The following is a 66,217-nucleotide window of genomic DNA, read 5'->3' as shown; positions in this document are numbered from 1 at the left end:
TTGAGCAGCTGAAAGTATTATTAACCACTGCTCTGGTATTGGCTCAACCGGACATTGAAAAGCCCTTTGATGTGTATTGTGACGCATCAGGCAGTGGTCTCGGCTATGTTCTAATGCAAGAGGGCCAAGTGATAGCCTATGCTTCAAGGCAGTTGCGCCAGCATGAAGAGCATTATCCAACTCATGACCTGAAATTAGTCGATGTGGTTCATGCCGTAAAAATCTGGCGTCATTATTTGCTGGGGAATATCTGTCACATCTATACAAATCATAAAAGTTTTAAGTATATCTTCACCCAATTAGAGCTGAATATGAGGCAGAGAAGATGGCTTGAGCTTATTAAGGATTATGAACTAGAGATTCATTATCATCCAGGCAAGGCTAATGTAGTGGCAGATGCGTTAAGTCGCAAGGCTTCCTGCCATTGTCTGACGATGAAGACTTCTGACATTACATTATGCCAAGAAATGGAGAAGTTGAACCTGGGAATGATACAACACGGAACTTTAAATCACTTGAAGCTTGAGTCAGCCTCCTGCAAAGAATAATTGACGCACAAAGAAATGATGAGGAATGAAACACATTCATGAGAAAATGGAGGCCAGAAAGGCCAACTGCTTCAGAAGAGATGATCAAGGCATTGTATAGTTTAACAACCGCATAATTGTGCCTAAGAATGATGAGATCCACCAGAAAATTTTAGATGAAGCCCATCTTAGTCGCTATTCTATTCATCCCGGAAGCACTAAGATGTATCATGATCTAAAACAACATTATTGGTGGACAAAGTTGAAGATTGAAATTGCACGCTATGTGGCGAGATGTGACACTTGCAGACGTGTCAAAGCCATACATATGAAGACGGCTGGTCCATTGCAATCTTTGCCTATCCCAACATGGAAATGGGAGGATATAAGCATGGATTTTATTGTAGGATTGCCCAGGACAGCAAAAGGGTATGACTCTATTTGGGTTATAATTGATCGGCTTACGAAAATTGCTCATTTTCTGCCAGTCAAAACATATTACCCGGTCCTCACATATGCAGAACTGTACATTGCTCGCATTCTCAGTTTGCATTGGATCGTGGACCTCAATTCCTATCCAAATTCTGGGAAGAACTTCACAAATCCTTGGGTACTAAATTGCTCCACAGTTCGACCTATCATCCTCAAACTAGCGGGCAAATTGAAAGAGTAAATCAGATACTTGAAGATATGTTGCGAGCATGTGTTCTGGAATTCCCACAGAAATGGGATGATTGCTTACCATTAGCGAAGTTTTCATACAATAATAGCTATCAAGAAAGCATTAAGATGGCACCCTTCGAAGCTTTGTATGGCCAACGATGTCGTACTCCGTTAAACTGGTCTGAACCAGGTGAAAGAAGTTTCTTCAGGCCTGATATGGTAAAGGGGACAGAAGAGAAAGTTCAACGAATAATTCATAATTTGAAAGAAGCCCAATCTCGCTAAAAGAGTTATGCAGACAAGCGACGACAACCCTTGCACTTTCAAGTTGAAGATTATGTCTACCTGAAAGTTTCACCAATGAAGGGTGTATCACGTTTTGGGGTAAAGGGGAAGCTTGCACCTAGATACATTGGTCCTTTTCCTATCCTTGAAAGATATGGACCAGTGGCATACTGACTCCAGTTACCCGAAACATTGTCTGCTGTACATAATGTGTTCCACATGTCTCCATTGAAGAAGTGTCTTCGAGTTCCAGATTGAACCGTTAAAGTAACAGATGTTGCCTTAGAGCAAGACTTGACATATTCAGAACACCCTGTTCGAGTCTTGGATCAAAAGGATAGAATTACCCAAAGGAGAACCCTCAAGTTTTACAAGATGCAGTGGAACCAACACACGGAAGATGAAGCTACTTGGGAAACTCAAGACTTTTTAGATAAGAATTTCCCAGACTTTTTAGCTTCGTGTAAATTGTAAGATGTGTACATTTGTTGTAATAAAGCAATGAACCCCATACCACCCCTGCCTTGTACCAGAAATAAGGAAATAAAAGTATGACATGTTTCCTTTTCCATTACTTGCCCTAGGACTTTTAATCTCGGGACGAGATTCTTTTATGGGGGGAAGGATGTAACACCCCTGGTGTTACTGCCACTAAAACTTGAGCATGACATCATAAGCATTGGCATATCATGTGTTTGTCACACCTAGAATGCATTCACTAGGCAAAAATTTCAAACAAGTTGTGTGGATATGACTAGTTGTGGGTAAAACCCTAGAATAGGGTACTTAACCCTAAACTGGACTCAGAAGAGTAAACAAAGCCTAATAAGAGAACTTCAAAACTCATTAGAAATAGTCATAAAATGTCACCACGAATAGACTTAAGTGGCATCCAAATCCTACAAGTGCCAAAAACCCTAAATAGGCCCCTGAAAACCCTGGACTAAAACCCTAGGGGGTTATTTGTAAAAGTGTGCACATCTTGGACCTAAGTGAAAAAGTCATGGAATTAGGGCACCTCAAGTCATATGGTTCACATATTTGGAGATCTACAAAAGAAACCATAAGATTTGGGCCTCAATGCAAAAAGGCCCCTTTTGTGATTATATGGGTAAGGCTGAAACCAGTTGATCAGGGCTAACTTTAGAGCTTTATATCTTGGATTTCTTGAGGACTTTTCCATGGGTCAGTATAGAAAATTTGTAGAGCCATGTATGGAGAACAAATTTGTTTAAGTAATCAAGCGCAAGTGTTACACAAAAATGGGAGATATAGGTTGAAGGGGGGGCGTCAGTCGGCCTGACATATAGTCATTCACTGAATCTGAATTTGATCAGGGTTCAGCGTTATCGCGCCATTTTGCACGCCCTGGCCTGATCGATCCATAAGGATTTTGGCATAGTCATTACAGCGAAATGAAAGAACATTGATCAGGGTATAACTTTGATACAAACTTGTCTGCGAGCAACCACACGAAATTTGGAGCAGTGTCCAATTGAAATCGAGCTGGTTGGCATACTGTTCACCAGAGTTCAGAAAAATCCTGTCGGGGATAAGATCGCCACCACGGTTGGGGATGAGTCTGCGGTCGCGGTAAAGATCTTCCGTGACGTGGCCCTAAAACACTGAGGTGGCGCTGCCCGGTTGATCGACGGTCACCAGACCATCGTCGTGGCTCTGCCCGCGCGGGTGAGCTCGCCAGCGCGTTTACAGCTCAGTGAATCTCATCCATCTCCGGCCATCGACCTATAAATTGAGCCTGGGCACTGCTTCTTCACCACATCGCGCACACGAGCACTTGTGCAATGAACTCAATTTCACCGGAGAACTCACACAGTCCACAAATCCCCTCCTCCCTATTCTTAACGCCGCCGTGAAGGACTCCTCCGTGGCCAGCACTCCTCGGGTTAGTACCTACCAAATTGCTTTCTGTTCTAGCTTTTCTTTGCCCTGCTATTGCTCTTGGAGCTGGCCAATTGAACTTTACTACCGCTCGTTCTCCGGAACACCTAGTCGTCCCGTAGAACGCCGCCGCGACACCCTCTCTGTCGACCCGCTTCTCTATCCTTGTTCGGCCTGAACTCAACCATGTACCTAGTTCCTGGTGAACCCGTAAAGCCTTCCCAAGCTTCAAATTTAGCTTCGATCCCATTAATCATCCGGAACACGATCTCCAGGGTCGGTCCACTGCTGTGACATGAACAAGCTTCAAATTAGGTCAAATCTCTCAAATTAAATGAGGGCTTTTGCTCAGACCGACTAGTGCTAGATGTTTGTAAGCCTATTACTCCTTGTCCGGGTCACCTTTGCCGTTGAATTGCGGCTCCGGTCTGGTGTTCGCCGAGGTTCCACCATGGACCCAGGATGGTAAAGAAACAGATCTGGAGGGGCTTTTTGTAAGGTGTCAGTGACACAGAGAATAGCTATTGGACGCTGATCAAGTTATTTAAAACAATAAGGACCTTTTCGCAAGATCGGCAGCTTGCGCTCGCGCGGACGCGCTTCTGCATGAAGATGGGCCGATTTGGACCAGTTTCAGCCCACTTCTGTTGATTATTTTCCTTTTTCTTTTTCTGCCAGGACTAAAGAAATTCTAGAAAATTGCAGAAAAATGCTAAAAATACCAAACCAATTTTGCTGGACTCTAAATTTTCCATAGTATTTAATAAAAATAGTTTCATGATTTTTGGTCAAAATAGGAAATTATAGAGTATTTAAAATAGCCAAAACCCATGCTTCTAGAATTTTAGAGAGTAATTAATAATCCCAAAATTCACCAAACTTTTTAGATAAACGTTAAATACTATTTAGAAGCCTTTGGAAAAATTTGGTATGATTTGAACCATGTTTGATACTTAGAACCCAAAACCCTACCCCCTGCCCTATGAACTTCACTATAGACTCCAAAAACCCTAATTTCTCGGAGATTCGTGAAGGAAAGTTATATTCAAGACATTAGATAATAAACTTTTATTATCTTTGCATTTTCATGAGCATTACATGAGCATTCATGATTATATATGGCAATATCTAGAGAACGAAGAGGAAATAGAGGTTGAAGAAGCAAGGACTACACCACCACCACCTAAAGAACCTCAGGCAGGAAACTGCTTTTACTTTGATATCTGTGGAGCAAATCCTGATTCACCTATCACCCAAGGCAAGCCCCGGTGCATTTGCCACCTCCTTGTTATTTTGAAATCTTTCTCACTTGCTTGATGCATTAGGTGATAGGAGTTGTGTGCTAAACCCATTGCTGCATGTCCTTCCTTGGATTTGATTACTTCTCAATCCCCTGTTTTACAAAAAGGTTTTTCTTATGCTTAGCCTGGCTCTAGAAAAACAAAATGTTTATTTTAACAAAAGATGATGCTTCAAAGTGGGTGGGATGTTTTCAAAAAATAAAATTTGATGGTGGATCCATCATGGCCATAATGGATTCAACATCGGAAAAGATGTACCTCTACCAGGTACCAAACTTTGGGTTGAAATGATAAAGCTGAGACCGGGCGGGTGACTTGCACGAGGAGAGAGCCTCGGTGTAGTGTCTCCGTCTGAGTCGATTAAGGACCTTCTCGATGTAGGCTTGATGATCGAGGACCCTTTAACTGGTCACATGCCTCGTCATGGGTAAGCTTTGCCTCGGGCAGACTAATACCAGAATAAGATAACACGCAATGGGAGTGGAGAGATGGCGATAGTAGCGTGTACCCTCCGTGGCAAGAGGCTGGACGGTGGTGTATCTGTGCTCTCGGTGGGCGTGAACCTGATCTGGTCTTAAGAACCCCGGTGGCGAGTTGACATATGCAAGGGTTAAGTGCTACATATGTCGTGTGATTGGAGATCCTCAGCTGAGTATAATCGATTCGGATCGCCGTAACTTCGCGGACATGAAGACTTGGTCACTGACCTACACGTAGCATTCTAGTGAATAAGAAGGGTTGATAAGAAATTGGCTAGTATAGGTCCAGTGATTGAATTAGGGTAGAATGAACCTTAGACGCAGGTAACTTTACTTAACCTGACAAGTAAAACTAGACTTTTAAGGATCCACCATTAATAAGCATTTCTGCAAACAGAGTCTTTGATTATTGATAAGCTTTACCTTGAATCCCAAAGGCCAGCATATCCTTGAGAGTATTTTATTTTGATGGGTAAGACTTGTGAAAGTACACTTCGTACTCATGGCTTTGTCCCATATTGTTTTAGGTGAGGAAGCGGCAAACTTTTGTTGCTTCTGTTCCAAGGTGGTGCCTAAAGGGGAAAACCAAGACTGAAGCTGCGGGAGGAAGGGTCCTCCGTTAAGAAAAACTTTTTACTGTTTATCGGGAGGGGTTTTTGCCTCCCAGTGATGTAATAATAATACTTCAGCACTCCTATAGTTTAACTCTGGTTTGTAATAATACTCTTTCCTATTTTAAATAAAATAAGTTATTGTAACCGCTTCCGCATTTTCGTACCTCCGATGTGTTGTAATATTTGCGTGACGGGTGAAACGCTCTTGGGCAAGGTAAGGAAATCAGATACCGAACTTCTCAAGTGATCAGGTGCATCTACAGGGTTGTCTGAGGTCCGTTGGACAAGGACAACTGTGGGTGGGCCTAATGACTTGGGAGGTTCCGTCAGAACAGGCTACCCCATGGCCACTATCTTACAAGCCACCTCAGCTTCCCATATACGATGGGCATTCAGATCCGAAGCAGTTCTTGATGAGCTACGAGGCCAACATATCCTCGTATGGGGGCAACACTGCTGTCATGGCGAAATCCTTCGTCATGGCAGTTAGAAGTGTGGCTCAGACATGGTATTCCTCTCTTCGACCAGGAACAATTACCTCATGTCATAAGCTGAAGGACTTGCTAGTCACCAGCTTTCAGGGCTTCCAGACGAAGCCAGTCACTGCTCAGGCTTTGTTTCAGTGCACGCAGGACCACAAGGAGTACCTGCAGGCGTATGTCCGAAGGTTCTTACGACTAAGAGATCAAGCGCCTATAGTGCCCAATGAAATCATCATTGAGGCCATGATCAAGGGGCTCTGGCCAGGACTTACAGCGCAATACTTTACAACAAAGCCACCACAAACCTTGGAGAAGCTCCTCTAGAAGATGGATGAATACATCCAAGCTGACAATGATTTTCGGCAAAGAAGGGAAGAAGCTTATAGATACTCCGAGATAGCTTGGGGCTTCGGAGGAAGACTCCACCCTAGGCATGTCAGGTCGATCCATAATCCCAGTTTAAGCGGCGATAAGGGAAATTCTGCCCAAGGGCAGTAGCACAGCTCTCAATCGTCAGGAGCACAACAAAGCTCTTTCAGGCCATCGGCTCCAAGAGGCAGAGGGGGAAGAAGCTTCATTGGAAGATTTGGAAATCAGCCCAGGAGACTGTTTTGCTTATTCTGCGGTGAAGATAAGGGGCATACCACAAGGACCTGCCAGGTAAAGATCCAGAAACAGAAGGAAATCGTTGAAGCCGAAGCGCGACAGAATCAGCCGAAGCAGGTCCTGCATACTGCTTCGTGTTATTCCCCGTATATCCCGGAGTATGTAGGCAACCAATAGCCTATGGCTTCTGTTGCTTCGGCAAGTCATTCTCGAGCTTCCTAGCCTCAGTTACCACCACCACCACCGCTGGTTCACAATCAGTTGTCAGAAGGGCCCAATCATACTCAGCAGCAGCGCGACCTTCGGGAGGAGTCCGAAGCTCGCACAGTCAACAACACTGTGCCTGAATCGAAGAATATTTACTAAAGGGTCTACAGTGGCTTGGCCAAGGAATATGTTGATCTAATGTATCTTAACTCTTTCTGCCTTTATATTTTTTTGCAAGAAAAACAATACAGGAAGGATTAACTTTCAACTTGACGTAATAATATTGTGATTACACCATCAAGTGTGACAAAATCAGGTTCCGAAGCTCCAAAACCATTCCTAAGGGAGCGCAGAGTAAGTTCCGAAGCTACAAAGCCGTTCCTAAGGAAGCGCAGAGTAAGTTCCGAAGCTCAAAAGTCGTACCTAAGGTAATGCAGAGCTAAGATGCCACCTAAATCAAAGGTGAAGAAGCTCCAAAGTCGTTCCTAAGGGGATGTAGAGCTTAAATACCACCTAAATGAAAGGTGAAGAAGCTCCAAAGTCGTTCCTAAGGGGATGCAGAGCTTAAATACCACCTAAATCAAAGGTGAAGAAGCTCCAAAGTCGTTCCTAAGGGGATGCAGAGCTTAGCTTCAAAGTCGTTCCTAAGGGCATGCAGAGCTAAAATACCACCTAAGTAAAAGGTGAAGAAACTCCAAAGTCGTTCCTAAGGGGATGCAGAGTCTGAGTGTGTTTTCGTGTGGGTGTTCAACTTCGACATAAACATCATATTGCATCATACCATCACATCATATTGCATAGCATCGCATCATACATCATAGTGCATCAGCAAAAAGCTATGGAGAAGGAAAAATGCTCCTTCGAAAATACCTCCTGGATCATGAAAGAATGTGCTGAAGCACGAAGTATACCTTCGGCAGACATATTCTTACACAGCAGGGAAATCTTCATCAGCAATATTATTATACAGCAACCATGGCAAAACATGTGGTATTCAATCAATAGAAGGGGCAATCTTTCTTTGCGAAGCATGAAAAGAAGGGAAGGTGTTTTTCATCGAAGGCTCAAAAAAACGGTACGTACGTAGGTTTCAGGCATCGCAAAGAAATATATTACATTAATCTACATCGATTTACATTCAAATACTTGATGTTTGTTCCACGCACATGGCGGCAACCACACACAAGCGTTTACAGTTTCTAGCATACAAGAATTTAATCTTATTTTAGAATTTTCTCAGCGGCTTCATGTAATAATCTATCGATAACTTCATCGACGACTTCATTAGCGATCTTCATCAAGTCCAAAGCTTCTTTCATGATCGGATCAGCTTCGAGGTTGTATGGCTCCAGCGATGGAGAAAGGCCAGCTGTAATAAAGTGTATGATGGTAAATTTCGAAGCCAGAAATGAACAACGAAGCAAAGGGTTTTAAAATAAAAATACCTATAATCATGGCGTTCTCAGCAGCCTCTTCAGCTCGCTTAGCCTCCTCTCGGGCGTCGTGAGATTCTTTCTCATTCTTTTTAATGGCTTCATCAGCCATCTCACGACAGCTCTTCATCTACACATCAGAGTAGAATTTACCGCCCAATGTAGAGGCCTCAACCGAAGGATCCTTAGTGTTGTCAACTAAGAGAATAGATTCTGCCTAGGCTACAACCTTAACATGTTCACACCCGGCTTTTTCCAAAATTGTCGCGGCTCCTCGGGCACCAGCAAAAGCACAAAAATCCCCATGATCGCTAAGTATCTCATCAAAAGCTTTGGCCTCTTCGCCTATCCACTGGATAACCCCTTTGGGATCACCACGAATAAATTTCTGCTCCGAAGAATAAGCTCCCACCTTTTCAAAGCTATCTTTTAGTTTCTTTGCGCATTCTATGAATACTTCATAGCATTTTTTCTTAGAATCTCGAAGTTCTTCAATGTTTTTCTGGACACTGACTCTTTCCATTTCACTTATTTCTTGCTTAGCTTTCACAACTTCGAAATTTTCATTCATTTCGGCAAGCTTTTTCTTTAAGTCTTCAACCTCAGCTTTATGAGCTTTGGCTTGTGCGTTAAACTCAGCTTCGCTGGTTTTCAGCCTATCCACTAAAGAGAGCAGTATTTTGTCTGTTTCAAGAGCTTTATTTCTTAGTGTAATAACCTCTGATCGAAGATTTCCAAGAGCTAATTGGCAGCTTTCATCTTCTGCTTTCCTCTGGGCCTTTAAAGCCTTGCTCAGAATTAAGCCCTACAAAACAAAGGATAAGCACATAATGATAAAAGAAATAAGCTACAAAAATAATCTACTTTCTGACAGGTTAAAGTATCCTCAACTTCAGACTGTTAAAGGCAAGGCTATCTGCGAGCTGGTCCTTCGTCATTGCAGATAGGCCCAGTTCAAGCTTCAGATATCCTACATTGTCTGCCATTTCCTGGCAGTCATGAATCTCTTTATTGTCAGGCCGACAATAAAGGAAGTCATCTTCATCATCCCCACCATACACCAAGGACCCTCGAGGGTATTGCAGATCCCTGGCATAGTGTTGCGCTTCGGCAATTTGCTCCTTTGATAATTTTTCCCTAAAGCATGACGCACTATGAATTCCAATTCCTTGGTAGGTGCTCTAGGAACAGGGGACTCAGATTCTTTGGTAGCACTCCCTTTCCTAGCATTAATGGTCCTTCGGCAACCTCCAAAGATCTTGCTTCAGCACCCTCCTTAGTAACCTCCAAAGGTCTTTCTTCGGTAGGGGCTGAGGGACCAGCCTCAACCGCAGCCCGCGCAATGCCAGCTTCGGCAGATTTCTTTGTAATCCCGCCTTCCGCACTAGGTGCTTCGGCAGAGACAGGAGTTAACGCCTTCATGGATTCTATAATAGCGTCTAGTACGTTGGCCATCCTCCTCCTTTTTGGAGTTGCTGCAGAAATCTTCGACGCCTTCGGCACCTCCATCATTTCCAACGGGCTCAGAACCTTCAGTTGCTCTATGGATTTCTTTTCTGGCTCTTCAGCCGACTTCGCTCTAGCTTCGATAGGACTGGGGCGAGGGGGCTCAGATGCGCAAGAAGACCCCTCAATCAACTTCGGCACTTTGGCCATTTCAATATGCTTGGGCCGGTGAGTCAAAACCTTAATCTTTTTTGACTTCGGCGTGCTAGAGGTCGTCGAAGTAGCAATTTTTTTCCTTGCTTCCGTACAGGATAACAATAGTCCGGATACATGAATCTAATAACATAGAACCACTTAATGTCCTTAATGTCTTCCCTTTCAACCAGATCATTTTTCACATAGAACCACTCCTGCATCTAGGCCCCCGGCCACCTCTTGCGAAATGTTGGAACTGGGTTGCGCACCTCAGAGCAGGCTACAAATCCATAGCAACCGAAGTTGTTGTGATATTGCTCTTTTCCGGTGGCCTTCGTCTCATAAGACAATTAATGCATGTTGCAGAAGCATTTCACATTTGGTTCTAACCCTTGGCTCCTCATGGCCCAAATATAGATCCCTATCTTGATGATAGCTTCGAGAGTAAGCTGATGTAGGAAAATCTCGAAAGTTTTCAGGACTTCGACCAGTATCTTATCTAAGGGGAACCAAAGCCCTGCTTTCATGAAGCTTCTAAAAACGACCATCTCGTCAGCTTCGGGCAAGGGGACATTATTCTCCCCTCCAGCCCTCATAATAGAAATGTCACGGAAGTACCTTCCCCTCATTGCATCAATTTGTCCTTGCTTGATTGTTGATTTCCCAAAGACAACATGGCTTGGCCTCCATGTCCGATCTTCGGCACCCTCATTCTCACTTTCTACATCAAAATCTTCATTGTCACTGGAACTCCCAGATATCCCAGCTAGTGTCTCATGCGCAATCTTTTCTGCATTGGTCCTTTCCATAGCTTCGTAAAACTCAGACAAAGCCGGATCGACAGTCTTCTTCTCGTCAGCCATCAAAGCAAACCTTGCTGAAATGTCGAAGCTTAAATCCGATCAAAACTTGATAAAGCAAGAAAGTTTAAAATGGCGAGCACAGTGTAACAGCTGAAATGGCACAAGAAATGCTTTCAATACGAGCTCCTATTTATATGTCTGACGCTCCACGATTTTTTGGGTCCGGCATGTCAGTGTTGTTCGCTATTCTAGCGAAGGGAAGGTGTTTTTTCGGACCTTCGGCTAAAGGCCTTCATTCACGTCACAGTCTAAATCTGTTGCAAAGAAACAAATTAATACTAAGAGGGGCTACTGTTGGGGGTCATCCGCTTCCGAAGGTCCTCAAAAAGTGACTAACCACATGTTTTCAGCATGATTATGAATAGTTACAGGAAGCTTCGGCTTTGGGATGAAGGACCCATCATGATAGAACGAAGGGAAATAAAGAATGGGCGACGAAGCTGGAATCCAAGGGTCTTCGGCTGGACATGTTGACGAACTCAAGTATGATGATGACTGAAAGAAGCTAAAGACCATACAGTCCCCAATAATTCATGTTAAGATTATAGATAGTTACTAGGGACATAAATGTACTTTTATCCGAACTGCGTCCCATGCCTATAAATAGATGAAGAGTAACACCGTACTGTTCACGCGGAATTGTGTCCACTCTCGCATCATTCTCGCTCCCTCACCTTTTGACAAGCCGAAGGTATCAATATAATATGAAAATAGTTGATTTTTATTCATGTTTATGGAATACGAGAATAAATAGATTATTGACACATAATTATTACAACCTTTATTCTTTTGTATTCCTATACTTTCGTATTTACATTTACATTTGTATGCTGAAATGATGAAGATATGTCCTTCATAACCTTCGTCTGAAGATCATTATATCTGAGAGGAAATAATGCTTCGAAGGACGAAGGTCTTTAACCACTAACAATTGTGTTGCCTTGTTCTTGATTTATAGCATTTGAGAACAAGTGACCAACATCGTGTATATAACATATAATATGTTTGTTTATTTATAGTGTAAACTACATTGTTTACAGAGTGTAGTTTTGAATTGAGAGTGCGGTAAGAGAAGACATGATGGCTGTTGGAGATAGCCTTAGGGTACGGGAGTAAGGGAATGGAGTGTTAGATATTTAGGTTTAATCTAGATAGCCAACACTATTAAATCTATCACAATAGTAAATAAGACAAATATATTGATCAAATTAACAATACTATGCAAGTACAATGATATATACTGCGGAGGAACATATCAAGGGGCATGAGTCCGATGTCACACAATGGCTACCATGTGAGGGCACACAAATATCTGTTTACAATGCCCCTATAAGGGCTAGTTTAGAAATTCAAATCCCCTTATGATTGGAGGAGATAAGAGGATTTGAGTTTCGGAACTAGCCTAAAGTATGGTCTGATGGACCCTTAGTTGACCAGTCTGATGCTCTAAAATACTCTTTAGAACCTCTCTTGAGTGCATCGAACGAACATCCTATGGTATGATGCCTCTGCTTCGCTTCGGTCCGACGCAGCATAGACCAAACCCTAGCTCAACACATGGTCTAATGGTCCTTGGGCCAAGCCCCTAGCTTGTTGCCCTTTATCTTGGGCCATCTTATTTGAATATCAAGACTCTTGTCCGATGGGCGTCCAAACCCTAGCTGAGCCTAGACTAAAGCATACATGGATCATACCACCAACCATGGTCCGATACATCCATTATTCCTTGATTTGATGCTCTATTCAACACTGCATTTACCTACAGTTTAAACTCCTTTGTGAATGATGTTTATTTCACATGATTTTGGGGGCCTTCTCAAAGCTACTCGTAGCGCTATGTTTGACAAGTATGCAACACACCTAAATCATTAGACTCACCTAGTTCAAGATACTAGTGTATACTCCCTTTATAGTGTAAGCAATGAAAAAAGTCCTAAACTTAAACTAAGTATCTCCCAATTTCAAATAACATCTAGAACTAGTATGTCATTAATCTTATATTCCAGGCATAAAAACTATTTATTGTCCAAATAGTCATCATTATCATGACCTAATTCATAATGACTATAAACACTCATTAGTCATAGTAACCTTATTTTTAAAAATTAATTAGAGGCTACATTCTTTGATACACTTTTAATTATTACAAAGACATAAACCATCATCTTCGACTATGGACTACCGAGTCATTGGCTCTATATAAACATCTTTTCACTTGTATCATAAAAAAGAATGATGGGTAGGGGCCTACCTTACTGTTTCTCTTAAGAATGCATTCGACTATAGGAAGCCTTTTCCATTCTCAAAAGTGCATTACTGAAACACCAGAGTACACACCATCTAAAAACCGTTACTACAAGAGCCAACAATACATAGGTACTACATTGATGTACCAGTGACTAGGACGATGATAGTAGATCAGCTCATATGTGCCACACAACCACTAGAGGTGAGGAAAAAACTATCTTAGAGTTGTGGCTGATACGATCACATTGCTGACACTGCATGTATCAATATTTGTAGATGCCTCTTCATTTCCCACCCTGACATTGAAATATATTGACCGCTTAGGTCACTACTAAAAAAATCACCTTCTTGCAATGGGCAAAAATTGTTGTGATAGACCATAAATCATTGCAATAAGCACCAATTGCGATAGAACAACTGTCGTTGCCTACTGTTGCAGAAAACAGAGTGGCAATAGGCTATAGCAATAGTTATATGTTTTGTTGTAATTATTACATACTTTGCAACGTATTCAAGTGTTGTAGTTGTTTGTTGTTACAATGGACTATTCTGTTGCAATAATTTATATTGCAACATTTACGATAGTTGCCAATATATTGCCACAACATATTTCATGGTAATAAGTGTTAATGCCACGTTTGAATCTGTTGCAAATGGCTATGTTACAACAAGATGCTTCATGGCAACAAAACACTAGTGCCACACAAGTGACTCGTGGCAACAAGTTGTTTGCCATGCAAATAATTTCGTTGCATTTGATCATTTTGCAACATATTGTGTCTCGTGGCTATATGACCTTTTTACTGTAAAAATTAATCTGTGGTAAGAACCGTTATGGCAACAAAAAACATCGTTGTAACTAATGATGTTGCAACAAGGAGAAAAGGTTGCGACTACTAAAGTCCCAACGAAATAGATCCATGGTAATTACATCTTATTTAAAATCATTGCAATTAATGATGTCGCAACCACAAAATCAAGCAACTGAGCTATACAACAACTAATAAAATTGTTGCGTTCACAATTTATACAACAATGCATTTTATATTTTTATTAGGTATAAAATGTTATGCAAAAGAATTATATTTTGCATCTGTAACGTCAGAACCAAAATTGATAGCCATAATATTGGTACCTTGCCTCATATATTAACTATATCCATACCATAAGTTGTAACAAATAGGTTGCACCAAATAAACAGTGACCAAATACAAATTAATTTGATAACACAGCTCACAATCACAACGTCCTCATACTAGCTTGGATTGTGATAATATAGATAATAAACTACTCAGGACAAGCAAATTACTGAAAGTTTTTTTGCCATCGTGTACCCCTCCATCCCCTCCATTGATGCAAGTGATGGTTAGCTAGGCTGACGACGATATTGCGATGACAACGAACCTGTTGGAAGTGTTCAAAACAATGATTAGTAAAGCTACAATAACTTGGTTAACCATGAGTGGAAGACTACAACTGCAGTGACTACAGCTACAATAACTTGGTTAATCATGTAGTTGCTCTCTAAGTAGATTCCAAATGCTTTGCAAGAACTAAATCTTTTATATAGCACAACTCCTAGCAAGCAGCAATAAGTAGCAGCAGCAAGCATCAGCACGCAACAAGCAGCAACACGCAACACACAGCACACAACAGATCCATTGCATGCATGACTACAAAATAAATAAAAATAGGAAGTGCTCCATTGGATTGTGGACATACCTTAAACACACATTGATAGAACTTTGTAAGATGATCTACCTTGCTTCTCGCTTGCACTTACAGATTGTACCTATAATCATTTTCAAGGTTACAAGAACAGAAATGTCAAAAGATTGTGTGTCCCTAGCGGCTTGAATAAGGATCACATGAAGGCGTGGAGTCTCTGGCAGCTGGCTATTGTGTGTCCCTGGCGGACGGCAGTTTGAGTCCCCTGCAGGCAGTGGCAGCTATAATATGCACTAGTATAGGCATGGAGGCAACAATTGGAAATTGTATGATTCTTGTGATAATTTTCCTTGTATTCTTTTCTATTGTTGGTTATATATCAGATCTTAGAAGATTCTTGTGATCCTTTTCCTTGTATACTTTTCTATTGTTGGTTTTATATCGGATTTTAGAAGATTCTTGTGATCCTTTTCCTTGTATTTTATTCACCTGCGTGTTTTATTGATGTGTGTCTGAGAGAATATAAACTTCTAGATTGTTCCTTGTATTTTTCTTGTAACGTATCAATAAATTGAATATATTATATGTGTGTATGTACATGCAATAGATTGTTCCTATTTTGGCATGTGCTATGATGTCTCCAGATGGGGATATTGTCTTATTACCCTCTTTGTGTGTTATCCAGTACAATAATATATATAATTAATGTGTGCATGTGAATCCTAAGACCACGGCACGAGCCTGCACATTTGATTTATGAATTGCTCCCTCCGTCCTAAAATAGTAGTCATTTTAGAGAATTAGTGGGTTCATACAATTCTTGATGCATCTGTTTTGTATATGTGTCTAGATTTATTATCACCCATTTGAATATAGACATAAAAACTGAGACCTAAAACGACTGGGAATATAATTTTGTTAGTGTTGCCAGTTATGTTGTAAGCATCAGATGATGCCTAGGTCAGATCAAACTACTCCATTTTCTAAATAATTAGAAATGTTTATAGGTTTATATATCTGCACTCATCATATAAATGAAGAAAATTTGACAAACACTACTAGTGTCGATAAATGATACCTCAGCATCTAAATTGGAGATCTAAAGTCTTCAAACAAGTAGGGATCTGAAGCTATATCTAAACTTTAGCCAATAACTATACATAATGCAACTTTTCTAGTGGTAGCAATAACATCGTTCTCTTGCAATGAAAGTCATGACTATCGCAATTCACAAAAATAGCAAAAATGTGCATATATAGCAACCAGTTTTAAAGGTTGTGTTAATAACTATACATAATGCAACAAATTTAGTGTTGTCGCAATATCCGGTGTGGCATTAGGGTGCTTTTGCAACAACTTTTCTAGTGATAGCAATAACATCTTTCTTTTGCAACAAAAGTCATGATTAACGCAACACACAAAAAAGTGGCAAAAAGGTGCATATATTGCAACCACTTTTAAAGGTTGTGGCAATAACTAACACATAATGCTACTACTTTACTAAAGTTGCAATATCCGGTGAGCCACTAGGGACATTTTGCAACAACTGTTAGTGGTAGCAATAACATCTTTCTCTTTCAACGAAAGTCATGATTATTGCAACGCACAAAAAAGTGGCAAAAAGGTGCATAAATTGCAACCACTTTTAAAGGTTGTGGCAATAACTAACACCTAATGCTACAACTTTATTGCAGTTGCAATATCCGGTGTGACACTAGAGTAATTTTGTAACAACTGTTCTAGTGGTCGCAATAACACCTTTCTCTTGCAACGAAAGTCATGGTTATCGCAATGCACAAAAAAGTGTCAAAATGGTCCATATATTGAAACCACTTTTAAAGGTCGTGGAAATAACTAACATCTAATACACAAAAATGTTGTTGTTCCAATATCTGTCGTGGCATTAGGGTGATTTTTTAGTAGTGGGTTCAGCCATGATCATAGTTGTCTCACTGCTTAGACTCAGCATTGCAACCACCTCTGCCATGGTTGATCGATCACTCACATTTTCTTGTACACATAACAATGCATATTTAGTTTTAACCAAGTATTTTACCTTGTAAAGATAATCACAAAGGAGGACTACCCTTCTAGCTTTTGGACAAAATTGGAAGAATCACGAATAGCTCACGTTGGATCAACTGGAGGTTTTGATGATGCTTCTAAACTTTGGAATTATAGATCACATTCTAGATTACTTGAGAATGACACATGTATACTATCATTGGACATTGATGACAAAGTTGGAGATCCTACCAAAACTCATAATGGTGAATTTTGTTTACACTTATGGGCACTTTTTTACTCCAAATTCACTCAGGATGCATACTTTGATATGTATTCGTTTCTACTGATGCTTCATTTTATTTTATTTAGTTGCACTCTATTACATGTTTGAACTTGTGCTTTGAAAATGCTATAGGATTATTGTTTCTGTGTACAAACTTGGTGTTCGAAAACCATATGAACATTAACATGTTTATTGGTTTGTTTATTTACATCAATAAAATAATTACAATTAAAAAATTTATCCATTACTTGGATCAAAACAATTCTTTCTATTGAATTAAAAGGGAAAGTGGTAAGGATAGGTAGTTATGTCAGTTGAAGGAAAAATAATATTATATGATTATGGTGGGGTATATAAGGATGATATAGGGGGGATCGTTGCAGGAGGTAGTAAAATAGTGGGAGGAAGCTTACTAACGTGGTAAAAAAGTGGAATATATGGCGAGAAATTTAGGGGCTCCTACGGACAGCCTTATTCGAATATCGAGACTCTTGTTCGATGGGAACCCAAACCCTAGTTGAGCCCAGTCTAAAGCATATATGCATTAGACCACCAACCATGGTCTAATACCTTGATTCAATGCTCTATTCAACTTTAACATTGCATTCACTTTTACTTCAAACTCCTTTGTAAATGAGGTTTATTCCACATGATTTTTGGGCCTTCTTGAAGCTATAGCGCTAAATTTAACAAGTATGGACCACACCTAAATCATCAGACTCGTCTAGACCAAACCAATAGTTAATACTCTCTTTATAGTATGACCAATGGAAAAATAAAGTCCTAAACTTACTCTAAGTGTGTCTTCCAACTTCAAGTGACACCTAGAACTAGTTCATTGCTAATCTTGTCATCCATGTTTTGAAAACCAAAACAAATTTCATCAATAGGGGTATTAAAATTGCTGGTTATTCAAACAATCACCATTATCATGACTTCATAATGCCTCTGTATAATGCACCTTAGTCACAATAATTTTATGTTATAATAACTCATACACTTTTAAATATTACAATGGCATAATAAACAATTGTATCCGACTAAGGATTACTGAGTCACTAGCTCTATGTAAATAGTTTTCCACTTGTATCAATGAAAATATGATAGATAGGGGCCTACCATATTGTTTCCATAAAAATTGCATTCGACTATAGGAAGCATTCTTCATATTCTCAAAAGTGCATTACTCCAAGTACACACCACCTAAAAACTTTTACTACTAGTGCCAATAATACATAGGTACTACAGTGATGAGTTAATGACCAGGACGATGATAGTAGATCAACTCATATGTGCCACACTAGCAGTGGAGGAAAACACTATCTTGGAGTTGTGACTGATATGGTCACATCATTAACACTACATGACTTAGTAGTTGTGAATGCCTCTTCGTTTCCCACCCTCACATTGAAATATGATGGCTGCTGAGGCTTAGCCACGATCATAGGCGTCTCGCTGCTCAGGTTTAGCATTGCAACAACCTCTGCCATGATCGGTCAATCACCCGCATTCTTACTGCACTTCATCATTCATGCCGAGTTGCTCTTGGGAACCAAAGATGCGTCAACTAGATCAATCCACCTACCATCGTCCCATAATTGGCAAACTTGTATATGTAATATGGTCACATGTTGTAATATAAGTTCGAATCAAATAAACAAAACGATCGCTAAACTCTCATGTCTATGAACTCACATATCCAATGAGATTGATGAAATCTCTGCACTAATGGCTACTAGAATTCTGCTTTCTAGTAATGATCTCAAGAACAAGGAGACCAAAGCTGAACATGTCGGACTTGATAGACAAGATGCCATTTGAGGCATACTTAGTTGTCAGTCTAAATCATATATGCATGAGACCGCCAACCTGTAGTCTGATGCCTCCATTATGCCTTGATCTGATATTCAACAATTCAAACTTCTTTGTGAACGAGGTTTATTCCACATGTTTTTGGGCATTCTCAAAGCTACCTAGCACTAAATTTAACAAGTATGCACCACTCCTAAACCATTAGAGTCACCTAGCTCAAGCAACTAGTCTATGATCTCATTATAGTATGGTCAATGGAAAAATAAAGTTCTAAACTTAATATAAGTGTCTTCCAACTCCAAATAGCACATAGACCTTGTCTATCATTAATCTTATCATCCTTGCTTTCAAAACCGAAACAAATTTCATCAAAAACTATTGATTATCTGAACAATCATCATTATCATGATCTAACTCGTAATAACTCTATAAAACATGTTAGTCACAATAATCTTATTTTTAATTTTAACTAAGGGTTGGGCGCTTTCATACACTTATTACAATGGCATAAATAATCGTGTCTGACTATTGACTACCGAGTCATTGACTCTAAGCAAATAATTTTCACTTATATCAGGAAAAAGAGCGACAAGTAGCATATTCTCGAAAGTGCATTAGTGAAACACCAGTGAACACCACCTACAAACTTTTACTACAAGCACAAAAAATATAGGGTTTTTTAATTTCGTGCCCTTAGTTTTGGTGTTGTGCTCATCTATACCCTTAGTCGTGTTTTTTCTCAGCTGTGCCCTTCTAGTGCTATAGAACACAAGGGCATAGCTGAGCAAAAAACACGACTAAGGGTATAGATGAGCACAACACCAAAACTAAGGGCACGAAATTAAAAACCCCTTTAAAGTAACCACCGAAAGTGAAAATCTCGAAGCAGGTAAGGTAACTAGCTAGCGTAGCCATGATGAACTATGTCATCTTCGGCGTCCTGCTCTTGGTGGTCGGCGGCGGTCTCAGGCCATCTCCGGCAGCCGCCGACGTATTCTGCGACAACCTTAAACAGGTGGCCGCCACTCTGCCCCAAAACACCTCCTCCTCCCCCGTGCAGTTCGCCACCGCCATCGTCGGCCAGGCCCCCGACGTCGTCTACGCTCTAGCCTTCTGCCAAGGCGACTACAACGCCACTGCCTGCCGCGAATGCGTCGCCCAGGCGTTCAATGTAACCCCGGCGTGCAACAAGGACGGCATCTTCTCCTACAAAGCGTGCCCGGTCTTGTACGCCGGCGACAACTTCATCGACCCCTCCAACGCCACGGAGCAAGCTGACGACACTCCTTTCGTGAGGTGGAACATCAACAACGTCACCGGAGACGCGGACGATGTCCGCCTCATCACCGGCCTCATACGCGAGCTGCTGGTGGATACCGTGGACAGGGCGGCCAGCACGGCGCCGAGGCGGTTCGCCACGGGCGTCATGGACAGTGGCAGGCCCTTCCCGACGATGTACTCCATGGCGCAGTGCACGCCGGACCTGTCCGCCAGCGACTGCCTGGCGTGTCTCCGGCGCCTTGTTGGCATGGTCAACTCCACCATGGCCCTGCGGATGGGAGCGCAGATCCACGTGATACGGTGTTATTTCAGGTACGAGGCCTACTCGTTGTACGACAGCCAGCCCATGCTTCGTGTCGGGCCGCCATCGGTGCCGGCGCCAGCTCCAGCTCCAGCTATAGGGGCCAGTAAGTACATGTAGTTGTTAATTTATGCGCAAAGAAATGAAGATTTCTTCGTCATGATAAACATTGTCGTTGCTGAGATCAGGGCGCAAGAGCAAACTTTGGGTGATTCCAGTCGTTGTAGTTCCTCTAGCAGTAGCAGCAGCAGCAGCACTCTGCTTCATTTTCTACTCGCCTTGGTTCAGAAGGTACAGGAAAGGTATGTTCCATCATATATTAATTGTACTATAACTTAAATCCAACTAACTTAAAATGAAATAAAGATTCTCTTTACATGCCCAGGCGAAACGACGATGGCAAAAGCAGGATCTCAAGAACTGCAGGGAGAACTTGTTTTGGATGGAAAGAATTCAGAGTTCCGGGTGTTTGATTTTGAACAAGTACTGGAGGCCACAAATGACTTCTCAGATGAAAACAAGCTTGGAGAAGGAGGCTTTGGCGCTGTCTACAAGGTAAATTAGCTAGGAAGAAAGCCTGTATTTTTCTCCTTTAGGACTAGTTTGGGAACCCTGTTTTCCAAAGGAATTTCCATTTTTTCAAGGGAAGTTAGTTCATTTTCCCTTAGAAAAATTGGAATTCCTTGGGAAAACTGTATTCCCAAACTAGCTCTTAGTAGTATAATAATTAAACCAACCACAACAAAACTTTTACGCACGTTTTTCACTAGCAGAGAGGAAAAATATACTTCATGGATTATGTCACTATATCCTGCTGGAAAATGTTGAACCAGCCTACCAATATTGTAGAGACGATCCTAACTTTTTTTTTCTTTTCATTATTCTATTTTCTCAGGGCCAGTTTGCTGACGGATTGGAGGTAGCAGTCAAGAGACTCGCTTCACATTCAGGGCAAGGTTTCACAGAGTTCAAAAACGAAGTCCAGCTCATAGCCAAACTCCAGCATAGCAATTTGGTTAGGCTCTTGGGATGTTGCTCGCAAGAAGAGGAAAAAATACTGGTCTATGAATACCTGCCGAACAAAAGCTTGGATTCCTTCATCTTTGGTACGCATTTGCATTCTTTTAAAAAAAATAGTTTAATTAGACACCATTCGATAACGCAGCAAATTGGCAGAATTTTGCTCAAGATTTTGATTGTTTACACTGAGGTGCACAAAAGTTTGATTGTTTTCCAGGTGTTCTCTACTGATATGTATTTTTATGTGTATATAGATGAAAATAAAAGGGCATTACTGGATTGGTCCAGACTTCTATCAATAATTGAGGGAATAGCACATGGGCTTAACTACCTACATAAGCACTCCAGGCTGCGCGTCATACATCGGGATCTTAAACCAAGCAACATTCTCCTGGACAGAGAAATGAACCCAAAAATCTCGGACTTCGGGCTAGCGAAAATATTCAGCTCAAATAACATTGGAGGAAACACTACAAGAAGAGTGGTTGGAACATAGTGAGTTTCGTAAACACAAATCTATTTGTCAATATTTGTATTGCAACAAGTCTCAACAACATTCCGCTTAATTTAGTGGCTACATGGCACCTGAGTACGCTTCGGAGGGCATCTTCTCTGTCAAGTCCGACGTGTTCAGCTTCGGCGTCCTCGTTCTCGAGATCATTACCGGAAAGCGGAATTCCGGCAGCCATCAGTGCGGCGATTTCATCAATCTCATTGGATATGTGAGTTTAGCAATTACTAATCGTTTTGTTTATTTGACCTCGAACTTATATTACGACCATATATAACAGGCATGGCAATTATGGGACGATGGAAGGTGGATCGATCTAGTTGATGCATATTTGGTTCCCATGAATCACTCGGCAGAAATGACCAAGTGCATTAAGATTGCATTGTTATGTGTTCAAGAGAACGCGAGTGATCGACCGACCATGGCAGAGGTTGTTGCGATGTTAAGCCTAAGCAATGACACGGCTATGATCGTGGCTGAGCCTAAGCAGCCAGCATATTTCAATGTGAGGGTGGGAAATGAAGAGGCGTATACGACTACTGAGTCATGCAGTATTAACGATGTGACCATATCGGTCACAACACCAAGATAGTCTTCTTTTTCTCTCCTTCTAGTGGCAGCATAGCACACATGAGTTCTAGTGTTCTTATATCGTTCTAGTCACTGGTTCGTCATTGTAGTACCTATATATTGTTGGCACTTGTAGTAAAAGTTTGTAGGTGGTGTGTATGTGTGTTTTTAGTAATGCACTCCAAGAATATGAAAAAAAGGCTTCCTATAGTCTAATGTAATTTTTACGAGTACAGCAGGGTAGGCCCCTACCTATCATTCTTTTTTACTGAATAAAAAAAATATTTACATAGAGTCAGTGACTCGGTAGTCCGTAGCCACCATTGTAGTAACTAAAAACGTATCGGAGCATATGAAAAAGGCTTCCTATAGTCGAATGCTATTTTCTATGGGAACAGTAGGGTAGGCCCCTACCTATCATTTTTACTGATTTAAGTGTAAAATTATTTACATAGAGTCAGCTCGGTATTCCATAGCCTGGTACGATTGTTTATGCCATTGTAATAAGTAAAAGTGTACTAAAGCATCTATTATCTAATTAAAATAAAAAACTAAGATTATTTTGGACTAACGTGTGGTTTATAGAGTCATTACTAGTTAGATCACGATAATGATGATTGTTTGGATAATCAATAGTTTCCATGTCCATGTTGAAGAAATTCATTTCTAGTTTTCAAAACATGGATGACAAGATTAATAACGGACTAGTTTTAGATGTCATTTGCAGTTGATAGACAGTTAGAGTAAGTTGAAGACTTTTTTCTATTGGTCATACTATAAAGAGAGTATGAATTAGTAGCTTGACCTATATTTTTGGGCACATATGAGTTCTACTATGTCCTACTCATTGCCTCACTAGCTCATCACTGTAGTACCCATATATTTTTGGGGTTTTTAATTTCGTGCCCTTAGTTTTGGTGTTGTGCTCATCTATACCTACTTTAAACCATCATCTGGGTTGGTGTCCGTATTTATCAGCAATTAATTCCATCATCAACGACGACTTGACTTGGGAAAAAAAAGAATAGGAAACTTTCTGATGATTTCTGCACCGGTGACTCTGTTGCTTTCTGCACCTGCAGCCAATACCTTGCTTGGTCTTCTCCGGCAAGAATAAATTTGGTTAATTTGATTTTGGGTTTTTTACATTAGTCCCCTTAGTTTCGCCACGGTACTCGTTGCTACCCTTAGTTTTTCTTCTTGCTCAGTTTTACCCAACGCTACTTCCCTTTGCTCAGAAATCCGTATGGTCGCCGTCTCCGTCCATTCTAATGTGACTTACAGGGCGGGCCCACTACACACTTCCATTCTTACCTGCGCCACGCTACATTGTGCAGCTGCCTCTCCTCTTCCTCCCAACGCCCGACTGACATCCTGCTTCTCCCGACTCCAACTCTCCCTCTCTCCTTCGCCTGGTAGCCTGCTTCTCGGATCTACGGACACGGCGCGGCGCCTGGCGGACGGAACGGCGGCGCGGCAGGACTCTTCTTCACCGGCGCGGCGGCCTGCGTCTTCAACAGCCTGGCAGCAGCCACGCCGGGAGGAGCTCCAATTCGACGAATCCGCCCAAGCCCCGCCGGGAGCAGCTCCAATTCGACGAATCCACCGCCGGGAGTGAGGGAGGAAGCCGCCCGGAAGGACCTGCAGCTGCCCCTTGCCGCCGGCCACAGGCTGCTTCGTGGGGGCGCCCCGCCGGGAGGGAAGAAGTCAGCCGAATCCGCGAGCAGTTGGTCCGCGCTCTTCTTCGCGTGCCAGGGCGACGCGCTGGGGATGGAGGGCCTGCTGCGCAGCGGCGTCGACGTCAACAGCATCAACCTCAACGGCGACACCGCCCTCCACATCGCCGCGTGCTAGGGCCACCGCGACGTCGTTAGGGTGCTGCTCAGCTGGAAGGCCAACATCGACGCGCGCGACCGCTAGGGAAGCACGGTGAGCCGCCCGCGCGCCATTGCCATTTCTCTCAGCTCATGCCCCCATCAGATTGACTTTCCTTCCTGCGTCGTCGGACCATTCACTTCTCTTGGTCCACGCCCCGTGCCTCTAGGTCGACTCGAGTGCCTCTAGGAATCTGCGAGCCGCTGCTCCGTGCCGGGAGGGAGGAAGCCAGCCGCGGGGAGGGAGGAATCCGCGAGCAGTGGAGGCGACCGGATCTAGAGCCCCTGCTCGCGCTCAAATTCTTGACAGCAGCAACAGTCTCCTCAAGGCAAGGAGCATAACCCTCTACTCTCTATAAATGTTGGCTACTATATGAGTTCTTAAAGTCGTTATTTCCTATGAAATAGGATGAATCATATTATTCCCAATGATGAGGTTGAACCAATAGAAGTAGTTGCTGCACTTGATGATGATGAGAGACTGAAAGGGAAATAGTCTCAACATTTCCTATAATCGATTTTGGTGTTTGACGACCATCACAAACCTTGTGGACTAACCAGTTTGCCCAGTTGATCATTTCACAGGTGCATAAGTTCATCTACAACTATTCTAAATCGACTGTCCGGAATACCGTAGATTATTCCGGATAGGAGAAGCTTTTTTGGAAAAACACCTAAGCACGGACCGTCCGGGCCCTTGGGGCGGACCGTCTGCAACACCGTTTCGACTTCGGCCAGGAACTGAAAATCGTGGATAGTTCGACTAAACCGCGGACTGTCCGACTAAACCGCGGACTGTCCGACTATACAGTGCAGACCGTCCGGCTATAATTCACGGACCGTCCGCATGTGAAGACCTGATTCAGCCCGAAGGTGACAAGTTGAGCAAAAGGAATTATAGAGCTGACGCGGACCGTCTGGGACCAAGGGCGGACCGTCCGCATGGTGTCACCGAGGCAGATAGTCGTTGATCTAGCCGTTGATCTGTCAGAAGTATCCGTTGAAGATGTCAGAATCGACCGTTGGAGGGTCACAGACCGTCCGGGCCCTAGCCGTGGACCGTCCGCTAGTGCAATTTCTGGCAGATGCGCCCCAACGGCTATATGGGTGGTTGAGGGCTATAAAAGCCACCCCAACCAGCCCATTCACAAGCATTCATTAATCCATTTCATATATAAGAGTTGGGTATTCACTCCTATCTACTAGAGCAACACTTCTATACACATCAAAGCCTCACAAGTCACAAGTGCCACAAAAGAGAGATCAAGCAAGAAAGAGCTACTCGTGTGCGTTTAGTGATAGTGCCTTGTGAGAATTATTGAGAGAAAGTGTGTGCTACCTCTTGTGATCATTTGAGCGTGGAGTTTTGACTCCCATTCATTGTAAAGCTAGCAAGAGCCCCTTATCTTTGTGGTTGGCCTTGCGGAGACTTCGGTCTCTTGTTGACAAAGAAGAAGAAGAAGAGCTCGCCGGTCTTGGTGATCGGTGGAGAGAGAGAAAGGGTTGAAAAAGACCCGTCCTTAGTGGACTCCTCAACGGGGATTAGGTTCTCGAGAACCGAACCTCGGTAAAACAAATCACCCGTGTCTCTTGTGCTTATTGCTTTTGATTTGTTTGTTTTCTTCCTCTCTAAGTTCTCTTGCACTATTCCTTGCTAATATTATTTTGTGTTGCTTCAAGTGAATCCCTCATTTAGAGAAGCAACGCCTTGCAAGAAAGAACTTGTGTTATTGCTCTTCTTATCTAATCCCTCTTGCTTCACTCTCCATAAACTTATTAGTTGTATTGATTTGTCAATTCCTCATTCTTTGAAAGCAAAGGACTTAGTTTTTCACTCTGATAATTGTGCATCTTGTTCCAATTACTAATTAAGGGATCTAGTTTGTGTTTAGAGTTTTATTTTTCAGGTTTCGCCTATTCACCCCCCTCTAGGCACTTTCAATTGGTATCAGAGCTAGGCACTTCATATTGAGTCTAACAACTCGATGTGATGGCTCGAGGAAGATCCCAAAAGAACAAGAAGACACCTTCAAAGAAAATCAAGGAGGTAACTCTTGAGATTTTACTCAATGATTGTTCCAATTATGCTTCTTGGTCTACTAGTGTGATAAATGCTTTTAGGACCATAGACCCACGATTGGAACAAATTCTAGATAAGAGTATTATACCCTCTAATTACGATAAGAAAAATATTTCCGAGGAAGATCAAAGATGTATACGCTTAAACTATCTTGCTTTTGACATCTTAGGTAATTCACTTAGCAAAGAAGATTATCATGCCTTCATAATAAATTATAATGAACATATTCCTGATGCGCATGATATTTGGACTAGAATTAAAAATAAATTTGATGAGTCTAAACATGATAGTTCATTTTATGCTTCTACTTCCTTTAGTCCTTGTGAAACTAACCCTTTGAAGGAAGAAGAAGAAAATGAACGTTGGAGACCAAACGATGAATCCACCTCTCCAAAAGGTTTGTCTTCCCATTTCGATTCCCACATATGTTGTGTGGCTAATGAAAATAATAGCGGAAGCACAAATAAGGATGAGGAGGATGAAAGAAGCTTCATGCGACTCTATGCTCATCTAAGCCAAGAAGATAAGGCGGTCATGCTCAAACTTCTAAAAAGAGCAAGAGAGCAAAGTGAAGCTCTTCAAATGCTAGAAGATGTTATCGCCATAAAAAGCCAATGCTTTGAAGAGTTGACTAAAGAACATGATGAGCTAAAGTGCTCTCATGTTGACTTGGTCCAAAGGTATGAGACTATTTCAATTGAGCAAGATAACTGTTTATATTGTGTCGCTCAATTGGTAACTAGGAATGCCGTGCTTAAGGACCAAGTAGAAAAGCTAAAAATTGAAAATCTAGCTTTTCAAGAAAAACATGATATGCTTCTATGTTCTCATGAAAATCTTATGGATGATCATATCATGTTAAACATTGCTCATGAGGTTGTGATAGAAAACTTAAAATCCCAACAACCTCACTCATGCACATGTACTCAAATTGAAACAATATTACCATGTGCTAATGCTTGTTGTCCGTCGACAAGCAAATCCTCCTTTGAGCTAGAATTTCCAGGAACAAAAGATGATACATGTCAAAAGCTCGAGGATGAAAATGAGAGGCTAAGAATGAGCTTGACACAACTAAAAGGGAAGTGCACTGCTCAACCTTCTCAAGATAACTGTGATTACATAGTGAAGAAGCTTGAGACGGGAACAACCGTGGCATGCACAAAATCCCTTGAAGAAAATGTCAAGAACTTGAGGATTGCCAAGAGAAAGGAACAAAAGAAGAAAATCAATACCTCTGCCAAAGGCCTCAACTATGCCTCCATGCAAGGTAACATCCAAGGTAATGATCAAGCCACACTTCACACTAAGAAAAGTAAGAAGTGTAGTGAATGCTTTGAAAAGGGGCACCTGACTAGGTCATGTCCCTATATTAAGATTGTCTTGATTATTAACAAGGATGATAAACTTTGTTTTAAATGCTCTAAGAAGGGACACTTAGTGAAGTCTTGTCCCCATGTAAAACAAAGAGGCATAGCTTTAATTTAGAAAAGAAAATATTAACTAACAATGTAGCAAGCAAGAAACAAGGAAAGAAGAAATCTTCAAGACTTGAAGATCGCCTTTGCTACATATGCCGAAAGAAGGGACATCAATGCAAGGATTGTCCCATTGGTAACTATCCTGCTTCTAGCTTGTTAATTAATTCACATGTAACTAGGCAACCCAAAATTGCAACTTGTGCTAGAAAGGTAATGAGTTTCCCAAGTGCTAACACAAAGGACATTTGGGTTCCTAGATCCTTGTTGACTAACCTTGATGGACCCATCAAGCGATGGGGACCAAAATATGCTTGACAAGATTTGCAGGACAGGGAGATGATATGAAGCTTTGGGGTGCTTGAGAGAGTCAATTCAACTCTTATTAACTCAAGCTACCAATCTTACAATGATCTATATATCCAAGATTGACCCAAAGTTATTGTGAATTGTTATGTCTAAAACTCATATCATCTCGGGAATGATATTAATGTTGTAGGAAATAAAGAATTGTCCTATGCAGAAAATCAAGGCCTACAACATGGAGCAAAGCCAAAGGATGGTAACATTTATGCTTTTAAGTGCAAGTATCTTTAATTATCATTTCCCTTGTGTCTTGTGTAGTCACATAGAAAAGAAAGCACTTAAGAATATTGTCAAATTATGTCACCATTCTTCCCTCTCATATGGTAGATTGCATATTCATCATTTCTATAATATGGCAATCTACATGCCTTAAAATTATTGTAAGTACCTCATAGCATGTTTTACATTAATTATCCTATTATTGCCATGTTCTAGACATAGAGACATATTCCATGCTCTTAAAAGAATAAGCTGGCGCGGACCGTCCGGGACCAAGGGCGGAATGTCCGCATGGTGTCACCGAGGCAGATAGTCGTTGATCTAGCCATTGATCTGTCAGAAGTATCCATTGAAGATGTCAGAATCGACCGTTGGAGGGTCGCAGACCGTCCGGGCCCTAGCCGTGGACCGTCCACCAGTGCAATTTCTGGCAGATGCGCCCCAACGGCTATATGTGTGGTTGAGGGCTATAAAAGCCACCCCAACCAGCCCATTCACAAGCATTCATTGATCCATTTCATACATAAGAGTTGGGTATTCACTCCTATCTACTAGAGCAACACTTCTATACACATCAAAGCCTCATAAGTGCCACAAAAGAGAGAACAAGCAAGAAAGAGCTACTCGTGTGCGTTTAGTGATAGTGCCTTGCGAGAATTATTGAGAGAAAGTGTGTGCTACCTCTTGTGATGATTTGAGCGTGGAATTTTGACTCCCATTCATTGTAAAGCTAGCAAGAGCCCCTTATCTTTGTGGTTGGCCTTGCGGAGACTTCGATCTCTTGTTGACAAAGAAGAAGAAGAGCTCGCCGGTCTTGGTGATCGATGGAGAGAGGGAAAGGGTTGAAAAAGACCCATCCTTAGTGGACTCCTCAACGGGGATTAGGTTCTCGAGAACCGAACCTCGGTAAAACAAATCACCCATGTCTCTTGTGCTTATTGCTTTTGATTTGTTTGTTTTCTTCCTCTCTAAGTTCTCTTGCACTATTCCTTGCTAATATTATTTTGTGTTGCTTCAAGTGAATCCCTCATTTAGAGAAGCAACGCCTTGCAAGAAAGAACTTGTGTTATTGCTCTTCTTATCTAATCCCTCTTGCTTCACTCTCCATAAACTTATTAGTTGTATTGATTTGTTAATTCCTCATTCTTTGAAAGCAACAATCTTTGCAACCAAATGACTTAGTTTTTCACTCCGATAATTGTGCATCTTGTTCCAATTACTAATTAAGGGATCTAGTTTGTGTTTAGAGTTTTATTTTTCAGGTTTCGTCTATTCACCCCCCTCTAGGCGACTTTCAGAGACAGTATCCTGAGTTTGTTGACAAGTGGGATATGCTAAAATTTGAGGACTATGATGGAGACATTTTCACAGGGGCACAATTTGAAGAGACTGATGAAGAGGAGGAGGAGGAAAACATAGCTATGGGGGTGGATGAGCAAGGAGAGGGTGATGATGTACCAAGAAATGATTATGACAGAGATAATCCATCCTTAAAAGAAGGTAGCACATTTGCATCGATGACTGAATTTAGGAATGCACTTGCTACCTATTGCATCAAAGGTTAGTATGATTATGTAATTGAAAAGAGTGAGCCAACAAGAATGACTATTCATTGCGCATTTGAGAGGTGTCAGTGGAGGATACATGCTTCCTGTATGCGGAATAGTACAATTATTCAGGTCAAAGTGAATCCATCTCCTCACACTTGTCCAAGTGAAAGAAAAGGGTCACATAAGGTAGCTAAAAGTAGATGTTGTGCAGATGCAGTATTAGAATGGGTGACAGATAACCCATGCATTGGTACAACTGAACTGGTAAAGAAGATTAAAGAGAAGTACAACATTTTGGTGCCTTACATGAGAGTGTATTATGGCAAGGAAATGGCTCTTGACAAGATTTATGGCCCATGGAAGGAAAGCTTTAACTTATTATTCACTTTCAAAGCTGAAGTGGAGAAGGCATGCCCAGGTAGTGTTGTTGAGATTGACCATCATACGGTGGATTATAAAGTGAATGGCAAGATTTTGAACAAAGAATGTTTTAGAAGGGTGTTCGTTTCATTCAAAGCATGTTGGAGTGGGTTCTTAGCTGGTTGCAGGCCTTATTTAGCAGTGGATGCAACAGCTCTTTATGGGAGGTTTAGAGGCCAGTTAGTAGCTGCTTGTGCCATTGATGCACATAATTGGCTCTTTCCAGTGGCATATGGTGTCCTCGAGGCAGAGTCAATAGAAAGTTGGACATGGTTCCTACAGAATTTGCGTCAGGTTATAGGGTTTCCACATGGATTGACTATACACACAGACGCTTGCAAGGGTTTAGAAACTGCAGTGGATTATGTGTTTCCTGGAGTAGAGCATAGGGAATGCATGAGGCATTTTGCTTCAAACTAGGGCAAATCATTCAAGGGAAAGTTGATTGATGACAACTTATGGCCAGCATCATTGACATATAGCCTTAGAAAGCATAACTATCATGTGAATCAATTGTACACAAACTCTAGGTTAAAAATATACATTGAAAGTCATCACAAATATCTATGGGCTAGAAGCAAATTTGGTGAAGGGTGCAAGGTGGACTATGTGAACAATAACTTGGCGGAGTCATTCAATACATGGATCAGAAAAACAAAGGGGCTTCATTTGGTGGAGTTGCTAGATAAGATTCTACAAATGCTTATGGTAAAGTTTGAGTTGCGTCAAAGAATTGCACTTGAGAGGTTTCATGGCCACATGATAATCCTAGTTGTGTGAAGACATTGCATGAAAATACCAGAGGTTTGAAAATGTCTTTCATCAAGCGCAGACCGCTTGAGGCAGAGGTGACAGTGTTGGACAAAGAAAAGAGGGAATGGAGATATCCAGTGGACTTATCGAACATGACATGCACTTGTAGGCAGTGGCAGATTACCGGGCTGCCATGCACCCATGCCCTATTTTTCATTACTTCTCTTTGTGGTGTATCCATCGAAATTGATCAATATGTACATAAGTACTACTCTATTGCCATGTTCAAAGCAACATATGCTGAGAATGTGCCTTCCATAGAGGCAAAGCATCAGTGGGAGGTCGTGAATCCTGGTTTCATTCTCAACCCTCTAGTCCAGACTAGAGCACCAGGAAGACCAAGAAAAACTAGAATAAGGTCAAGTGCCGAGGGTAGTGGACTTGGACCAAGGAAGAGAAGATGCAAAAGGTGTGGAGGATTAGGACATATTGCGAGAAATTGCAAGAATGCAGTAGATCCAGCTTTTGGAGAGATCAGCCACTAGAGACACAATTGGCACTAGATACAACTTTTGGAGATGATCAGTCACTACAACCACTAGAGCCACAAGTGCCACTGGATCAGTCACTACAACCACTAGAGCCACAAGTACCCTCCTCTGTCGTGCCTTCCTCTGTTGGCTCTGTGGTACCCTCCTCTATCGTGCCTTCCTCTGTTGGCTCTGTGGTACCCTCCTCTGTCGTGCCTTCCTCTGCTGCTTCTATCGTGCCCTCCTCTGCTGCTTCTGTCGTTCCCTCCTCTGTTGGTCTTGCTATGGTAGAGCCCTCCGACCTTGCTTTGGTGCTGCCCTCCATTGCCGCCTCGTCAAGGTTATATTCATCTAAAATATACTTTATTTTTTCAAGTTTCTAAAATTCACATGATTATTTACTATTTTCATGTTTTGTGTAGGGAAAAGAAAAGGAAGAGAGGAAAAGAGGTTGCGCGTACAACTGACGACAGTCCAACGACTAATACAACGACCAAGGTTATGAAGAAGGCAAAAATCAAGCCTTTGCAACGATCCGAATCGATTATACTCAGCTGAGGATCTCCAATCACACGACATATGTAGCACTTAACCCTTGCGCCACCGGGGTTCTTAAGACCACAACAGGTTCACGCCAACCGAGAGCACAGATACACCACCATCCAGCCTCTTGCCACGGAGGGTACACGCTACTCTCGCCATCTCTCCACTCCCATTGCATGTTATCTTATTCTGGTATTAGTCTGCCCGAGGCAAAGCTTACCCATGATGAGGCATGTGACCAGTTAAAGGGTCCTCGATCAACAAGCCTACATCGAGACAGTCCTTAATCGACTCAGGCGGAGACACTACACCGAGACTCTCTTCTCGTGCAAGTCACCCGCCCGGTCTCAACTTTATCATTTCAACCCAAAGTTTGGTACCTGGCAGAGGTACATCTTTTCCGATGTTGAACCCATCATGGCCATGATGGATTCACCATCAATTTTTATTTTCGAAAACATCCCACCCACTTTGCAACATCATCTTTTGTGAAAACAAAACATTTTGTTTTGCTAGAGCACGGCTAAGCCATAAGAAAAACCTTTTGTAAAACAGGGATTTAAGGAGAAGTAATCAAATCCAAGGAAGGAAATGCAGGAATTGTTTTAGCACACAACTCCTATCACCTAATGCATCAAGCAAGTGAGAAAGTTTTTAAAAGGAACAAGGAGGTGGCAAATGCACCGGAGCTTGCCTTGTGTTACTGGTGAATCAGGCTCTGTTCCGTAGATATCAAAATAAAAACAGTTGCCTGCCTGATGTTCTTCAGGTTGTGGTGGTGATGAAGTCCTTGTCTCTTCAACTTCTACTTCCTCCTCGTTTTCTAAATATAGCCAAATATAATAATGAATGCTCATGTGATGCTCATGAAGATGCAAAGATAATAAAAGTTTATTATCTAAGGTCTTGAATATAACTTTCCTTCACAGATCTCCGAGAACTTAGGGTTTTCGGAGTCAAAAGTGAAGTTCAAAGGGCAGGGGCTAGGGTTTTGGGTTCTAAGTATCAAACATGGTCAAAAACATACCAAACTCTACCCAAGGCTTCTAAATATTATTTAGAGTTTATCCTAAAAATTAATGAATTTTGGGATTATAAATTACTCTATAAAATTCCAGAAGTATATATTTTAACTGTTTAAAATACCCCAAAATTCCCTATTGGAGCTAAAAATCATGAAACTATTTTTAATAAATACTATAGGAAATTAGAAACCTAGCAAAATTGGTTTGGTATTTTTATCATTTTTCTACAATTTTCTAGAATTGTTTAAGCTCTGGTAGAAAAGGAAAAAGAAAAGACATGAACAGTATTGGACCAAAACCGGCCCAAGTCAGCCCATCACAGGCAGAAGCGCGCTCGCGCGCGCGCCCGCGTGCAGACTTTGTGAATAGACCCCCGTTGTTTTGAATAACCCGAACTGAGTTCCCTGCACTATTTCTGTGAGTCGCTGACAGTTTACAAGAACGTCCCCCATGTTCTAATTCTTCGCAGGCCGAGGTCCACGACGGTGAACAGCACGGGGCCGAACTCCGGTGAGCCTACGCTGGCCGGATACCGCAACGGCTGGGGCTCCCGTGCGGCAGACACCAGATTGGACCCCTCCTGCCCATTTCCCCTCAATCAATTTCACCAGCGGGGCTTTGAATCAACCGGTCCACGGAGACAGTGCGGATGATCGGATGGGTAAATGCGTTCTGAACAACCGACGACATGGATGACAAAATTGAAGCTTGGGGAAGCTTCACGAGTTCACCAGAGGTTATGTACACGCTTGAATTTGGACTAGGCAAGAGTAGAAAAGTGGGACGATAGAGAGGGCGTCGCGGCGGCGTTCTACGGGACGATTTGGTGTTCCGGAGTGTAGGCTTCGGTAAAGTTTAATTGGCTGGCTCCGAGAGCAACAGAAGGTTGAAGACAAGCTAGAACCAGAAGTAATTTGGTAGGTACTAACCTGATGAGTGCTGGCCACGGAGGAGTCCTTCACGGCAGCGCGAAGAACATGGCGGAATGGATTTATGGACTGTGTGAGTTCTTCTGGTGAAATTGAGTCGATTGCTCAAGTACTTGTGTGCGTGATGTGGTGAAGAAGCAGGATCTGGGCTCAATTTATAGGCCGATGGCCGGAGTTGGATGAGACTCGCGGAGCTGTAAACGCGCTGGCAAGCTCACTCACGCGGGCAGAGCCACGGCGATGGTCCGGCGACCGCCGATTAACCTGGCAGTGCCACCGCAACGTTTTAACGCCACGTCGCGGATGATCTTTACCGTGGCCGCAGACCCATCCCCAACCGTGGTGGCGATCTTATCCCCGACGAGATTTTTCTGATCTTCCGGTGAACAGTACGTTAATCCGCCAGATTTCAACCGGTGATTTCTCCTAATTTTGTGTGGTTGCTCGCTGACTAATCCGTATCAAAATTGTACCCTGATCAACGTTCTTTCATTGTGTTGTAATTAGTATGCCAAAAATTTTTATGGATCGATCAGGCCAGAGCGCGCAAAATGGCGCGATAACACTGAATCCTGATCAAAATTCAGATTTAGTGAACAAATGCAGATCAGGTCGACTGACAGCCCAACTTGATGCTCATTTTATTCCAATTTCTCTTCAGTACAAGTGTTTAGTTACTTAAGCAAACTTGTTCTCCTATGATAACTCAACAACTTTGATGTGTTGATCTAGGGCAAACTTCTCATAATTTTGAAGATATAGGGCTTCAAAGTTGAGCCAAATGCACTGAAAATCAGACTTAACTCCATAGGGTTCAAATAGGGCTTTTTGCAAATAGGCCCAAAACTTAGGGTTTTAGTTGCAAATCCACATACTTGTGAACCACATGAGTTAAGATGCCCTAATTTCATGGTTTTTGCACTTTAGTCCAAAAGTGCACTAGTTTTGCACTTAGCCCCCTAGGGTTTAAGTCTAGGGCTTTCTAGGGTTCTATTTAGGGTTTTTGGTGATTCTAGGGTTTGGATGCTACTTAAGTTCATCCATGGTGACATTTTATGACCATCTCTAATGAGTTTTGAAGTTTTCTCTTATTAGGCTTTGCTTTTACCCTTCTGAGCCCAATTTAGGGTTAAGTATCCTACTCTAGGGTTTTACCCATAAAATGTCATATCAATACATCTTGTTTGAAATTTTTGCCTAGTGAATGCACTCTAGGTGTGACAAACACATGATATGCCAATGCTTATGATGTTATGCTCAAGTTTTAGTGGTAGTAACACCAGGGGTGTTACATCCTTCCCCCCATAAAAGAATCTCGTCCCGAGATTAAAAGTCCTAGGGCAAGTAATGGAAAAGGAAACACGACATATCTTTATTTCCTTATTTTTCGTACAAGGCAGGGATGGTTTGGGGCTCATTCCTTTATTACAACAATTGTATACACTTTACAAATTACATGAGGCTAAAAAGCCTGGGAAATTATTTTCTAAAAAGTCCTGAGTTTCCCATGTAGCCTCGTCTTCTGAATGTTGGTTCCACTGTATCTTGTAAAACTTGAGAGTTTTTCTTTGGGTAATCCTGTCCTTTTGATCCAAGACTTGAATAGGATGTTCTGAATTTGTCAAGTCTGGTTCTAAGGCAACATCCGTTACTTCAATGGTTCGATCGGGAACCCGAAGACACTTCTTCAATTGAGACACATGGAACACATTATGTACATCAGACAAGTTTCGGGTAACTAGAGTCGGTATGCCACTGGTCCATATCTTTCATGGATAGGAAAAGGACCAATATACCGGGGTGCAAGCTTCCCTTTTACCCCGAAACGTGATACACACTTCATTGGTGAAACTTTCAGGTAGACATAATCTCCAACGAGAAAGTACAAGGGTATCCGGCGTTGTCTGCGTAACTCTTCTGACGAGCTTGAGCTTCTTTCAAATTATGAATTATTCGTTGTACTCTCTCTTCTGTCTCCTTTACCATATCAGGCCTGAAGAAATTTTTTTCACCTGGTTCAGACCAGTTTAACAGAGTATGACACCGTCATCCATATAAGGCTTCAAAGGGTGCCATTTTGATGCTCTCTTGATAGCTATTGTTGTATGAGAACTCCGCTAATGGTAAACAATCATCCCATTTCTGTGGGAATTCCAAAACACATGCTCGCAACATATCTTCAAGTATCTGATTTACCCTCTCAGTCTGCCCACTGGTTTGGGGATGGTAGGCCGAACTGTTTAGCAACTTGGTACCCAGGGATTTATGAAGTGCTTCCCAGAACTTGGCTACAAATTGCGGTCCACGATCCGACACTTTAGTCTTTGGAACCCCATGCAGACTAAGAATACGAGCAATGTATAATTAGGCATAGATAGTAACCGGGTGATCTGTCTTGATTGGCAGAAAATGGGCTATCTTGGTAAGTCGATCAACTATAACCCAAATAGAGTCGTACCCTTTTGCTGTCCTGGGCAATCCCACAATAAAGTCCATGCTTATATCCTCCCATTTCCATGTTGGTATAGGTAGAGATTGTAATGGACCAGCAGTCTTCATATGTATGTCTTTGACACGTCTACAAGTGTCACATCTTGCCACATAGCGTGCAATTTCAATCTTCATCTTTGTCCACCAATAATGCTGTTTTAGATCATGATACATCTTAGTGCTTCCGGGATGAATAGAATAGCGACTACGATGTGCTTCATCTAGAATTTGCTGGCGGATCTCATCATTTTTAGGCACAACTATGCGGTTGTTAAACCATCCATACAACACCTTGATCATCTCTTCTGAAGCAGTTGGCTTTACCGGCCTCTATTTTCTCATGAATGTGTTTCATTCCCTCATCATTTCTTTGTGCGTCAATTATTCTTTGAAGGATGACTGACTCAAGCTTCAAGTGATTTGAAGTTCCATGCTGAATCATTCCCAGGTTTAGCTTCTCCATTTCTTGGCATAACATAATGTTAGAAGTCTTCATAGTAAGACAATGACAGAAAGCCTTACGACTTAATGCATCTACCACTACATTAGTCTTGCTCGAGTGATAATGAATCTCTAATTCATAATCTTTAATCAGTTCGAGCCATCTCCTTTGTCTCATATTAAGCTCTGACTGGGTAAAGATATACTTTAAGCTCTTATGATCTGTATAAATGTGACAGACATTCCCCAGCAGATAATGACACCATATTTTTAGGGCATGAACCACCGCAGCTAACTCCAGGTCATGAGTTGGATAATGTTCCTCATGCCGGTGCAACTGCCTTGAAGCATAAGCTATCACTCGGCCTTCTTGCATTAGAACACAGCCGAGACCACTGCCTGATGCGTCACAATACACATCAAAGGGCATTTCAATGTTCGGTTGAGCCAATACCGGAGCAGTGGTTGTGGGGGACAGATATCCCCTGGGTCCACTGGAAGGATAATAGACCTCACGAAAGGCCCAAGGGCCCAATAAATCGTAAGGTCATTCCTTCATGGGCCTAGGGAAGAACGACCAGCGAAGCAGATCGACATAAGGCCGAATCGGTGCGAGCCCGGATGGCCCAACAACATTCGGCAAGCAACCACAACAGAGACCCGACTTTCCCGCGCTGGAGCCCCGTACAACGGAACCAGGCGAGGATAAGTCGGCAGAACTATAGGAAGATAGACTCAATCAATTCACTATCTCTTAGGTGCGCATTGTTATCATATCCGCATGTATTGCCCCACGGTCGAATATATAAGGCCTAGGGGGCACCCCTTCCGAACGATCGATCTCACTACTCAGCCATCCATCCCAATTCTCTACCCTCTAGTGTTAGAAAGCTCTCTTGTAATCTACCACGTAAAGTACTCTCACCAGGACGTAGGGTGTTACACATCTCCAAGCGGCCCGAACCTGTAAACACTGTCCATTGTTCCTCGTGCATCCGGCACGAACCATTTAGCTACAGTCGGCGACACCGTCCTACTCCTAAAAACACCTTGTGGGGCAACCCCAGGTGTGCGGTCGGACCCAAAACACCGTCAGCTGGCGCGCCAGGTAGGGGGTGTGTCGCCGATCTAAGCTAGCTCAATGGTCGTCACCTTCCACCGCAAGATCACCCTCCGTCCCTGATCTGTGTTCTGCTTTGGAACTATCTCATCCCTAGCAGATGAAGAAGGAACCCTACATCGCATCGCAGATCCGCCAAGGAAGAAGTCTCCTCCAACAAACTCCGAGAATATCAGAGTAAGAAAGGAAAAAGCGCAACCTCCAGCGCTCCGAAAAAAGATCGCCTTCAGCAAGCCAGGGGCCGAAGGCCCGCTGACCCGGAGAACTCCACTGTCTACTTCCCCGACGAAAGAATGGACACAAATCGCAAAGAAGAAAGAAACAAACAAAACCGGGAGGAAGCAAGCTGTTCTTTCCATGCCTCCATCCTCAAAGGAGAGCAGAAAGGAGATCGCCACAACAGCCGCCCCATTCTACCCCGACGTTCTTTTCATCGGGAGAGTGGAGTCGCCCCCCGTCTCCGACGACGAGCCGACCGCACCCGGAGAAGAACCACCTCAGCGGGAATCCCGTCGACGAAGGAACCGGCGCCGAAATATCCGGCGACATCACGAGGCCGGAGAGCGGGATCCGGAGCAGCCCGTCTCACAAGATGAGGTCTCAGAGATAGGAGAAACTCCGGAGGAACGTGTCTTCAGAGAACGAAGGAACTCCCGATGGCGTGATCGCCGACGAGCTCAGGAACAAGCCGAGCAGGAGGCAAGGCAACATCGGGAAAATCCACTCTTCGGGCGCAACCTGAATCCTGACTTCGCCCGAGCCATGAACACGTCGAGTGAAGTCGGAGGGGTACTAGCTCGGGTAGCTGATGGACTCCCTCGGACTCCCTACGCCGAGGGCTATCGACGACTCTTCACCCAGGCAGCCAACCATCTCCTACCTCTCGCTCACCCGCCGAACGACCTACGACACGCCATCAACAGCCATCGGGATGCGCGAAGCTCCATCAATGCCTCGCGTGAACGACGACATGAGAACGAGATCCGCCGCCGGGAGGAGTACGACAGGGATCATGGCATCCCAGCTCGGAGTCAGGCCACCAGAACTGAGTCTGCAACGGCCTCGACTGGCGGTACTGCCCGGGGACGGTCGAGGAACCACAACAACTATTCCCCTCCCCGGGACAGACATCATCCCCGACGACAAGAAGACACGTGTGGAGTGTCTGCCCTTACTCCGCGCCTTGGGGCCATTCAATGGCCCCCTAACTTCAAGGTATCCAATGTCGACAAATATGAACCTAAGCAGGATCCAGGAGGCTGGCTGACCGTCTACACCACCGCTGCTCGAGCTGTCGGGGCGTCCGAGGACGTGATGACCACATACTTACCCATTGTCCTCGGGCAAGACGATTGGAGCGACTTCAGTCGACGCTTCACCGCCAACTTTCAGTCCCTCTCCGACAAACCAGCGCAACCGTGGGACCTCAAATCCATCAAGCGCCGGGGGGACGAAACTCTCCGGTCATACATCAAAAGGTTCCAGACCATGAGAAATCGTATCCCCGAGGTCACGGAGGCGGCCGTGATCGAGGACTTCTACAGAGGATCCAACGACTCGGCCTTCGTCCGAGCCATATTGCAGAAGGCGCCGACTACCTCCGAGCAGCTGTTCCGGGAAGCCGACATCTACATCATCGCCGACGAGCGAGATCAGGACCTCATCGGGGGAGCGAAGCCCGCGCCGGTAGCACCGCGACGCGACGCGAACCAGCAACCCGACAAACGCTGGGAAAAGTGGCCTCGCGAAGAAGTGCACGCCACCGGACCACCTGCCTCTCGCGCCCGGGGAGGACCTCGTGGAGGCGAACGCACGCTGGACGACATCCTCGACGCCCAGTGCCCGTACCACAAGGACATGCGCCACACCCTTCAGAACTGCAGGGACTTCAAGCACTCCGTCGGACACGGCCGGCCCTTCCAACCTCTACCTCCTCCTCCGCCACGGGGAGGACCGGGAGAACCGCGACAACCCCAGCAGCAGGAGGAGGGAGGAGGTGGAGCCTTCCCGCGCGTTGACGGGGAGGTCCACATCATCTTCGGTAGACACGGATCGCAGGATAACAGAAGACAACAAAAGCTCAACGATCGCCAGATATTGGTGGCGACCACCGGTCCTCCCACTCTGTACCGATGGTCGGAGCACCCGATCACCTTCACTCGGGCAGATCAATGGCTCAACTTCGACCACCCAGGCAAATATCCGCTCCTCGTCGATCCGGTGATCCGAGAGAGCAGGGTGAAGAAGGTATTAGTGGACGGGGGGAGCAACATCAACGTCACCTTCCCCCGGACACTCCAAGGCTTGGGAGTTCACCTCAAAGAGCTCCACGAGTCAGACACTCCTTTCTTCGGCATCGTGCCGACTGAAGGGGAATACCCCTGGGCCACATCTACATGCCCGTCACATTCGGAACTCCGGAGAACTACAGGACCGAGTCCTGAGGTTCGAAGTGGCGAACTTCGACTGCGGGTACAACGCCATCATCGGGAGGCTAGGATTGGCAAAATTCATGGTCATTCCGCATTACACGTACATGATATGGAAGATGCCAGGACCGCAAGGAATCATAACTGTGCGCGCTGACTTCCAAGGCGCCGCAGAGTGTTTCCGAGTGGCCATCCAGGCGGCCCTCACCACCAAACCGTCGGTGGCTTCTTCAACGCAGGCAAACTCTAAGCCTGAGGAAGACCTTGCAGCACCTGCAAATGAAGCTCAAGCCGCGACCTCTATGCGGATGACTGAAGAAACTAAAAGGATCAACCTTGGGTTCGCTGATGAGCGCAAAACTGCCATCATCAGCTCTAGCCTGGACGATAAATAGGAAGGCGCGCTCGTCCAGTTTCTGCAAGATAACCGAGACGTATTCGCATGGCAACCTGCGGATATGCCGGGAGTCCCGAGAGAACTGGCCGAGCACATGTAACACCCCAGGTGTTACCATGGCTAGAGCACACCTTGGCACTAAGGAATGTGAATTATATGTGGTAGAGGCTTAGGGCAACACATAAGAACTTTGGAGATCATGTGCTAATCAAGTTGCCAATGACCTAAGAAGCATTACTCTAATCCTTGCACACTTACTACCTTGGATAAGAGGGGAGAAGAACCCTAGACCTCTCTTAAACCCTATCTCCCAAAACCCTAGATAAGAGGGAAAAGAGAGTGAGCAAGTGTGCAAAGCATGAGTAACTTTTACCCAAACCTTAAGTAACCTTATAACCAGCAAATAGGGGAGGGAAATATTGCAAAAAGACCCCTAGAGAAACTCCAATTCAAATCTCCAAGTGGAGAGAGAGAGCTAGAGCTCTCTATTTCCCTCTAAGTCAAATTCTAACCCTAATCCAAAGACCAACCGTGTTCACCTTGAAGATGGCGCCAAAACCACTTAGGTTCTATACCAAAAATGTGGTATACCACCTAAGGCACCCCCTGGAAAAAGTGGAAACCGAGACTTTGACGTTTGACAGGTATTGGCATCAGTTTTGTCGCGTGGTGGGCAGTGAGACAAGCCAGATTTGGCGCCCGTCTATCTCCTGATCTAGGGCGTATCCTCCATTAAAACTCACACATGTGAGATAGCCCTAGGTGCCAGGAAGAGGTCTGCGCCGGATTCATGGCAAGATTCGCACGTTTGCGATCTCTTGAGACGTTTGAACAATGGAAGAAACACACCTCCACGTGTTCGACGCTTCCTGCCCGCGCCAGAGCACGCTCACGCGCGCCCCCGCATGCCCAGCGCCGCGCCCGAGCCAAGCCAGCGCCATGGCCCGTGCCCGCGCCTATAAAGCCCTCCCAGGCTTCGACTGCACTCTTCCGCGCACCCTCAAACCTCACCGGAGTTTAGCTCACCGCCGTTTGCCCGTGCGCAGCGTGTTCGCGGCCGCCCAATCCCTCTGTCACCATAGACCGGCCAATAGAGCCATTCCCAACTCCGTCCAGCCCTCGGAGAAGACTGTGCACACCTCCGTGAAGCTCCCCGAGCGAGGAATCGGAGTTTGCTTCGCCGGAGAGGCCAGTCCACGCTCGCCGGAGCTCTCAACCCCACCGGAGTACGTGGACCGGGTAATCCACTCAACCATCCTTCGATTCCTTGTGCACACGGTCACTACGTTACCCCATGAAGCTCACCGTGCCCTTGGATTGAACCAGTTCGCCGTGGTTTGGCCGGTACACTCGCCGCCGACGAGAACACCCGCCTGCGCGCGTGGACCGGGCGATTCCGGCCATCCCCGACGTCAAGCCGTACCTCGACGTGACCGCCAGAGTCTCCCCGAGCCAACCCCACCCTTCGCCGGACCTCCCTCGCCGCCGGTAAGCCGCGCCACCCTTTTCTTTCCCGCGGTTACTGTTTACATAGGGGGAAGGACTGCGGGTGAGAGGGAGAGAAGGTCAGGGGGTTTTGTGAAATGTCAGAGACACAGGGGAATAGTGGCGCAAGGGTAGAGTTGCGAAGGTTGATTTAGTTTAAACCCAGGGACCTCGGTGTAAACTGCTTTTTCAGAAAACCTTATTAAACCTGATTTTAAATTTGAACAGAAACTTTGAAAATCCATAACTTCTGTTTAGTTCATCCAAATTTGGTCAAACCAATTTTGCCAGACTTTAATTAATGTAACCTACTTAAGAAAAATATAAAACCCCCTATGTACTATAGAAAACTTTAAAGTTCTGATTTAATGTTAGTTTTAGCCAAAAGCTCAATAATAGAAAGAAAAATAGTTGTGCTATTTGACTAGGGTTAGAAAAATTTGGAGAAGTTTATATCTACCTACTGACCTGTTTAAAAATGTTAAACCTCTCTGTCCACCCCAATAAGTAAGTTAGTCTTTACCCCTTATTTTGCACTATGCTTAGGATTAAGAAAAATAGAAAAGAGGGTATAAATAATGAACCAGAGAGCACCTCTATTTTTGTTAGGATACTTATTCAATATAGTTCACTGGAAAAATCTATCATACCCTGGTTTAGTATAAAATAAGTAGGATACCTTTTATTTTAATAAAATAAGGATAACTTAGAAAAACCCTACAAAATAACCCCAAGGTAAAAACACCCCCACCCTTGGGATAACTAATGTTTTATTAATAAACACTTAGGAAAAATATGAAATCTGCTTTTTGACATTTTTCAAATAATAATGTAGTAGAAAGTGCCTTTTTGACATTAAACTTAAGAAAATCATAACTAAATAACCACCCCTTAGTTTTCTGTGATTTTTAGCACAGAAGCCTATTATTACTATTGGATGCCAGCAAAAATAACCTTTAGGACAGAACCCACCCCTAACTAAGAGATGTAGTGTAAAGTGGCCCATTTTGCATAACTCTTGTTATTTTTGCTTAAAGCCTAGCCTTTGTACTTTAAGCCTCAAATTCTTAAAACAGGCTAGAATAGCAAATGACAACCCACTGTACTTTTTACAGAATTTTTGGAAAATATTAAACCCCTGTCATAGTTCAAACCTACCCTAGAAACCATAAGTAGAAAATGAAAGAAAGGGAAAAGTGGATAATAGAAAATGGTGCCATCCTAAAATCCTTTGTATCTTATCCACTGAAGGGTACAAGAGCAATACAAATTCCCTATATTTATCCTCAACAAAAACCTAAGCCTAAGGGTGATAAGTCTAACCCACTAAAAGCCCCACATAACCAAGAAAACCCTAAGTTACTTCTTGACTTAGTTTCTTTTTAGCATAATGTTATTAAATCCTGCATAATCATGACATACATGTTCATTGCATTCGATAGACTGTAACCTTGCTGACGGAGAGTACATCCTCGTGCCGGAGCAAGGAGCTGCTCAGGAGGTAGCCCCGGATCTAGCCCCCGAGCCTGCACCAGAGGACCTGTCTGCCACTGCTTTAGAAGGCAAGCCCCGGTTTTATGCATAACCTGTTCTATATGCTATTTTACTGCACTTAATGTTTGTAGGATTGTACTATGCACTTAAGTGTAGTAGTTGATTGAAACCCTAGTTGCATGATCTCAGGAATCCTTTTGAGATGAATACTAGTATGATAGGACGAGTAGTTGCTTTATTTAATTAGGATCTCGGTAGAAGACGAGTGATTTTTCTAGCACTCGCGCGAGATCAGGAAATTGATTGTACCCACTTTCACACTATCATGATACTAGTTGGTGGACAACAATCCATGGGGATTGGTTGTTTACGAGATGGAAAATGGAATAAGGATTAACGTGCGGATACCTGTGTCAAGCGTTTGAACGTACTAAACACATACCGAGAAATATGGTAAATCGGTAAGCCTAGTACCTGAGTGAACCTGCCCGCAGACATATCCCCTCACGCGACCTGAGACGAGGTCTCCCATTCCAGTTATGGTGGGTGCAAGTGCGGTCACTGCACGACGGCCAGTCGGGGTCAGTGAGGCATTGTACGCCAAGGCAGTGAGCCCTGATCTGTTGCCAGGGAATCGATGGGGACGGTTGATGTGTGTGGGGACGGAGTGCCCCTACATGTCGTGTGTTTAGGTTTGCCTTGCATGGATAAAAACTCGATTCGAATCGTCTGCTTCTCGCAGCTAATGAGACTACTTGATCCATTGTACTGCATTGAGTAACAAGTGGAAATATGATGAGTCGATATAAGATGTTGATTGCTAATAATGCTTGCTACCATGTATGAATAGATAGTCCACTTTTTAGCCTTAAGAGAGTTACACTTAATTTTGACCAAGTTAAAATCTTGATTTAGAAACTCAGCTAGTGCTTTTGGCAACCAAACCCCACAGCCAAACAACTGCATGTCTAGAGGTAGAGGAGTAGACTCCTCACACCGGGTAAGTCTAGCTGAGTATTAGTATACTCAGCCTTGCTTGTGGCATAATTTTTACAGGTTCTCTGGAGGAAATGGTTGCTGGATTAACTTGGCCGTCCACCTTGCCACCGGGTTGGACTGTCGAGTGGGACCCTGCCTCGGCTGAGGAGGAGCAAGAGGAGTGATGGGACAGGCTTCCCCATCTCTCTATTTATTTACCGTTAGTTTATTTCCGCTGCACTTCGAACAATGATGGTTACTTTTGCAAAAATTTCGATGATGGTGATGATGTAATAATTTAATACTCTGACATGTATGGTTTTATGCCTTATTGTATTTGCTCTGTGACTCACCATCGAGTGAGATTGTGGTACTTGATCCTGTCAGTGGCCGTGTCGGACTAGATCCGAGGGATTGACGGGTTATTCCCATTTAAGTGTGGTCTAGCCTCTAAGGTGGGGCTTAGGCACTTAAGTTGGAATAATTCGGGCAGTTCCGCCACAGCTGGTATCGGAGCTTGTACCACCACAGAGGAATCAATAAAATATGAATACCATCCTTTTCCAAAGTAAAACTTGATAGAAACAATGTTGGATAGATAGTAGGACGAGCAGGATAGACCTAGGACGTGAAGCCTTAGGATGATAGAAGGGTAGCTAGGTGGCTAAGTGATTAGGCCCTACAGGCCACATTTACAGGATGAGAGTTCTTCCCTATTCCTTTTATCTTGTTGTGAGGTCGTTCAGGACGAGCATGCATGCATTCTTAATTAAGCAAATGGATAACTAAGTAAGGACTTAAACACCAGATAACAACCAACTAGGTCCCCAGTGCCTTTTTATTTAACTAGAGAAAGGCTGAGTTTTATTTTTCTTGTTCTTTTTATAATTCTTTTTCTTTTTACGCTTAACCATACACAGATGACTTCCCACGGATCCTCCGATGACGGAAATGCACTGTCCCACACTGACGGACTTGCACGAGAGAGCTTTCCCCGCATTTTATGGGAGGTACTTCAGGGGGCCGGATACGCGACACCCCCTCAGTACACGGTGCAGCAGTTCGAGAAGCACCGAGTGCCTCGCTGTAGAGTGAGGATGACTTTGGAGCCTCATTCCCTGCAGCTAGGCTGGCGCTCCTTGGACTCCGAGTCTTTCGGATACCGAGCGGAGGACACGATCGAGGCGATCGCTCTGCATGGATTGACTACTTTCTGCGGATTCCATCCTTTGGAGCTGGCTACCCACCCCATTGGCTTGTTCCCCGCTGAGAGGGAGGACGACCCAATGTGGAAGGATCGGGTGGAGCATGCCAAGGATATCTGGGCCATCTACCCAGGACAGACCGCGCACTTGACCGTACGGTGCATGAATGCTCTGTACCGTCTGCAGGTGATGCACGGTGAGGCGATGTCCCATCTGATGGCACTGCTGGAGGCAACAAAGATTACGTTGGACAACAGAGAGGAACTCGTGGTTGACTTGTCTCAAGAAATGGTGGAGAAGGACTTGCAGGTGGAGCAGCTATCCACTGATATCCAAGAGTTGGAGGAGCTAGTGGGCACCAGGGAGAACACCATTGAGGTTCTAGAGGATCAGCTCATTAACACTCAGCAGCAGCTTGCTGAGGCTAACGAGCACCTAGATATGCATCACCAGGAGATTCAGGACCTGGAGGCCAACGAGGACGTCGACATCGAGGGAGGAGATGAGCCTGCCTCCAGTGTGGACACTGCTGCCTCGGGAAGACCACCTTCCCCCGAGTCGAGTGTTGCTTCGTTCGCTCACTAGGTGTTCAGGATAGGCTTAGAAGTTGGATAGTCGGACTCCTCGCAACTAGCTTAGCTTTTGCACCCTTGGGGTACTAGGCTAGATAGAGTTGAGTCATTTTGGACAATTGATGTAATCATGCTAAACTCTCTTGGAAGCTTGTTGATGGATGCTGTCATCAGTTTAAATTTGGAAGGAAGAATTGGTGCCTTTTAAAATCCTTTTGTTGAAGTCGGAGTCTATCATGTTGTTTTAACTTTTCTCCGCGATAAAATCTTGAACTTGAAAATGTGGTGTTAAGTATGTATGTGGTTTTTCAGATGGCCGGGAGGCAGTGTCGTGGCCAGAACGAGCGCGTTCCTCCACCGCCGCCACCGCCTCCCACTCTGCAGGAGCTCATGGCTCAGCAGAATGAGATTTTGAGGCAGCTAGCTCAGCGTCAGCCACCACCTCATCACTATGGTGGTGGGGACCATCAGCGTCACCCCGTGGCGGCTACCTACCAGGAATTCCTTAGCACCCAGCCACCATTGTTCACAAGGGCAGAGGACCCACTTGATGCAGATGTATGGTTGCGAGTGGTGGAATCCAAATTCCCACTACTCCATGGAGCTTGCTCAGAGGTCACCAAAGTCAGGTTCGCCACCCAGCAGCTTCGCGGACCCGCAAGGACTTGGTGGGATCATTTTCTTGCTATGCAGCCAGAGGACCGAGAAGTAGAATGGAGGGAGTTCAAGGCAGCTTTCAGAGGACACCATATACCAGCCGGGATTATGGACCGGAAGCTTAATGAGTTTTTGGCACTCACTCAGGGCAACAGGACAGTGTTGCAGTATGCCCAGGCTTTTAATGACTTGTGCCAGTATGCGGGATATCATGCAGATACAGATGAGAAGAAGAGAGACAGATTCAGGAGGGGGCTCAGCACTAAGCTCCGTGACTGTCTCAACACCGTCAGGGCCAACAGTTACAATGAGTTGGTCAACATGGCTATCTCCCAAGAGGACTGCATTATAGCTAGACAAGCAGAGAAGAAGAGGAAGACCCCTGTGGCAGGACCCTCAGCTCAGCCACAGCGCTTCAGGATTGTGTCCGACACCCAGGGCAGGGGACCCCAACAGCAGCAAGGGCGATGGGTGATCCGACCACAGCAGCAGCAGCAGGCACCCAACCGCACCTAGTTTCTAGCTCAGAGGAACAATCAGCAGCAGCAGCAGTACCGCCAGGCAAATGACAATAGGTGCTTCACATGTGGCAACACCGGGCATTATGCCAAGAATTGCCCCAGGAACCAGCAGCGGCAGGGACAGAATGCTAATCAGAACCAAGGGAAGAGGCAGAATGTGCAAGTGAGGCAAGGCAGGCTGAATTTCACCACCATGGCTGATATTCCAGAGGGAGCACCCGTCATGACTGGTATCTTTACAGTTTTAAATTATCCCGCTATTGTTCTTTTTTATTCCGGTGCTTCGCATAGTTTTATCAGTGCCAAATTTATTGCCAAGTGCCAATTACCTTTTCACCACACCAATGGAGGTATCACAATTTCAACACCAGGAGGCAGGGTTGCCACCTACCAAATTAACAAGAATGTGCCTATAAAGTTTGGTAGTCTAATAATTAAAACCAACCTCCTCATTTTGGGGTTGGATAGTGTGGATATCATATTGGGAACTGACTGGTTGACCAAACATCAGGCTGTGATTGATATTGCAGCTAGGGTCATTGAGGTGCACTCACCAATTTGTGGTGAAACTACACTATATCTGCCTGACCAGGGGTGTACCCGTTCTTGTGCCTTCGTCATGGTAAATTCCCCAGTGGAAAAGATCCCAGTGGTCCGTGACTACTCGGATGTTTTTCCGGAGGAATTGCCAGGGATGCCACCTAACCGAGATATTGAGTTCGCCATCGAATTGCAACCCGGGACCGCTCCTATCTCCAAGAGACCCTATAGGATGCCTCCCGCGGAATTGGCAGAATTGAAGAAGCAATTGCAAGAGTTGTTGGACAAGGGGTTTATTCGTCCAAGTACTTCACCATGGGGATGTCCAGCTTTATTTGTGAAGAAAAAGGATGAAAGTTTGAGGATGTGTGTTGACTACCGCCCTCTCAATGCGGTGACTATCAAGAACAAATACCCACTGCCCCGCATTGATGTTCTGTTCGATCAGTTGGTAGGAGCCAAAGTGTTCTCCAAGATAGATCTTCGCTCAGGATACCATCAAATCAAGATCCGTGCCAGCGATATTCCCAAGACGGCCTTCTCAACCAGATATGGGATGTATGAGTTTCTGGTGATGTCTTTTGGGTTGACCAATGCCCCGGCCTATTTTATGTACCTGATGAACTCAGTGTTCATGTCAGAGTTGGATAAGTTCGTGGTCATTTTCATTGATGATATTCTAGTTTATTCCAAGAATGAAGCCGAGCACACCAAACATTTGCATACTGTACTTCAGAGACTGCGTGATCATCAGTTGTATGCTAAGTTGTCTAAGTGTGAATTCTGGCTGAAGGAGATTAAATTCTTGGGTCACACAATTTCTCAGGATGGGATATCCGTTGATCCTGAGAAGGTGCAGGAGGTGATGGATTGGAAACCCCCGACTACAGTGAAGCAAATTCGGAGTTTTCTGGGATTGGCAGGGTATTATCGACGATTTATTCTGGATTTCTCCAGGATTGCCAAACCAATGACTAAACTGTTAAAGAAAGGAGTCAAGTATAATTGGAGCCAAAAGTGTGAAGATGCCTTTCACACATTGAGGCAGCATTTGACAACAGCCCCAGTGTTGGCTCAACCGGACAACACCAAGCCATTTGAAGTTTATTGTGATGCTTCTGGTACTGGATTGGGATGTGTCTTGATGCAAGAAAACAGAGTCATTGCTTATGCTTCCCGAGCACTCAGGCCCCATGAGCAGAACTACCCTACACATGATCTAGAATTGGCAGCTGTAGTTCATGCTCTTAAGATATGGAGACACTACTTGATGGGAGCTCACTGTAACATCTACACCGATCACAAGAGTCTCAAATACATCTTCACTCAGGCTGATCTGAACATGAGGCAGAGAAGATGGTTGGAGTTGATCAAGGACTATGATTTGGAGGTGCATTACCACCCAGGTAAGGCCAATGTTGTGGCGGATGCGTTGAGCAGAAAGGCCCAGTGCAATTGTATGAGCATGGATGTGGGAGTTACCACCCTGTGCGATGAGTTGTGCAAGCTGAACCTGGAAGTTGTTTCTTCGGGTGACCTAAGCTATATCTCGATGGAGCCCACATTGCAAGAACAGATAGTCAGGGCACAGGTTGAGGATAAGGGTGTTCAGGTTATCAAAGATATGATCAAGCAAAAGGCAGAAAAATACAAGTGTTTCCGTCAGGACAGCAAGGGAATTCTATGGTTTGGAGATCGATTGGTTGTTCCCAAGGACCCTGAGCTCAGAAAGAAGATACTGGATGAAGCTCACCTTTCCAAATTCTCCATGCACCCTGGTAGCAACAAGATGTACCATGATCTCAGATCTTTATATTGGTGGACTAGAATGAAAAGGGAAATTGCCAAGTACATATCTGAGTGTGATACCTGCTAGAGAATCAAAGCTAGTCATTTGAAGGCAGCCGGCCCTTTGCAACCCCTTCCCATACCATCTTGGAAATGGGAGGACATTTGCATGGACTTCATAGTGGGATTACCCAATACCTCCAGGCACCATGATTCTATTTGGGTTATTGTGGACAGGCTGACCAAGACTGCTCATTTCTTGCCAGTGCACACCACCCACAAGACAGAGAAGTATGCAGAAATTTATGTTGATCAGATAGTAAGATTGCATGGTATTCCAAAGACCATCATATCTGACAGAGGAGCACTGTTTGTGGCACACTTTTGGGAGAAACTGCAAGAATCACTTGGGACCCAAGTAATCCGAAGCTCAGCATATCACCCTCAAACAGATGGCCAGACGGAAAGGGTGAATCAGATTTTGGAAGACATGTTGCGAGCATGTGCACTACATTATGGGAAGGATTGGGACAAGTGTCTTTCCATGGCAGAGTTTTCCTACAATAACAGCTATCAGTCCAGTCTGAAGATGGCACCTTTTGAGGCATTATATGGGAGAAGGTGTAGGACCCCACTGAATTGGTCTCAAGTAGGAGAGAGGGAAATTTTTGGGCCAGATTTAGTACTTGAGGCAGAGGCAAAGGTCAGGATCATCAAGAAGAACCTAGAAGCTGCTCAGGCCAGGCAAAAGGAGCTATCATGATAAGAGGTGGAAGCCTCTACAGTTTGAGGTGGGAGATCATGTCTATCTTAAGGTATCACCCACCAAGGGTGTCCAGAGATTCGGGATCAAGGGCAAGTTAGCCCCTCGCTACATTGGACCCTATGAGATCAAGGCAAGTTGTGGACCTGTAGCCTATCGGTTGGAATTACCACCTCACATGTCAGCAGTTCACAATGTGTTCCATGTATCTCAGCTGCGGAAATGTGTTCGCCTACCCACTGAAGTGTTACTGGAACCAGACATTGAGATAGAACCAGACTTGTCCTACCAAGAGTACCCCGTCATGGTATTAGATCAAAAGGAAAGATCAACTCAGGCAAGGTCGGTTAGAATGCATAAGGTTCAGTGGAGTCACCATTCAGCAGAAGAAGCTACATGGGAGACTGAAGATTTTCTACGCTCTCGCTTTCCCGACTTTCTGCCCAAAGGAGTCGGTACGTAACCCCAAAACCCCACCCCCACCTGCCCTTTGAATTCAATTATGAGAAAAACTTAGATAACAAGGGTAGTCTAAGTTGTGAATTTAACTTAAGAAGGGCTTCCTTCTGAAGTTGCAAAGAGAATGACATTCAAAGAGCAGTTAATAAGAGAAACTTAAGTGTAAAGGAAAAATAACACCAACCCACCTTCAAGCACCCTCCAAGGGACTCTACCTAAAATCTCGGGACGAGATTCCTTTAAGGGGGGAGGGCTGTAACACCCCAGGTGTTACCATGGCTAGAGCACACCTTGGCACTAAGAACTGTGAATTATATGTGGTAGAGGCTTAGGGCAACACATAAGAACTTTGGAGATCATGTGCTAATCAAGTTGCCAATGACCTAAGAAGCATTACTCTAATCCTTGCACACTTACTACCTTGGATAAGAGGGGAGAAGAACCCTAGACCTCTCTTAAACCCTATCTCCCAAAACCCTAGATAAGAGGGAAAAGAGAGTGAGCAAGTGTGCAAAGCATGAGTAACTTTTACCCAAACCTTAAGTAACCTTATAACCAGCAAATAGGGGAGGGAAATATTGCAAAAAGACCCCTAGAGAAACTCCAATTCAAATCTCCAAGTGGAGAGAGAGCTAGAGCTCTCTATTTCCCTCTAAGTCAAATTCTAACCCTAATCCAAAGACCAACCGTGTTCACCTTGAAGATGGCGCCAAAACCACTTAGGTTCTATACCAAAAATGTGGTATACCACCTAAGGCACCCCCTGGAAAAAGTGGAAACCGAGACTTTGACGTTTGACAGGTATTGGCATCAGTTTTGTCGCGAGGTGGGCAGTGAGACAAGCCAGATTTGGCGCCCGTCTATCTCCTGATCTAGGGCGTATCCTCCATTGGAACTCACACATGTGAGATAGCCCTAGATGCCAGGAAGAGGTCTGCGCCGGATTCATGGCAAGATTCACACGTTTGCGATCTCTTGAGACGTTTGAACAATGGAAGAAACACACCTCCACGTGTTCGACGCTTCCTGCCCGCGCCAGAGCACGCTCACGCGCGCCCCCGCATGCCCAGCGCCGCGCCCGAGCCAAGCCAGCGCCATGGCCCGCGCCCGCACCTATAAAGCCCTCCTAGGCTTCGACTGCACTCTTCCGCGCACCCTCAAACCTCACCGGAGTTTAGCTCGCCGCCGTTTGCCCGTGCGCAGCGTGTCCGTGGCCGCCCAATCCCTCTGTCACCGTAGACCGGCCAATAGAGCCATTCCCAACTCCGTCTAGCCCTCGGAGAAGACTGTGCACACCTCCGTGAAGCTCCCCGAGCGAGGAATCGGAGTTTGCTTCGCCGGAGAGGCCAGTCCACGCTCGCTGGAGCTCTCAACCCCGCCGGAGTACGTGGACCGGGTAATCCACTCAACCATCCTTCGATTCCTTGTGCACACGGTCACTACGTTACCCCATGAAGCTCACCGTGCCCTTGGATTGAACCAGTTCGCCGTGGTTTGGCCGGTACACTCGCCGCCGACGAGAACACCCGCCTGCGCGCGTGGACCGGGCGATTCCGGCCATCCCCGACGTCAAGCCGTACCTCGACGTGACCGCTAGAGTCTCCCCGAGCCAACCCCACCCTTCGCCGGACCTCCCTCGCCGCCGGTAAGCCGCGCCACCCTTTTCTTTCCCGCGGTTACTGTTTACATAGGGGGAAGGACTGCGGGTGAGAGGGAGAGAAGGTCAGGGGGTTTTGTGAAATGTCAGAGACACAGGGGAATAGTGGCGCAAGGGTAGAGTTGCGAAGGTTGATTTAGTTTAAACCCAGGGACCTCGGTGTAAACTGCTTTTTCAGAAAACCTTATTAAACCTGATTTTAAATTTGAACAGAAACTTTGAAAATCCATAACTTCTGTTTAGTTCATCCAAATTTGGTCAAACCAATTTTGCCAGACTTTAATTAATGTAACCTACTTAAGAAAAATATAAAACCCCCTATGTACTATAGAAAACTTTAAAGTTCTGATTTAATGTTAGTTTTAGCCAAAAGCTCAATAATAGAAAGAAAAATAGTTGTGCTATTTGACTAGGGTTAGAAAAATTTGGAGAAGTTTATATCTACCTACTGACCTGTTTTAAAATGTTAAACCTCTCTGTCCACCCCAATAAGTTAGTCTTTACCCCTTATTTTGCACTATGCTTAGGATTAAGAAAAATAGAAAAGAGGGTATAAATAATGAACCAGAGAGCACCTCTATTTTTGTTAGGATACTTATTCAATATAGTTCACTGGAAAAATCGATCATACCCTGGTTTAGTATAAAATAAGTAGGATACCTTTTATTTTAATAAAATAAGGATAACTTAGAAAAACCCTACAAAAATAACCCCAAAGTAAAAACACCCCCACCCTTGGGATAACTAATGTTTTATTAATAAGCACTTAGGAAAAATATGAAATCTGCTGTTTGACATTTTTCAAATAATAATGTAGTAGAAAGTGCCTTTTTGACATTAAACTTAAGAAAATCATAACTAAATAACCACCCTTAGTTTTCTGTGATTTTTAGCACAGAAGCCTATTATTACTATTGGATGCCAGCAAAAATAACCTTTAGGACAGAACCCACACCTAACTAAGAGATGTAGTGTAAAGTGGCCCATTTTGCATAACTCTTGTTATTTTTGCTTAAAGCCTAGCCTTTGTACTTTAAGCCTCAAATTCTTAAAACAGGCTAGAATAGCAAATGACAACCCACTGTACTTTTTACAGAATTTTTGGAAAATATTAAACCCCTGTCATAGTTCAAACCTACCCTAGAAACCATAAGTAGAAAATGAAAGAAAGGGAAAAGTGGATAATAGAAAATGGTGCCATCCTAAAATCCTTTGTATCTTATCCACTGAAGGGTACAAGAGCAATACAAATTCCCTATATTTATCCTCAACAAAAACCTAAGCCTAAGGGTGATAAGTCTAACCCACTAAAAGCCCCACATAACCAAGAAAACCCTAAGTTACTTCTTGACTTAGTTTCTTTTTAGCATAATGTTATTAAATCCTGCATAATCATGACATACATGTTCATTGCATTCGATAGACTGTAACCTTGCTGACGGAGAGTACATCCTCGTGCCGGAGCAAGGAGCTGCTCAGGAGGTAGCCCCGGATCCAGCCCCCGAGCCTGCACCATAGGACCTGTCTGCCACTGCTTTAGAAGGCAAGCCCCGGTTTTATGCATAACCTGTTCTATATGCTATTTTACTGCACTTAATGTTTGTAGGATTATACTGTGCACTTAAGTGTAGGAGTTGATTGAAACCCTAGTTGCATGATCTCAGGAATCCTTTTGAGATGAATACTAGTATGATAGGACGAGTAGTTGCTTTATTTAATTAGGATCTCGGTAGAAGACGAGTGATTTTTCTAGCACTCGCGCGAGATCAGGAAATTGATTGTACCCACTTTCACACTATCATGATACTAGTTGGTGGACAACAATCCATGGGGATTGGTTGTTTACGAGATGGAAAATGGAATAAGGATTAACGTGCGGATACCTGTGTCAAGCGTTTGAACGTACTAAACACATACCGAGAAATATGGTAAATCGGTAAGCCTAGTACCTGAGTGAACCTGCCCGCAGACATATCCCCTCACGCGACCTGAGACGAGGTCTCCCATTCCGGTTATTGTGGGTACAAGTGCGGTCACTGCACGACGGCCAGTCGGGGTCAGTGAGGCATTGTACGCCAAGGCGGTGAGCCCTGATCTGTTGCCAGGGAATCGATGGGCACGGTTGATGTGTGTGGGGACGGAGTGCCCCTACATGTCGTGTGTTTAGGTTTGCCTTGCATGGATAAAAACTCGATTCGAATCGTCTGCTTCTCGCAGCTAATGAGACTGCTTGATCCATTGTACTGCATTGAGTAACAAGTGGAAATATGATGAGTCGATATAAGATGTTGATTGCTAATAATGCTTGCTACCATGTATGAATAGATAGTCCACTTTTTAGCCTTAAGAGAGTTACACTTAATTTTGACCAAGTTAAAATCTTGATTTGGAAACTCAGCTAGTGCTTTTGGCAACCAAACCCCACAGCCAAACAGCTGCATGTCTAGAGGTAGAGGAGTAGACTCCTCACACCGGGTAAGTCTAGCTGAGTATTAGTATACTCAGCCTTGCTTGTGGCATAATTTTTACAGGTTCGCTGGAGGAAATGGTTGCTGGATTAACTTGGTCGTCCACCTTGCCACCGGGTTGGACTGTCGAGTGGGACCCTGCCTCGGCTGAGGAGGAGCATGAGGAGTGATGGGACAGGCTTCCCCATCTCTCTATTTATTTACCATTAGTTTATTTCCGCTGCACTTCGAACAATGATGGTTACTTTTGCAAAAATTTCGATGATGGTGATGATGTAATAATTTAATACTCTGACATGTATGGTTTTATGCCTTATTGTATTTGCTCTGTGACTCACCATCGAGTGAGATTGTGGTACTTGATCCTGTCAGTGGCCGTGTCGGACTAGATCCGAGGGATTGACGGGTTATTCCCATTTAAGTGTGGTCTAGCCTCTAAGGCGGGGCTTAGGCACTTAAGTTGGAATAATTCGGGCAGTTCCGCCACAGCACAAACTGAAGGTCTACCCCCAGGCGAGGCCGATTCGGCAAAAACTACGTCGCTTCACGCCCGACAAGAGAGAGGCCATTCGCGCTGAGCTGGCTCGCTTGGTCGCGGCTGGGTTTATTAGAGAGGTGTTACATCCCGAGTGGTTAGCCAACCCTGTTCTTGTACTAAAAAATAATAAAGTGGATTGGCGCATGTGCGTCGACTATACGGATCTCAACAAACACTGTCCAAAGGATCCCTTCGGGCTTCCTAGGATAGATCAGGTGGTAGATTCCACCGCTGGATGTTCTGTGCTGTCTTTCCTGGATTGCTACTCCGGATATCATCAGATTAGCTTGGCAAAGGAAGACGAGGAAAAAACAGCGTTCATCACTCTGTTCGGTGCTTTCTGCTATACCTCCATGCCGTTCGGCCTCAAAAACGCTGGAGCGACTTATCCGAGAGCCATTCAAACATGCTTAGCCGATCATTGGGGCAAGCGTGTAGAAGCCTACGTAGATGATGTGGTAATCAAAACGGAGAACTCGGAAAACTTCATCGAAGAGTTACAACTGGTTTTCAACAGTCTACGGCGATATCGATGGAAGCTTAATCCCGAAAAATGTGTCTTTGGGGTACCAGCAGGCAAGCTACTCGGATTTATTGTCAGCCACCGGGGAATTGAAGCTAATCCGGATAAGATTGAAGCTATCATGAAAATGGAGGCACCACGATCACAAAAGAAAGTTCAGAGACTTACCGGATGTATGGCGGCCCTGAGCAGATTCATATCCAGGCTGGGAGAAAAAGGCTTACCATTTTATAAGCTACTCAAGAAGGTGGATAAGTTCCAGTGGACTTCAGAAGCACAGGAAGCCCTAGATGCACTGAAAAAATTCTTGACGACACCACCAGTGTTGAAACCGCCACGGCGAGCCACGTCAACTCAACCAGCCGAAGATTTGCTGTTGTATATCTCTTGCACGATTCACGTGGTAAGCACCGCGTTGGTAGTCGAGCGAGCAGAAAAAGGACATGCCTACCCAGTGCAACATCCTGTTTATTTCATCAGTGAAGTTCTGGGTCCCTCAAAGAAAAAGTATCCTCAAGTTCAGAAGCTATTATATGCAGTACTTCTAACTGCCCGCAAGCTACGTCACTACTTTGACGACCACAAAGTCATAGTAGTCACTAGTTTTCCGATAGGGGATATTCTTCACAACAAAGAAGCCATTGGCTGAATAGCCAAGTGGGCCTGTGAACAGGGATCTCATGACATCGAATTTCGACCTCGCACTGCCATCAAAACTCAAGCGTTGGTTGACTTCGTATCAGAATGGACTGAACAACAAGTACCAGATAACCCAGAAACCGCAGAAGTATGGCAAATGTATTTTGATGGCTCGTTGAAGCTGCAGGGAGCAGGCGCAGGAATTCTCTTTACCGCATCTAGAGGCGAGCACCTCAAATATGCCCTCCAGTTGCTATTTCCAGCCTCTAACAACGTAGCCGAGTATGAAGCTCTGATTCATGGACTGAACATCACTATATCACTAGGCATCAAGAGACTGATGGTATACGGAGATTCTTTGGTAGTCATAAGCCAGATAAACAAAGAATGGGACTGTTCGAGCGATTCAATGGGAAAGTACTGGGCCGCCGTCCGGAAACTAGAAGATAAATTTGAAGGTCTGGAATTTAACCATGTAGAGAGAGATTGAAACACGACAACTGATGTATTGTCCAAGCTTGGATCCAGTCGAACTCAGGTCCCACCTGGAATCTTCGTACAGGAAATACCGCATCCAAGCATCTCAACGGACCAGGCAGAAGAATGTAATATCGTGAACCAACCAGAGTCAGATTCTGATGACTGGAGAAGGTCGATCATCAGATATATAAAGAATGTAGAGGCTGCTAACGGAGCAATCGGCTTACTTAACTTGGGGTGACCACTATGCCCTACTAACGGAGCAATCGGCTTAAGTCGGCAACGACTTAAGACGGTGCAACATGCTCGCGCTTACTTAACTCGGGGTGACCACTATGCCCTGCTAACGGAGCAATCGACTTAAGTCGGCAACGACTCAAGACGGTGCAACATGCTCGCGCTTACTTAACTTGGGGTGACCACTATGCCCTGCTAACGGAGCAATCGGCTTAAGTCGGCAACGACTTAAGACGGTGCAACATGCCCGCGCTTACTTAACTTGGGACTACTACTATGCCCTACTAACAAAAGCAATCGATTTAAGTCAGCAACGAATTAAGGCGATTTCACATGCTTACGATTACTCATATAGGGGTGACCTCTATATCCCGTGAAGAAGTTTAAAAATCATCACACATCATTTTACTCTTGCAAATTTACGTACTGCTGAATTCTAAAACAATAGGAGAGTAACAGTAGTATTCAAATGCCGAACTGGTGTCCTCTAACAAATATCCGATCATGATAACCGCGCGCTCAAAGCACGCAATATTTCTCTATTTTGCAACATCTTTCTCAGGAGCAACCGACGAAGAAGGGCGACTTGAGGAATCAGGAGCAGCGTTCACATCAGCCCTTATATCGTCGGGAACAACCACGCCGGGTCTCCTCATCAAGATCTGCCCCGCACGAATGGCTTTATCCATGGCTCTGTCGCGCTGGGCCCTCAGAGTAATGGAAGTTTCTTCAGCAACTTTGACAGCCAACTGAGCGGTCTCTAGCTCCTGGGCGATGGACTTCTTGGAAGCACGTAGTTCCTTGATAGCAGCATCCTTAGCCGATATCAACTGCCTAAGACGGATCACGTCATCTGTGGATTCCTGCAGCTTACAGCGATGACTGTCTAACTCCTCCATGGTGAAGCGATGACTCCTCTCCAGGATGGTCAACGAGTTGCTAGAATCACGATATAGTCTGTCAAGATTGTCGCGAGAAGCAACAAGGGCACGTTTTTCATTCTGCAAACAAGAATCAGCTCCTTCAAACATCAAGCAAGCAATAAGAACACGGCAATACAAGGCACAGTTTCATAAGTCACCTTTTCAGAATCAAGCTGAGCGCGAAGAGTAGAGTTCAGCGTGTTAGCGTCATTCAGAGCAACAGAGACCTGGGCCAGCTCAGTCTGGCTTTGAGAATACTTTTCCTCAAAATCAGAACACCGCCGGACCAGTTCTGCCTGACCTTGAGAATGTTTTTCTTCAAGAACAGAAATCTGCCGAGCCATATCTAGCGAGAAACAATCAAGCAAAAAGGGTCAAAGTGTGAAGCGGTTCAATAAGGTAGACGAAGGGAAGCAAAAGAGCACTAACCAACATTCGTCGCCTCTAAGTCAGAGACACGCTGTTGAAGCAACACTAGATTCCAACGTGCCAGAGACGAAGCTCCTTCTGGAACAGAAACACCTTGCAACCTCAGCTGACTAGCCATCCCGTCCACCAATGCCTGATATTGAGAACAGATGAGTGTAATGACAGCAGTTCATACGGTGTAAAAGTCAGGCTAGAATATATCACAGTACCTGGAGGTTGGAGAAGAATGAAGGGACTCCCAAATCGTGAGAGATCAATTGATGGCTTGGCATAGGGTCACCACCCGAAGCAGCTCGCAATGAACCAGCAGGAACCAAGTCAGTGTCATCAGCAGAGCCCAAAACTTGGTCGGCAGGAACGCTAGCCTCTAAAGCGACTCCCTGACCCAAAGCTTGGGCTACCACCATGCAACCAGAGTGTGGAGGAGATCCTACGTGAACATCCATGGAAGTACAAGAGGGAGACCCCGCTCGGACACCCTCGGGGGCTGGGTCATAGTTTGCGCTACCCACTTGAGCCGAATCACCTCCGGCAATACCCTCGTGGGCTGGGCCATGGCTCGCGCTTCCCACCCGAGCCGAATCATCCCCGGCAACACCCTCGGGGGCTGGGTAAGTGTCAACACCATCCTTGAGGACCAAGTTCTTTGCAGTAGCCGCCTCTAAGGCTGAAGGTACCTCAGTTACTTCCATGGGAACAAGACGATCCAAGTCAGTTTCCTGACCCTCAAGACCGCGCTCCAAGGTCGATGAGGCGCGGGACGCTGCCCGGGATGACCCCAACCCGGCATCGAGCACATCAGCACAAACATCCGTCGCATCACCATCCGCTGGCTCTGATAACAGATCCTCTGGAACCATATCTTCAAGAGTCTGATCAAAGTTCGCCAGGGACAATTCTTGTAGACCAATGAGGGCAGACAGAGCAGGAGAAGGAACTCCACTACTTTCCCCACTGGCAACATATTGCCGACTGTTCTTCCGAGTCAAAGGGACCTCATTTTCTTCCTCCCCCTCATTTTCATCAGCAACACAGACAGCACACCCATTGGGTTCAGCGACAGATGGAGCACCCCCATTGGGGTCAGCGACAGATGGATCACACCCATTGGGGTCAGCGTCGGTAAATTCAGGCACAGGCACTTCCTCAGCAGCAGGAACCGAAGGACCAACATCCCGATCCAAGCTAGATACTCGCCGAAGACGTCTCTTTTTCTTTTCCTGCTCATCAACAGGAGAATCAAGTTGATTGGCTCGGCAAGGGCGTTTCGGGCGAACACTGACATGCCTCTTAATATCCAAGGTTGTACCAGCTTCCGGGAGAAGCGCCACACCATTGTCCTAGCAGGAGCAGCATCAGAAGAGTCCTCAGCCAGCATATCAAGCATAGCACTTATCTCTGCGTCACTAGGATCCAAAGGCACCTCAAAATGGACCTGCCGTTCATCGTCAGGAATTTCTTCAATCGATGCAACCAAAGCACTAACTTCTTTGGCAGAGGGTCGCACTCTAAGGCCCAAACCGCCATCAGCAGCAGGAGGATTCGACACAAAATGGGCAAAGGCCTTGGAAGGAGGCAGGTTCCAGACCGAGTATGCGATAGGGGCGCCAACGTTTGAATCCTTGCCTCTAAGTATCATTTCAAGCCGGTTCACCAAGTCTACAGCGGGAATTCTTCTGTTGGTGACCCGGGTTGAATCAGCTAGACCTCGGTACAGATAAGCCGGGTATGCCCTGTCCTTCAAAGGCTCAATGTTCTTAAAGACAAAATCAGCAACCACAGCCTCTGCAGTCAGACCCCTCTCCTTCAGCAGTCCAACTTCAGCCAGCAAAGCCCCTGCCTCAGCCACCTCCTGGTCAGTGGGGGACTCGGTCCAACTTGGAGTACGAACATCCGGCTGTCTCCCTGACTGTGGAGGGAGAGATTTTCCATGGTTCTCAACAATAAACCACTCCAAGCGCCATCCTTTGATACTATCCTTGAGTGGGATTTCAAGGTAGTCAGTCTTCCTCCCACGGCGCATCTCCAAACTCGCACCCCCCACCAGCTGATGCTGCCCCCCAGCCATCCCAGGGCGATAGTGATACAAGTACTTCCACAGTCCAAAATGTGGCAGGACGCCAAGAAAAGCTTCGCATAAATGAACGTAAATGGAAATTTGCAGAATGGAATTGGGATTCAGATGGGTCAAGTTAAGGCGATAGAAATCAAGGAGACCGCGGAGAAGAAAAGGAACATAAATCACGGATTCATGGGTATCCTTTGTTGGAACAGTGACCCCGTGGCAAATCCGCCAAGAACAGAGCTCCTTCGGAGGAAGGACCCCGATGGACACGAGATGGAGAAGGTCAGGCTCAGAAACAACAGACATATGGTTACCTGCGAAAGGCAACTGACTGTTGGGGTCGATAGGGGGAATCACCGCAGCGGATGAACTCGAGGCCTTTCACTTGGGCGCCATCTCAACTCCACCGGTGAACAGAGCGGGAGCCGAATTGCAAAAGGGCAGGGAAGATCTGGAGGCAGGAAAGCAAGAACTAGGGCACGGAAAACAGAGGCGGCTGAAAGCGCAGCACCTATGGGATCTTCCCGGGTCAGATACCGTTTCCAAAAAGCGCCCAGTCATCACCCAACGGTTACTTCTAAAACACCGGCGTGCCATGTCATCACCCGGCGGTTACTTCTAAAGCACCGGTGTGCCACATCATCACTCGGCTATTACCTTCAAAGTGGCCGACGCAGCCCGTTCTAACTCGGTTGTTATTTCTAAAACGCCGACGTTACCATCATTCACTTGGCAGTTATCTCTAAAACGCTGACGTTGTCTTCGGTCACTCGGCAGTTATCTCTAAAACACCGACGTCGTCTTTAGTCACTCAACAGTTATCTCTAAAACACCGATGCCGTCATAAGTCGCTCGGCTGTTACCTCTAAAAAAGCGTCGACGTGATCATCAGTCATTCCAACGCTGATGTGGCTTCGTCATCATTTGGACGCTACTTCAGAAGCGTAAATTTTGACAACAATAACTCGGCCATCACCCCTAAAAGCGATGATATGATGCCCGAGTTACTCAGCTACTATTCCAGAGGAATCGACTTCACAAATAAGGCAAACAGAGGAATGATTCGAGAAGTCCAAGTTACGACACAAGCATAACAGATAGAGAACATCACGGACAATAAATATCGTGACAACCATCAACTGACTATGAAGCAAAATAATCAACACAGGAGGAGACGAAATCATTCTTCATTAAGGGAAGTTACAGAACTTACAAATCAACTCGTTATGAGTTGATACTTCCCTACTACTACTACTACTACTACACTACATTCTACTACTCTACACTACTAACTACTACTACATTATTTCATTATACTACTTCTAATCTATACTAACATCTAAAAGACCAGTGGCATCTAGCCACTAGCCTTGTTGCTGCCCTTGCTGCCGCCGCCGTTGCTGCCGCCGTCGCCGCCCTTGCTACCCCTGCTGTCGCCGTCACCGCCATCGTCACCGTCGCCTCCTTCGTCGTCTTCGTCTCCGCCATCGCCGCCGCCGCCCTCCTCGGCCGAGTCCGAAGAGTCCTCCTCGTCCGAGGAGTACTCCGACTCATCCGAACCCTCGAGCCCGGAGCGCTCGACGGCCCGGATATAAGTCCAGACCTCCACGGCAATCCCCTGGGAGTCGTCTGAATCGTCAGACGACGCCGGGGGAGAGACGAGAGCTGGAGACCCCTCGGACTCGGAGGAGAACTCCTCCTCCGTGTATTCCGAGTCGCCGAAGTCCTCTGATGGAGGAGTCGGCTCGCTCTTGTGTTTGTTACTCTTGCCCATGGTGGAAATGAAGGGAGAAGAAGAAAGCAAGCAGCAGAGAACAGCAAGAGATGTGAAAAAACCGGAGAGGCAAAGGCACTATTTATAAAAGAAGAAGGCAACCACTCACCTCCTACCACGGTCACTGAACAGTCGCAAAAAATTCAATATACACTTCAACCCGTCTGAAGATACGTCAGGCGGCAGACGCCGTTTCACGCAACGCAACACCCATTGGGACTCCAGTCAACTACGCGGGCGATATGATTACACCCGCCGTCACATCACATTACTACTCAGAAGCAACCGGCTAAAACACTTAGCGTACCAAGCCGTCCCTTGCCCACACCCATTGGGGGGGACGCCCAGGAATTATCAGTATATTTCTCAAAACTGTCACATCCGTGCAGGGCATGCAATGAATACCTCAAGACAAAAATGAGATATCAGTAAGGATCAAAGGAAAGCCAAATATAGCCGGTGAAGTACAAAGCCTGACCGACAGAAGCGACATGAAGACTAGCCAGGGGACGTCCATCGAACGTCCAATCAGTCGTAGATCAAATAAATTGCACCACCTAGCAAGATATGGGCAGATCTTGAACTCGGCCTCAAAGACAAAATACATGTTGACCTCTAAAGCATAATATCAATGACATAATGCTGACCTCTAAGGCGTTTAAAAAAAAGGATGACTCTAAGCAAAAGGACACGAAATGAAGACCTTCGAGTGGATTATTTTCAAAAATCCACTCGAAGCTCGGGGGCTACACCTATTGGGTGCACCTCCGGTGCACCCCATGAATCGCCATTTCAAGTCAAGATAATGCCAACTTCTAAAGCATATTGCAAGATCAAAGGCAAGGCTGACCTCCGACAAAATGCAAGCGGAAAATAAAAATGATTTCTGATGAAGACCTTCGAGTGGATTATTTTCAAAAATCCACTCGAAGCTCGGGGGCTACACCCATTGGGGTGCACCTCCGGTGCACCCAATGAAGTTCAGGATCCTACAATACGAAATGCTGATCTCCAAGGCACGAGTGTGAGACAAAGCACTAGTTTTCGAGTGATCAAAGCAGAAGGAGACAGTAAGAAATCGTTTTTACCAAACTGCCCGGAAAGCATTTTCTTGTCATAAACGAAGACCGTAAGCTGGACCTAGGATCTTTGGGCCGATTATCTCAAAATCAACCCAAAGATCGGGGGCTTGTGGGGGACAGATATCCCCCGAGTCCACTGGAAGGATAAAAGACCTCACGAAAGGCCCAAGGGCCCAATAAATCGTAAGGTCATTCCTTCATGGGCCTGGGGAAGAACGACCAGCGAAGCAGATCGACATAAGGCCGGATCGGTGCGAGCCCGGATGGCCCAACAACGTTGGGCAAGCAACCACAACAGAGACCCGACTTTCCCGCGCTGGAGCCCCGTACAACGGAACTAGGCAAGGATAAGTCGGCAGAACTATAGGAAGATAGACTCAATCAGTTCACTATCTCTTAGGTGCGCATTGTTATCATATCCGCATGTATTGCCCCACGGTCGAATATATAAGGCCTAGGGGGCACCCCTTCAGAACGATCGATCTCACTACTCAGCCATCCATCCCAATTCTCTACCCTCTAGTGTTAGAAACTCTCTTGTAATCTACCACGTAAAGTACTCTCACCAGGACGTAGGGTGTTACGCATCTCCAAGCGGCCCGAACATGTAAACACTGTCCATTGTTCCTCGTGCATCCGGCATGAACCATTTAGCTACAGTCGGCGACACCGTCCTACTCCTAAAAACACCTTGTGGGGCAACCCCAGGTGTGCGGTCGGACCCAAAACACCGACAATGGTTAATAATACTTTCAGCTGCTCAAAGGCTTCATTACATTTTGAAGACCAATTAAATTTAGTATCATTCTTCAATAAACTTGTGATTGGTTTCACAAGCTTGGAAAAATCTGGTATGAATCGACGGTAGTAACCAGCAATTCCAAGGAAACTTCGGACTTGATGTACAGTGGTTGGGGGTTTCCACTCCAAAATATCCTTGACTTTGCTAGGATCCACCGCAATCCCCTTGGCAGATAATACATGTCCCAGAATTTGGATCTCCTCCAGCAAGAATGCGCACTTACTGAACTTAGCATACAATTGGTGTTCCCTTAAGCGCATTAATATGATCCGCAAATGCCGAGCATGCTCCTCTTCATTCTTGGAGTATATTAAGATATCATCAATGAATACCACCACAAATTTGTCCAACTCAGGCATGAATACCGAGTTCATCAGATATGTGAAGTTGGCAGGAGCATTTGTTAGTCCGAAATACATAACCAAATATTCAAATAATCCATACCGCGTGGTGAAAGCGGTCTTTGGTATATCTTCGGGTCGAATACGGATCTGATGATAACCCGACCTGAGGTCAATCTTGGAGAATACCCGAGCTCCGGTAAATTGATCAAATAGAATGTCAATTTGGGGAAGAGGGTACTTATTCTTGATGGTGACCTCATTAAGGGGTCTATAATCCACGCACATCTGTAATGTTTGGTCCTTCTTCTTGACAAAGATGGCTGGACAACCCCAAGGTGATGAGCTTGGTCGGATAAATCCTTTTTCATGTAGATCTTGTAATTGGGTCTTGAGTTCTGCCAGTTCATTTGGAGGCATTTGGTACGACCTTCTAGAAATGGGAGTCGT

The 66,217-nt window shown here is 44.7% G+C and overlaps 1 protein-coding gene and 1 pseudogene across 1 annotated transcript; both read left to right on the top strand.

The window, feature by feature from the left end:
* Window positions 1–19,933: 19,933 nt before the first annotated feature.
* LOC103629454 (cysteine-rich receptor-like protein kinase 10) lies at window positions 19,934–24,557 on the top strand. The gene is made up of 7 exons (XM_023300413.2): window positions 19,934–20,708; window positions 20,791–20,904; window positions 20,988–21,157; window positions 21,498–21,708; window positions 21,877–22,117; window positions 22,194–22,344; window positions 24,123–24,557. Exons 1-7 carry the CDS (start codon window positions 19,934–19,936, stop codon window positions 24,555–24,557), a joined length of 2,097 nt encoding a protein of 698 aa, XP_023156181.2.
* Window positions 24,558–24,986: 429 nt separating this feature from the next.
* Window positions 24,987–31,110, top strand: LOC109940442 (uncharacterized; annotated as a pseudogene).
* The last annotated feature ends 35,107 nt before the right edge of the window (window positions 31,111–66,217 follow it).

This window comes from Zea mays, chromosome 6, assembly GCF_902167145.1.
Source record: "Zea mays cultivar B73 chromosome 6, Zm-B73-REFERENCE-NAM-5.0, whole genome shotgun sequence".
NCBI lineage: Eukaryota > Viridiplantae > Streptophyta > Magnoliopsida > Poales > Poaceae > Zea > Zea mays.
This window is presented reverse-complemented; position numbering and strand designations above follow the sequence as displayed.

Bases quoted from the DNA above. Each gene is read 5' to 3' on its own strand.
- LOC103629454 (XM_023300413.2), top strand. From the start codon at position 19,934: ATGATGAACTATGTCATCTTCGGCGTCCTGCTCTTGGTGGTCGGCGGC. The intron at 21,709-21,876 runs GTACGCATTTGC...ATGTGTATATAG, and splicing joins CTTGGATTCCTTCATCTTTG to ATGAAAATAAAAGGGCATTA. The intron at 22,345-24,122 runs GTGAGTTTAGCA...TTCGCCTGGTAG, and splicing joins TCATCAATCTCATTGGATAT to CCTGCTTCTCGGATCTACGG.